Below are 72089 nucleotides of genomic sequence, written 5' to 3' on the forward strand. Positions count from 1 at the left end.
CACCAGCAACACTATCACTAGACCTCAACATCATCATTGCAGGACTCTGGATGCTGCCATAGCGCCCCCCAACCCCGAATAATGTTCCAACTCTCTCTACAGGACACGACCACTCATTTAGGAATAAACGTCCCAGACAAGAACATCCATCTGGCCCCCATGCCACCAAGTCAGGATTCACAACTGCATTTACTTGCTTTCACCCTAATAATTATGCTGTCTTGTTTCCCAAGGATGGCCTTTAAGATCTCGGTAAATTAGAAGTGTGCAGGTAAATGATGGGTGGATAGAGGAGATGAAATTGATGGGCTAAAGAAGGTGGATTAAAAATAATCTATTATTAAATTCTTTATTTGCCTCAACCCATTGATTGGCAGAAGGGATGGAATGTCCAGGCCAAATTTTATGGTGAAATTTACTGTATTACCTTACTGAAAAGACCAGGAGTAGATCTGACTTTAATTGATAATTAATCAAGAGTTCAACGGTCCAGACCTTGGTTTTTGTCTGCTTCTCGGAATCCATCCCCTCACCTACGCCTCAGACTCAGTCTTCTACTCCACATGGTGACAAGAAACCTGCTGCTTCCCTGGGGTCCTGGTCCTCTCAGCTTTAAGCCAAGTAATAATAAGAAGAAGGGTCTCAAGGGTCTCTTTCATTTGAGTGCAGCAAACCCTCAGTGTTTCTCACTATGTTAGCCCCGGACACATTCCCTAAACCCTAACCTGTCACCACAGTCAATATGATGTTCTGCATTGATTGGCCAGGCTGGACCAATTCCTAACTTTTGGAGGGGTCTAGAGCAAGATTATAAATAGAGGCCCCTATAATATATGTCAAATTATTTTAAAATTATAAATCAAATGACATGTTAAATAAAATATATTCTACCCTCTTAACAATATACTTTAACAATAACCTGGGAGGAAGGTCTGCATTTAGAATTCTCAGACTCCTTAGAGGCCTGCTCTGGAATATGGGCATCATGGAAAAGGGTAGCCCAAAGCCTGATGAATTCTCTTTCCTTTCTTGCCTCTGGCCTATGGCCTGATGATTTCTCTTTCTTTTCTTGGCTCTAGCCTGTAGCCATATGTACACATGTGGTCACTCTGGCATGCACATCCATACTTGGTCCACAATGCCACAAACAGCTAGCTATTAACCACCCAGGTGAGCACATACCAGCTGCCTTGTCTGCTCTCAGGAGAGGGAAGAGGCCACCATGTGACTTGGAAGCAGGTAGAGATGTTTAGGCAGGTCATTTGGGATCCTGGATACTTAGATCTAGAACATGGACAAAAATGGGAAGTGGGGGGTCCTGTTGGGCATATCAGCTGGGCTCAGTGTATTCTCCACAGTGCAGATCAATATGATGCAGGAAGGCTGAAGCAGGACCCAAGATAGGGTCCTACTTGCACAGATCTGGGGGCAGTGCTGAGCAGAGGGTCAGCTTCTTGTCCTTCCTTCTAGCCAGGAGTGAAATCAACACCACAGGAAGCACAGGGCCATTGAATGAAGATCTAGGAGTGGTCGTCCAGAAAGAAATTAGAGATCGCCCTCAGACTTTGGATAAATGGATATCGGGTGGCCAGGAAATAGCAAACGCCAACTGCACGCATGACTTTAAATATGCTTTAAAATTGGACAGGTGTTTTTGGCTCCCACTTTGTTGCTCTTCTGGGTCCACTGTGGGTCAGTTTGGTTTCCTTCCAATTTAAATTTCACTGCTTGCCTCCATTAGCCCCGTGCCTTTCTCTGCTGCGCTAGTGATCCCGGGCTCTGACCCAGGCAGAGATTCCACTGGACTCTCTCATGGAACATCACCCCAGCCACAGCCCATTGCCTCTCATTCAGACGATCGTAACTGCCTCCTTGTGGGTCCGGTTCTCTGAATCCTGTTTTTTCCCTCACCCTTACACCCGACACTCTACCCCTCACTGCTGCTGCCTTCTATCAACAGACATTTTCCGTTCTGTAGTGAGAGCAAGAATCTTTTAAAAATAATTTTTAAAAACCTAAATGTTGCACCTGCTATGAAGACCCCTAGCCCTCAGGACAACGCTGCCCCTCAGTGTGGTTGGCAAAGCCAGCATGGTCTGGTCCAGGTTAACCCCTCCTCAAACACCTCTCTCCGCTCTGCCCCACGGGCCCTCCCTCCCCAGTTGTGGGGGATTTCTTTCACTTCTTTGGATCTCTCTCTCTCTCTGTCTGTCTCTCTCCCTCCTTGTCTTGACTCTCTTATCTCCATAGTTTCACAAAGTATTTTCCCTCTCCCAAATCCATTTACATCTCATTCCTTTTACTTTAATTAAATAAATACTCATCATCCTTTAGCTTTTAACATAAAAGTAATAACCTCTGGGATACCATCCCTGACTCACCAATACAGGGTGTGTTCCCCAAATACAGAACCCCACAGAGGATGCAGCCTCATGGCAAGTCAGACCATATGTATAAAGACACATTCCTAAATTAGGCAAATTCATGAGGAATGTCACCTCCAGTTCTCAACAGAACTCTATGGGGTGCTTGGTTTTATTAATGCGTGAAAGATGGGGACTCTGAAGCCTGAGGACTTAGGGACTTCTCCAAGGCCAAGGCTACATAGGTAGCAATGGGAGGTGCCAATTTTCTCTCCAAATACCATGAACATCAGCCTATTATTTGCATCCCTGGTGTGTCCCAGCCTTCCCGACAGTAGAGAGATCATGGTTTCCGTAATTCCTAACACATCCTCCTTAAAAGCCCAGGCTGGAGCTGGCTGAAGCTGCCAAGAAAACAGCCAATTAGTGCTCTGTTTGGGGTTCCTTTTCCTCTGTATTACTGCACTCCTTGAAGACTCCTTCCTTTGTTTATCCACTGAAGTTCAGCAGACCCCCTGGGGCTTGCTCTAACATGGAATCATAATAATTAGTCCAAAATGACAATTCTATTATAATTTCACTTTTATCTCCGGAGATGCCTAGACACCTTGCCAACACTCAGTCTGTACTTTTGTCTGAAGATGGGACCAACTGTGGGAGGAAGTGGGAAGTCCCCTTATGGAAGCAAATGTTGTAAAAGAAAATTGGTATCTGGTTCCTGTCCCTTGTGCATGTGTAATATTTGGGGGTTAACAGAATGCACTTGTAATTTATAACTCTATGCTGACAGATATAAGCTTGGCAAAGGCAATTTTAGGGCGGGGAGAGGGATGACTGTTATATCTGGAGTGGTCTATGTCTCAGAATTTGACTGTAAGTCAAGTTATTCATGGCAATCAACTTGGAATGAAGGGTTTCATGGGATGTAGGACTTCCGGTGATAAAGCTGGGACAGTCCAGAGCAAAATAAGATGCGCTGGTTGCTTTCCCTAACACAGATACCAGCTACGTACCAAGGTTTGGCAAATGACCTGCCACCTACTTTTGTAAATGAAGTTTTATTGGGATACAGCCATGCCCATCTAATTATGAATGGTCTATGGGTGATGTCCCACTACGCTAGCAGAGCTCAGTAGCTGTTTAGAGGGAGACCATATGGGCCACAGCGCTGAGCATACTTGCTACCTAGCACTGCACAGAAAAAGTTTGTCACATCCTGATCTATATTTCACTTAGAAAAGATCTTGAAGACGATGTATGCAAAGATGTCTAAGGATTTTGGGGCACCTGGGTGGCTCAGTCAGTTAAGGGTACTACTCTTGATTTCGGCTCAGGTCATGATCTTAGAGTGGTGAGATCAAGCCCCGGGTCAGACTCCACGGTCAGTGGGGAGTCTGCTTCTCTCCTTCTCCCTCTCTCTCTGCCCCTTCCCCCACTTGTGTGCTCCCTCTCTCTCAGATAAATCAATCACTCAATCAATCACTCAATCAATCTTAAAAAAAAAAAAAAAAGTCTGAAGTATTCATCAGAGATAACCAAACCCACATTCTTTCACTTTATGATCAACCACCATAAAATGGCTTTATATAGTGAAGTTCTGATACAGACATCCAATTACTCCTTAATAAGAGGGAATGCTAACCTTTCACCAGAAAGAACAAGAGAACAGTTGCTATTTTATCTAAAATGTTCTTTTCTGTCTAGGTTCTCTTTGTCCTGGGATTTAGCTTCCTGCTGTTCAGGATAGTTTGTAGATCTATAAATCTCTCAATGCTCAAAGTTGGGTTTTTTTCCGTAATTTTATTAAGTTTTTAAATTTTAATTCCAGTAAAATCATCATACAGTGTTTATTAGTTTCAGCTGTACAATACAATGCTTCGAATATTCTATACATTACTCAGAGCTCAACATGATAAGTGCACTCCTTAATCCCCATCACCTGTATCTCCCAACCCCCACCCACCTCCCCTCTGGTAACCATCAGTTTGTTCTCTATAGTTAAGAGTCTGTTTCTTGGTTTGTCTCTCTCTCTCTCTCTTTTTTTCTTTGTTCATTTTTTTCCTTAAATTCCACGTATGAGTGAAATCATATGGTATTTGTTTTTATTTCACTTAGCATAATACTCTTTAGCTTCATCCGTGTCATGGCAAATGGCAAGATTTCATTTTTTTAAAGATTTTATTTATTTATTTGTCAGTGAGAGAGAGCACAAGCGGGGGGAGTGGCAGGCAGAGGGAGAAGCAGGCTCCCCACTGAGCAAGGAGCCCAATGGGGGACTCGATCCCAGGACCCAGGGATCATGACCTGAGCCAAAGGCAGATGCTTAATTGACTGAGCCACCCAGGCATCCCAAGATTTCAATCTTTTTATGGCTGAATAATTTTCCATTGTATATGTATACCACATCTTCTTTATCCATTCATCTCTAGATAGGCAATTGGGCTATTGTAGATAATGCTGCAATAAACACAGGGGTGCATCTATCCTTTCGAATTAGTGTTTTTGTATTTTTGGGGTAAATACCCAGTAGTGTCATCACTGGATCATAGGATAGTTATAGTTTTAAATTTTTGAGTAAATTTCATACTGCTTTTTACAGTGGCTACGCCAGTTTTCATTCCCATCAACAGAGCACGAGAGTTCCTTTTTCTCTACATCCTTGTCAAGATTTGTTGTTTCTTGTGTTTTTAATTTCTCAATGCTCAAAATTTTAGGATTTTTTTTTTAAGTAGTCTCCACGCCCAGCCTGGAGCTCAATGTGGGGCTCCAACTCATGAGATCAAGACCTGAGCTGAGATCAAATCAGATGCTTAAACAACTGAGCAACCCAGGTGCCCCAAAGTTCTAAATATCAAGTTTTTTTTTTTTTAAAGATTTTATTTTTTTATTTGAGAGAGAGGGAATGAGAAAGAGCACATGAGAGGGGGGAGGGTCAGAGGGAGAAGCAGACTCCCCGCCGAGCAAGGAGCCTGATGCAGGACTCGATCCAGGGACTCCAGGATCATGACCTGAGCCGAAGGCAGTCGCCCAACCAACTGAGCCACCCAGGCGCCCTAAATATCAAGTTTTTAATGTATAAATTTGTATAGATGATTGTCTCCCAAAGCTATTCCTGCTATGATGTTGACTGCTTGCTTTGTATATAAAAATGGACTCTAGAGGGCACCTATTATGGTATGTTCAAAGAATTAATGTAGCCAGAGTACTAAGCACCAAAGTATACACAAGCATTCAATACATTTAACCTACTGTTTATTAATATCACCATTATTAACAACTCCTTAAATCATTACTTGGTCTATTATTCTGAAGTTATAAACTTTTACTTCCTTCTTGGTGCCTGTATTAGTCAAGGTTCTCCAGAGAAACAGAACCAATAGGAGATAGATAGATAGATAGATAGATAGATAGATAGATAGATAGATAGATAGATAGATAATGATTTATTATAAGGAATTGGCTCATGGAATAGTTCAAAGGCCTGAGTGTTGGTGGTATAGATTCTGGGTCAGGTGTGAAGGTCTGAGAACCAGGAGCACTGAGGGCAGGAAGATATCTCAGCTTCAACTGTCAGACAGAGAGAGATTCAGGCATTTAAGAGTTTGGGTTGAATGATGCCTACCCACACTGCACAGGGCCATTTGCTTTAGTCAGTTCACCTTTTCAAATGTTAATCTCTTCTGGAAACATCTTCACAGGCACACCCAGAAATAATGTTGAATCAAACATCAAACACACCCAGAAATAATGTTGAATCCTGTGGCCCGTCAAGGTCACTCATAAACTTAACCATCACAGCGTCCAAACTAGAACACATCCCCTTCTGGACAAACAACTGAACACAGTGGTAATACCTTCTCGCACAGATCTTCCCGAGTAGCACTTGCTCAGAGACATTTGTGTTGAACGTCTCGGGACCCACTCTGCGGGCTGCATGTACACATGGGCCCCTTGAGGCATCCCATTTCCTTCATCTCTACAGCTCAGTGAGAAGCAGAACCGTCCCTTCTCCTGACCTCAACTGAGCACGTCCATGTCACACAGTTAGGGAGCAGTGATCTAGATCCCAAGGCCTGTCCTTTTCCTCCAAGTCCAGCGCTTTTTTTTATTGTCTCCTGTGTCTCTTGAGATAATCCCTAGCGCCACCGTTAAACAAAAAGCAGTGGGCAGTCTTAAACATTGAAATGTTGCTCAAAACCTCCTTAGTAGGGACAAAATAATCTATTCCTGAAGGAAGAAAGTTGAAATTCAATGTATTCAGGTTGAACTTGCTGCACCCTAGAACATTAAGCCTGGATGGTTCAGGCGATTAAGCATCCGACTCTTGATTTTCAGGTCATGATCTCAGGGTCGTGAGATTGAGCCCCTGCATGGGGGGTCTTCGCTCAGCGTGGAGTCGGCTTGTCCCTCTACCTGTGCCCCTCCACCCACTTGTGTGCTGGCTCTCTCTCTCTCTCTCAAAAAAATAAATAAATAAAATCTTAAAAAAAAAAAGAACATTAAGTCTCTGGCATTGTTCTCTCCGACCTTCTGAAACCTCACAGAGATTGGAGGACATTTTGAGATTAAGCATACGGGTCAGAGAATGAGGATAGGAAGGCCTCTTGAAACTCCACTACAGATATTGACTTTAAGCATAATAGTCCTTTAAGGAGAATGTTTAACTGACAACATAGTCTTTTTTTTTTCTTTCTTCAGATACCTCTTGTGAAACCTATTTTGACCCAGAATGTTTATTTGGTGATGATGATCAGTGAATTTTTACGTTGAAGGGGACTTCAGGGGTGACGCTGAACAATGCCATTTTGTGGCCAGCGACAACTGAGGCTCAGGAAAGCTGAGTGACATGCCCAACGTCACACCCCAAGGAAGGAGAAGCACCACTGACAGCACCTAGATCTCTTGATTCTTAGTTAAGGGTCTCTTCAGCTGTGAGGCTTTCGCTGTAGATCCCTTGTTACATTTTTCTACCAGCTACAAATGTCCTCCCAAGTGTAGCTTTCTCGGAGAGCCATGAGCCTGGAGCATTAAGGATATGCCATGTGGAAGTCAGCCAAATCTTAAACCTTTCTCTCTGGCCTGCCTGGTCTTAGCCTTGTTTGTGACCTGGGTTCTAGCTTCCATTCGGACTCCCTATTTTTCCTCCTCTCCTCTGTGCATTTTTTTTTTTTTTTTTTGGATTTTAGTAGGATTGATAAAGTTTGCTTTTGTCTGCACTCAGGATATTACTTAATAAAATACAAGGTCACTTGTGTGAATGGGAGTCAACATATGGTAGTGATTACATGGTAAAGGAACAAAAGCCCAGCGAGGGAACACAAAAGCACATTTTCTGCTGCCAACTAGCAGCACTCACTGAGGGAAGCAAATAGTCTGCCTGTAATTCTGTCAACAAGCCTGAGGCACAGACTCTTGAAAATCCCAGAAGTGAATCTGTGAGTGAGGGGAAAAGCCCTAATGAAAGAAAATAGAGAAACGAGCTCTGTGCTGAGCAGAGTCACTCCCTGTGGCATTGTGATTGGGGCGCAGGCATCCATCCACATACAGTTGGGCTGAAGTCCCTGTCTCCCACCCTTGTGAACTTCACGTTGTTGGTCACATGGCGCAACCTCTTTGAGACATAGTTTATTTTCAACAACAACAAAGAGGGGAATACTAATAATACCTACTTTGCTGAGTTATTGTAAAGGTTGTAAATAGTGTCTGATGCTGGGCATGAGAACTCAAGACATGTTAGTTATTATTATTATTATTATTATTATTATTATTATTACTAGCACCTTCCATCATTATCATCTTAGTCTAAGGCATCATGATTGATCTTACCTGGCAAAGATCAGTAGTTCATAAGAACTTCCTGACGAGTTATACATACAAACTATTTATATTTAATATATGTGTGTTTGTGGATACAGTTACACAATCTTTTATCCAAAATCACAGGTCATACACACTTTAGAGAAAAAAAAACAGAAATCAGAACTTTGGAAATATTAGATAAGTTATACAGGGCACATAGCGTATGCTATGTAAGAATCCCAGTGAATTCCTGAGTAGTGCCCTACAATCAGTCACATTCACTTCATTGTCAGGGGTTCCCAAGACCATCCCCAGACCTGGTGATTTGCTAGAAGGACTCGCAGAAGTCAGTATATAGTCATGCTCATAGCTATGATTTATTATAACAAAAGGACACAAAGCAGAATCAGCAAAGATAAAAAGCTCAAGGGACAAAGTCCAGAGGAAACCAGGCATAAGCTTCCAGAGCCTTCTGCCAGGGGGGTCACACAGGATGCACTTGATCTCTCCAGCTACATATGTGACAACACATGTGAAATGGCATCTACCATGGAAGCTCATTGGACATTCAGCGCCCAGGGTTTTTATTGGGGACTCGACACATAAACACCCTCCACCTTGCACAGACCAAAATTCAAGCCTCCCATAAGGAGAAATAGGTTTTCAGCATAAGCCACATCGTTTCTATGAACAGCTTAGCATAGTAAGCCGCTCTTATGAGTCAGGGATGGTGGCAACCCTCCCAAAATGCAAGTTTCCAGATGCCAGTCAGGAGCCAATCATGCAGAGGCCTTTTTAAGGGGGAGCAGTCTCAGGCCTGCTGCGCTCACTCTTCCCACGCAGCTTTCTGTAGCAAAATCTGTGAATAATTACATGAAGAGTCATGAAGACTCCAAGCAGCCTCATGCCACTTTGGGTCAGGCTTTGCCACCAAATCAATTCAGATTAGGTCAGGTATTGCTGTAAAACATGTCATGAAAGCCTCTGGTTTTCAGAACTTCTTGGGTTTTGGAATTGCCATGAAGAGATTAAAGCTGTTTTGTTCTCTCTCTCTCTCTCTCTTTCTGCTTTTTCTTTCTTCCTTCCGTTTTTCCTTTATTCCCTTCTCTTCTCCCTTTCTCTCTCTCTCTCTCTTTCTTTTTTCTTAACTTTACCTTTGCTCAATCTAATTCTTAAGGAAAATGTATACAGTTGCACAAAAGTCAGGAGGTGAGAAATGCAAGCGTTTCATACCATTACAGGCTTTATACCCTACATGGTGGTATGATGTCCCTTGAAGGGAGATTTTGATAAATGTAGGGCAAACCCTAAAGCAATGACTAAAATAACCAAACAAGTGGTTCAGCTAATGAGCCAAAAAGGAGATAAAATGGAATCCCAAAATTATATTTAATTAATTCCAAACAAGATAGAACAACAGAAAAAGGGAACAAAAAACAAATGAGACAAATAGGGAACAAACAACAAGAAAACAGAGTTAAACCTAATGATATCAATGATTACATTAAAAGTAAAGAGCCCAAACATTCCAATTAAGAAGCAAAATGTCAGATTGGATAAAAAAGCAATACCCACATTCGTGTTGCCTAGCAGAAATGATCTCTATAACAATGCAAATAGATTAAAAATAAGGATGAAAAAATATGCTATGTTAACACTAAAAAACAAAACAAAACAAAAAAACAGAAAAACCAAGCAGAGTGAGTATATCAGTATCCCACAAAGTAAATTTCAAAGAATATTAGAAGAGATAAATAAGGTAATTTTATGGTGGTAAAAATGTCCTTTAAGAAGACAAAACAACCAAAAATGTTCATGACCTAAGAGAGTTTTAAAATTCACAAAGCAAAAATCCACTGAAAGTGCAAGAACAAACAAATTCACAAAGAGAATCAGAGATTTGTATCCCCCTCCCTCAATAATTGATAGAGTGAGCAGACATAAAATTCAGGCAGGACATAGAAAAATTGAACAAAATTATCAACAAACCTGACTTATTTTACATATATAGAACAATCCACTCCAAAACATCAGACTACACGTTCTTCTCAACCACACATGGAACATTTTATAAAGTTATAATTTGGACCAGAAAACAAATCTCAATAAATTTTGAAAGATTCAATTCATGCAAACTATGTTCTAGGATAAAGTTAGAATTTAATTACAATTCAAAACCAGACAGATTTCTTGAAAACTTATGAAGTACAGAAACTAAGTAACATATATTTAGGCAATCCATTTATCAAAGAAGCAATCAAAAAGGAGAATTAGGAAATATGTTGAATGGAAAAAGAAAATAAAAACACAGCATGTTAAAATTGGTTGAATACTGTAAGATAACACTAGGGTGATACTTGTACCACAGAACAATTCTATTAAACAGAACACATGTCTTACGTTAATGGCCTATGTTTCTACCTTAAGAATCTAGAAAATAAAAGGAAAGGCACATTTGATCCAAAGAAGAAGAAAGCAAATAGAAATGGAAATCAATGAAACAGAAAACCAAAAAAAATTATTCCTAGAGATAATAAATGAAACTAAAATTATTTGAGAAGACTGCTAATATGTAATATTGACAAACTAGCCAGGCTTGATGTGAAGGAAAGAAAAGAAGACCCAAATTGCTAATGGGACAGATTACATTAAAGCTGATTCTATAGCTCTTAGTGAACCTCAAGGGAATTTTGTGGACTTTTTCTTTTTCTTTTTTTTAGATTTGATTTATTTGAAAGAGAGAGAAAGAGAGAGAGTGGGGGGAGGGGCAGAGGGCGAGAGAAAATCCCAAGCAAACTCCGCACTGAGCACAGAGCCTGACTTGGGGCTCAATCTCGTGACCCTGATACCATGACCCGAGCCAAAATCAACATCAATCTCTTAACAGACTGACCAATTCAGGCGCCCCCAAAGTAATTTTCTAAATAACTTCATGTCAATAGATTTAACAATGTAAACTTTGAATTAGGCAAAAAAAAAAAAAAAAATTGTTTTAGATCCAACTTCAAAGCATAGTTATAATCAAATATTTTTTTAAAATATACTTCAACACTTTTTAAATGTCTGCCCTTCAAACAACACTGTTGGGTGGATAAAAATATAATCCACAGACTAGGAGAATATTTGCAAAGTTTAGCTCCGATAAAGGATTGGAATCTAGGATAGGTAAAGAATACTCAAAACTCAACAAGAAACAGCACAATTTTAAAAATGAGCAGAAAGTCTGATCAAATATTTTACCATAGCAGATATATTGATGGCAAATTAGTACATACAAACATGCTAGATTTTGACAAGTCATTTAAAAATGCCAATTAAAACCACAAGGAGATATCACTACATACCTTTTAGAATGGCTAAAATTAAAAACCATACAAAGTACTGGCAAGTGGGTGGAGAAATTGGAACCCTCATATACTGCTATTGGAAATGTAAAATGGTACATCCACTTTGGAAAATCATTGGAAGTGACTTTAAAAATTAAACATCCATGTACCTTATGATTCATTCTACTCCTAGCTATTTACTCAAGAGAAAAGAAAGCGTATGTTCTTTCAAATACTTGTATACAAATATTCACAGCAGCCTTATTTATAATTGCTATAAACTGGAAAGAATCCAATTGTTCATCACCAAGTGAATATATAAACACATTATGGTATATCCACACAATGGAAACAACTCAGCAATATAACTGAATGAGCTGTTGGTATACACTACAACCTAGTGTATGAATTGAGAACTAATTATCCTGAGTGAGAGAAGCCAGATAAACATAGAATATCTTCTGTAGACTTCATTTATATAAACTCTAGAAAATGTGAGTTAATCTACAGTCATAGAAAGCAAGGAAGGGATTGCCAAGGGGCACATGGAAACTTTGGAAGATGGATATGTTCACTGTCTTGATTGTGGTGATGGTTTCGTGGATGTATAAATAATTCAAAACTTTAATAACGGTATACGTTAACACGTACATTTTATTATAGGTCAACAATTAAATAAGAACATCGTACAAATATGTCAAAACTTATTAAATTGCATACTTTAATATGTAAATGTTATTAAAGGTCACCTATACCTCGATATTTAACCCCAGATGAGAGATTGTTCCATATCCACCCAACAAAGCTTAAAAACAACCCTCAAGAGAATCAAACTATTTCCAAGCAAACTTAATCCGCATTCCAGAAAAAAAAAAAAAGTCCCCTGATACTTAAAGGAATAATCATTTAAAAAATTCAGCACTAAGCAACATAAACTTCACACTGCATGGCATTTAATCGAGATTGACAAGGCAGGCAGGGAAACAGGAAAAAAGACCCATGGCAAGTAGAAAAAATTCATAAATAGAAAAAAAACCAGAAGCAAAACAAATGATAAGAATTAGTAGACAAGGAAGATAAACAGTATTATCAATATACTCTCTACATTTAACAAAGTGGAAGAGAGAATGAGCAGATAGGAAAAATAAAAGATATACAAAGAACCAAAATCAAAATTTTCAAAATGAAAAATAAAATGTCTGTTGAAAAACACATTGGATAGGATTAAGAGCAGGTAAGATATTGCAGGGAAAAATTAATTAACCTAGCCATATAGAATGAAACACACAGAAAATGGAAGCCTAAAGATGGAGAAAAAATGAGCAGAGCATTTGTGAGCTCTGGGACAACATTAAGTGGCCTCACATATATATGTGTGTGTATTATTATATACGTGTATTATATATGAGTATATTAAGTGTATATACATACAGTTTTCAAAATGAAAAAAAATGGGGTCATAAAATATTTGAAGAAAGGATATTTGAAATTTTTTTTTATCATAACCAAATTCAATGAAAACCATAAACTCACAGGTTCAAGAATCCTAAACAGATTATTTATCACACACTTATTGTGTGTGGTAATTAGGCATGGTAAGAGGTCTCTAAGTTTATAATCCTGGCCTCCTGGTGTTCATGTTCTTGTGTCATACCCTCTCCCTGCATATGTGATGAATTTATTGGTTTGCATCTAATAAAATAGAATATGGCAGAAGTGATCAGATGTCATTGCCAAGATGAAGTTACAAAAAGATGGTGGCTCCATCTTGGTCTCTTTCTTTCTCTCTTTGATCACCAGTGGCCATGACATGGGGACCCATAGGCCACCTATGGAATAGCCCATATGGTGAGGAATGATGGTCTGCCAACAACTGTTTGAGTGAGTTTTGAAGCAGATTCTCCAGCCCCATTTGAGCCTTGAGATGACTGCTACGTCATGAGAGATGTTAAGCCAGAAACATCCATCCTAGCCACACCAGGATTCCTGCCCCATAGAATCTCTGAGATCGTAAATGCTTGTTGCTTTGAGCCATTCAGTTTTTAAGTAATTTGTCACCTATCAATAGGTAATTAACATGTTGAGTATGCATGAATTTAAAATCAAAAATCTTACATTCTAGAGTTTATCCTTGAATCGAGAAGGTTTTCCAGAAACATTTGCAAAACAAATGAATGTATGAAAGATAAGACAGGTACCCGAAATAACTGTTACCATAAAGATGAAAGCAATTGTTCTTCATTAAAGCTTTATAAGATTGGCAAGGATATTGCTCTGAGAGTTCTTGGGAGGAGGCATTGCTTCTGGTTGAGAAAAGAGGGGATTCTTTCAGGAGGAGACAGTATTTTGGACCTTGAAGGGATAGAATTTGACTACATTTTGCTGACAATGAATCTAGGCACTTGGAATGAAAGAATTAGTCAGAAGACTGATGGGAAACCAAAGGGCACGTATAGGAAACCATGAGCAGAATGTAGCATGAGAAAACAAGAGAAAAGATATTGACGGAATAAATACTACTCTTCTAGGCAGATCACCATAACTTCTGTTTTGGACTCATGTTATAGAGATACTGCATATTAACACAAAACATTAGTTCTTACAAATAACTCTTTTTTCATTATACTTTCCTTAGTCACATTGGACGTGTGGTATCTACCTGCGTTAAATTTAAAGGCATGAGCTAATTAGCTTTCTTATTCTCAGAGAATAATAGTCAGATAAAGCGCAATGGTAGACTACTAATCTCTTCATTAGGCAGAGTATTTCTGTATTTCAAAAAGCTGCAATGACAGGTACACCTCGAGAGAGGTGTGATCACAAAGAAGAAAAATCCATTTTCTTGTCTGACTTACGTTACACCTACACGTAGTATGAACTTTGATTATATTGGGCCCCTTTGACTTATTGTCTATATTATTTATCTTCACACTTTGATTTTCTTTCCCTGATGGTTTCTAGTAGTTTTTCCTTGCCAATTTAAATTCTAGCTTGCTTCTCCATACTGTTCATTGATCACTCACTTTCTCATTATTAATTTCCGCCCTTTAGAGTCCAATAACACTTTTCATGGTGCTGCTAATTCCGTCCTTTTTTCCGCTGCCATGTTTCATCATTAAGTGACCGTGGGAGTTTCTAGCTTGTTGGGGACACAAGCCTCCTTGAACACACCTTGCTAAAATGTGCACTTCAGAGCTGTACAAAACATGAGCAGGAAACAGCACAATGACCCTACATGCATTTTAAAGTTTTTATTTATTTATTTTACTTGAGAGAGAGAGCGTGCACACAAGTGGGGGGGAGGGGCAGAGGGAGAGGATGAGAGAGAATCTCAAGCAGACCACGTTGAGCAGGGACCCCGACTTGGGCTCGATCTCCCAATCCTGAGATCATGACCTGAGCCAAAACCAAGAGTCAGATGCTTAACCCACCCAGCCACCCAGGCCCCGCATTTTAAATGCTGGTCCTCTGAGCCTACTCCTTCTGACCCAATTTGCAATTCTCTTTAATTTAACAAAATTGACATTTATGCCATATACTAAAATACAGTTTGTTCAGGTGAAATAACATGATGTTAGGCTTTGCTTGGTTCTTAAGAGAAGTGATTAGTTTTTATTGCTGGGGAAGAAAGAGCCTGTAAGAAATGAGACATTATGGACACAAAACTTAACCAAGGCCCAGAATGTTTTCATCTACTGTGTGGGCATATAGCTTGGATGCCTGCCTTAGTTTTATGGAATTCCTGAACATATTTTACCCCTGAATGTGTGTGGTAAAGCATACTCAGTTCGATATCTAAGGCTGGGATTTTCAAATGAGAGTTACTGAAGCGAAATTCCATTTTGCAAATTCATCAAGTAGGGTCCAGTTTCACCAAAATCCATCAAGAATAAGGAGATAGGTCACAAACTCATTTGGAGGGTGGATGCAAAGGTCATTATAAAAGTTCAAAACTACAACCAAATTTGTCTGACATTGAGAGAATCAGCTGTGAAACTCTCTTTCCTTTATGATCTAAAATATATTTTGCATTTCACTGAATTGGTTTTTATCCTTCCCATTCTTCATTTTAAAATAAGCCTAATAGGAAGTTCAAACTACCAAGCCAACTTATTTTTTTAAAGAATAAGCCCTTAACAGAATGTATAAAATTTTCAACATAGAAAAAAAAAAGAGCACATTTATACTGGAAATTAAGAAATTCATTTAGTATTAAGGTCAAATTTATTATTATTTTTAAAAAAGATTTTATTTATTTATTTCCACAGAGATAAGAGCACAAGCAGGGGGAGTGGCAGGCAGAGGGAGAAGCAGACTCCCCACTGAGCAAGGAGCCCAATGTGGAACTTGATCTCAGGACCCCAGGGTCATGACCTGAGCCAAAGGAAGACGCTCAACCGACTGAGCCACCCAGGCATCCCAGATTTCTTACTATTTTTTTCTCTATTTTGGGCCCAGAGTCTCTCAGGAAGATACAACAATAGTCATTATAAATATGAACCTAAAAAAATAGGAAAGCAGGTCATTGTTTACCAAGTCAGCTTGAAAATATTATTATGTGCTTAATAAAACCCCATGTATTTCCTGACTACTTTTCAATCCATTCATTAGTGATTCTGTATTTTCTTTTTAGGTCCTCATTACAGCCAGTAATTGGAGGCTCGATGAGTGAAAACTTATTCAAATTATATGTCCCAGCACTCACAAATATAGGCTGCAGACGTCAAGTCCAAAATTTGTTAATGTCCTCGACTAAGTGTTATTTCTTTCCATGTATCTATATTTTAATTTTCTGATTACTCGAGTAAATAATCACGGAAATATTGCTAGACGGGTCTGGCTTCATTTTCTGAATTGATCTCCTGCTGGTTGAGTGTGTGTTCCTTGCAGTGGTGTGCGCTAAGACTCAATCCTGAGGATCTCCTCTCTCAGCAATTGGGGTTGCCCGGAGTCATTGTGTTTGCTAATTCCCTTGTATATTTTCTACTGGAATCCTGCACCTGACTCTGTACTTTACTTGCTGGACCCTGCAGGTGCTCCTACTACTTCTGACATGCTATTGTGCTCATTTGTTTCCATGTTTTCCCCCTTCAACAAACTGTGAGCCCCTGGGGGGCAGGAGCCTCATCTCTTATTTATGTATAGCCATAGTGTTTACTTCAGGGCTTGACACATTGTTGGCCAGGGGGTAGGAATAGCCACCTGACTTCTAGCCACCTGCCTTATCCGGCCAGCACAGAGTTAATAAATGAATTCCTTTAGGTGGGCAGTTTGTGGGAGTCTCTATTTTTTTGTATGTGGCCAGTCACACATTTATTTCACCAGCCTGGCCCCTATAGGCATGCTAGTCTGTGGCCCTCATTGTAGCTACTCAAAATATGTTGTAGTTATGTGGGTGAATGTGTCAATGAATGCCCGTCTAATTGCACAGAAAATTATTATTCCAATATTCCAGTCCCGAAAATTCTTTCAGTGTCATCTCAGACTTACAACAGTAAAGGTAGAAAAATATAACTTTGTTATACAATGTCCAAAAAAGCACTGCAGAGGTAGACCTCTCTGAGCATTCTAGTAGTCAAATTAGGAAAACCAGTTCACTTGTGCTCTCTACAGAATTCAGGGGATGCCAACAAACCAATCGTGTGGAAAAGCCTAGGTTTGCATACCCGTCATGACCGACAACTTCTACCTTGGATCATCTTAAAACAAGCCCCAGGATTTTAAGAACAATAACCCTGGCCAACATTCCAAGTGCAAATTCAACAACACATTTCTCAAGACTGATTCCAAGATGCTCCAAACTAGGGCCAATGGCAGCACGCAAGAGAACAATCCAACAAAGTGATTCCGTGTGGGGCCACGGCAGTGCTGTACCGTATGGAATGCTCTCTTGGGCTGGTTTAATCTGGGGGGAAAGCTTAAGCAACAAGCTCATTGGATGGAATTCACATCACCATACATCAAAATACCGATGATGACGAAGTATTCTTGAGAAAGGTTAAGCTTCACCTAAAAAAGTAAATTTGGGTCTGCTTTAATTAACTGATAAATGGGGGACTGAGGCTCTAAGTTTTCTCCTACCATTTCTCCAACAATTTTAACTTTTTAAAAGCAACTATTACCAGATGTTCATTTTGTCCATAAAAATTCTCACCCTTGAAAACTATAATATTTATGAAAATGTAACTTTGAGCAACCTACTACCTGGGAACATATACAGCCAATTAGCTTGTGTTAATACATGTGTGGGTATTTGAAATAATTTGTTACATAGGCTTATTATTAATAAGACAGTTAAATGTTGGTTTTGGTTTCCAAAGAAAGATTTTATAATAAGTCTTCCTTCTGAGCTATTAGAAAGTAGACTCCTTTTCTGTTGGGGCCACTCCCTTGTTCAAGAAACTGAAACCCCACCAACCACTGTCTTTTTTTTTTGTTTTTTTTTCTTTTCTTACCAACTGCAGGAAAACATGGAGTTAGTTAAGTGGCAGGGCTAGGAGTGAGTCACTAAGTGTGGTCTCTCCACACAAGCCACTATAAAAAGGGGATATGTTTTCTGTAAACTATCATGACAATTATATGATAGGAAGAAACCGAACCGAGCAAATATAATAACAAAGATGATTCTCACGAACAGTAAAAGGAATGCCATTTTCTCAAGGCTATGCAGCAAAGTGCATATGCTTCCTTATGGCAAACACTAAACATCGGCCACTTGGATGGTGGATTAAATTTTACCTTAACCATGATGTGGATTTCACCTCCTGGAAGATCTAGATCTATATATTTATATCTCAATTGTTTTCCCACTTCAGTTTTGTTTTTTTTTTTTTTTTTGGCCCAGAAATTAAAAGAAGCACCAATGAAGGAAAATGTGAGGGATGCTCATTGTCAAGTTTTTATGTCACCGTTAGCAGATCTCACAAACTTTTCCTTGGGCATTCAAGGGGTTCGTACCCCCAGGATGAGCTTTGAGTCCTCCAAAAGAGCTGGACTGGACTGACCACGTGACCAGCTCTGGAGGGAGGGCACAAGGAGTCCTGTTGTGATTCCCTAGGAGCAGAGAAGAGTTGGAGCTTTTGATCCTTTGCATTTACAGACTGGGAAAACTCCTTTAACTCCATGGGCCGAGATCCCAGGTGACTGTAGCTACTGAACTTGTCCTATTTAAATTACTCTTGCTCGTTCAGACAGACACAGCGACATTGCTAACATACCTCCACCGCAGTGCTTCTGAAATACGCCATTGAACATGGAAAAGAACAGGTGAAATTATTACATCGCCCTGCAACCCAGCATATGCTGTCCAGCATCTAAGAGCGATTGTATCTGGTAGGACTCTAATCTGAATGTGGGCAGTGAGAAATCCCCACCTCGAAGATCATATTCACAACGGAGTTGTTTCTTCAGAGGCTACACATTTTGATGTTCATGTGGATTAAGAAGGCAAGACCGAGAAGAGTGGAGATTTTATTTTTTTTAGAAAAGTAACAATTATGACATCAAGGACAGTGCCTATAAAACTTGGTTCAAAACTTGTTTACGTCAAGAAATTCAGTGTTACAACAGTGTATTGAAAATTTATCAGCCACATATGTGAGTCCAGCTGCTGGCACAAAATGAAGTCGAGTTGGTTAAAGTGATGAGATTATTTCCTGGATGGAACATACTAGAAAGCAGCAGGCAATATATTTGGACAAGTAGAAAAAAAAAGAGAGAAGAAAAAACAACAAAAAAACCTTCAAGGAAGCTTGACAGAAGAGTATATTGTGGTGAGAGATGAGGAGGTATGACCTTCGATTTCTGTCTCTTTAGATGTTTCACTTTCTGCAGGATTTAATGATTGAAAAATGTTAGTCATTTTCAACCTGTGGTTGAGCTGCAGGAACCACAGAACAGGAACCCCACTGTGGCAGGAGTTGGAAGCAAAAAGCTTTTTTGTGTGGGTTCACTTACTATTTTAATTCTGTTGTATTATTAGTGGGCTTCCAAGGTATGGTTGCTACTTCTCCTATTTACTGCTCTTTCCCTCCTTCCTGTATCCTTTATGTCCCCCCTGCCCCCATTACCTTCCCTCCCTAAGGCAGGGGATCTTGCCAGCAGGGAGGCCACTGTGGGAAAAGCCAGATTTGCCATAGGCTCAGGTGACTCTGCTACTAACTTGGTTCATACTCTCAGGCCAATGATTTCATGGTTCTGGGGCTAATTTTCTTCATCTTAAACCAGGGATATTATGAACTGTTTCACAGGTTTGTGAAAATTAAATGGGATCCCATGTTGTAGGCCGAGTCCAGAGATCAGTGAGCGGTGAGCCGTTGTGTTCATTCACAGGGAGCTGCTACTCTAAGTATTCTTTGCATGAAGACGGCAGCTCTGCTTTGGCCATGTGTTCTAAATGTTTTTCCTCCTGGCCCCCAATATTTCTTACCATACTATTATTCTCATTAGCCAACGTTTAGTAAGTGCGGATCATGGGCCAGGACACTGCGGTTAAGTACTTCATGAAAAGCACTTAATTATTTCTCAGAATCTATACAATAGCTATTATTTGCACCCCAATTTATTAAAGACAAAGTGGAAATTCAGAGGCATTAAGTGAACTCTCAGGTTCATACCATCAGTTGCCAAGGCAGGACTCGGTGAGGTCTTTCTGACTCCGGAGCCTAGGCTCTTAACCACCAGTTACACCAGCTCTTAAATTCTCCAGCTCACAGGCCACCCACTCCCACAACCTATAGAATGCCAGTCTGTCCCACACCCAGTTTAGCTCCTCTAACTCTCTTGTATCTAATTTCTGCTGTTCCGTGGGGGTGGCCGGGTGTGTATTTCTGACCTCCCGGGAGGCAGGGATCATATCCCGCATATCCAGCGCCTTGCAGGGCAGACTCGGTACACGGGAGACGTGGGCTCTTCAATCCAAGGGAAAAGAAACTGACCAGGCAGAGATCAAGAGTAAATAAAGTGCAAGAAGAGTACAGCAGGAAGAGGAGAGGAAGGAGGGAGAAAAAGAAGTCAAGGGAAAGGAAGCAAGGTCAAATATTTGCTGAGTGCCTTAGTGCCCATCATCGGACCTAAGGATCTCTAAGGGTCTCTGAGTAGGAGTACTCAACGCGCTGGGCACGGAAATCGGCCTAATCTTTCCAGACCAGGAACCAAGGCTCAGCAAACAAAGAGCTCAGCGCGTCTGGGTGGCGGACTTGCACCCACAATCGCGCATGCATGGCAGGGATTTAATGGGGTGCCTGGTTCTGGTACTTCCTTGCCAGGGTCAGGGTGGTAAAAACGCAGGCTGCTCTCTCCCCACTGATCCCTTAGGGAGCCACGGCACAAAGCGGGCACCCCTCTGAGTATCCGCGAAGACCTGTTACTCAGCAATTTTAAGTTTGCAAGGCACACCTCTCCTCCTTCCTCACTTTGAATTCAGCTCCCCTAGTCCCTGCCAGACTGCGGGGGCACATCTTCCTTTTCTTTCGAGCCAAGCCAGAGGAGTGCGTTATGAGGGATCTCTTCCTCTTCGCTCCGCGGGGGCCCAGGACCAGCCGCCCGCAGAACCAGCGGCCGCAGCGGCGCCGGTTCGGTGGGAGGTGGAACCAAGGGGACGCGCGGTCGCCTCCGCCCCCTGTAGGCGGGGCTGGCGAGCGGGGGCCGAGGAAGTCGGACGGCCCCGGAGGTGCCCCCGCCCCCGCCGCGTCCCGGCTGCTCCTGCGCGTGCGAGCTGCCGCGGCGGCGGGTCCCGGCAGGTGAGGGGCGCGCCCGGCCGGTCGGCAGCCCCCGCGACGCAGCCTCGGACAGGTGAGGGGGGCGCCGGGCTCAGCTGGCAGCGCGCGCGGAAGGGGCGCGGGGGTCGCCCCCTGCTCTCTTCCGGGGCCGGGCGTCTGCTTGCCACCGAGGTGAGGCGTTGGGGAGCCTGAGGTTCGGGATAGGAATTCAGTGGAGCTCCTTCCCGGGAGCTGCGGGTTGCGGAATCCAAAAGGTGTGCCAAGGTCGGGAGGCCGAAATCCGAGGCGGGTGGTCCTGGAGAGCGCACGGAGGGCGGGCGGCTTGCCCCAGGAATTCTTGGCTTTTTAAAGGGCACACCTTTGATCCCCTCGGGGCGCAGTGGAGTTAGTCACCGCCACCGGCCGGACTCTTTCTGCAGAGGTGAGCCCCTCATTTGTGTGGGATTTGATGCGCTCCCTTCGTGGAGACCTGGAGGTTCAAAAACAGAAACAAAGGACGTTATTGACAAAAGGGTTATTCCATCAAGAATATATAATGATTATAAATATGTATGTATCTTTCTACAGAGCCTCAAAATATATAAAGGAATATTGAGTCTTCCAATTCATGAATATAAAATATCTCTCCATTTGATTAGATACTGATTTCTTTCATCAGAGCTTTGTAGTTTTCCACATGTAGATCCTGTTTAGATTCATATAAGTATTCCATTTTTTGATGCTACTTTCAATAATATTTTTTTTTAATTTTAAATTCCAGTTGTTCATTACTGGCATACAGGAAAGCAGTTGACTTTAGTATATTAGCCTTGTTACATGTGCCATACTTGCTTACTATTGCCAAGAGTTATTTTGTAGATTCCTTGGGATTTTCTACATGAACTATTAGGTCATCTATGAATAAAGATTGTATTTCTTCCTTTTCAATCTACACACCTTTTTTTTTTTTTTTTTTTTTTTTTTTGTCTTATTGCACTAGTTGAGACCACTACTACAATGTATAATAGGAATGGTGAGAAAAGACCATCCTTGCATTGATTCCAAACTCAGGGGGAAAGCATCCATTTTTTCACCATTTAATATAATGTTAGCTGCAGGGTTTTCATAGACAATCTTCATCAGGTTGATAAAGTTTCCCTCTACTTCTCGTTTGCTTAGAGTTATTATCAAAAATGGTTGTTGGATTTTGTCAAATACTCTTTCTACATCCGTTGACATGATCATATGATTTCTCTCCGTTAGGCTGTTGATATGATGGATTACATTGATTGTTTTTTTATTGTGAAATCAGCCTTTCATAACTGCAATAAACCCTACTTGTTTGTGGTGTATAAATATTTTTACCCATTGTTGGATTTGATTTGCTAATGATTAGTTTAGAATTTTGCATCTGTGCTCATGAGAGTTATCAGTCTGTATTTTGCCTTTCTTGTAACATCTATCTGGTTTTATTATTAAAGTTCTTCCTTTTTTTCTTTCTCCCTCTCTCCCTTCTTTGCATCCTTCCCTAGGGGCTCCTTCTCAGAGACGTCTGCATCTGGCTGCTAGTTCAACTGTACTGCACTGTTATACTGAAGGTCTGTCAGTGTGGTAGCAAGGTATGGGTGAGGGAAAGCATTTTATAATCTTATGGGTTATTTTCAGCCTTTTAGTGGACCTGTTTATCTGGGCTATGGATGTTCACAAGTGTTTCTTCAGAGGTATAATTCCCCCTTCCCCTTCCACATGGCTTTGGCGAAACAGAAAGGCAAGTGGGAGTTGAAATGGGAAAAATTATTTTCTCCATCTGAGATAAGGCAAGATGGATATAGTTTTTCTGCCCCTTGGAAGGCAGCGCTATGTTATAGAGCCCTCTTGGAGAATATGTCACAATAAATAATCTTTCCCTTCCCCTTCCAAAGTCACAAAAGGGACTTTGTGACTGTGAGAATCTGATGGAGTTCCTCGAGGTAAACTTGAGGGTTTCTCCAAGACTGAAGCAGCCAGGAGTTTTCCCTCTCACACCAGTCCACACTCAGCTTCCAGCAATTCATCAAAATTACCATGATGTGTTCCTACCAGTTTATGACTCCAGCAGGTCGGCTCCAGGTATGTATACCTCAGCTGTGACTCCCTGCATTGGCTTTTCTCCCCAGTTTTGGAATGGCAGCTTGTCCTTTGATCTCTGTTCTCTGAGGAGCCCAAGAAAAGTCATTGATTTTGGGTTTGTTCAGTTTTTTCTGTTGTAAAGATGAGAGTGACATCTTCTAATCTCTTTACATGTCAGAACTGAAACCAGAATTTATGTTTTTATTTTCATTCAGTTCAAAAGACTTTCTAAAATCCTTTAATTTTTCTTTGTTCTGTGGTTTATAAAGAAGTGTGCCATTTCATTTCCACATATTTGGGGTTCTTTCAGTTTTTTTTCCTGTAAGCTAATTAAATTCTATTGTGATCAAAAAACATACTTTGCACATCTTGAACCATTTCAAATATATTGAGACTTATTTTATGGCACAGAGTATGGTATATCTTGGTAGATGCTGCATATGCAGTTGCAAACAATGTGAATTCGGCTGTTTTTTGGTTGCAATATTTTATAAATTAGGTCAATTAGATCAGAATGGTTGATAATATTATTCAAGTCTTCTGTAGCCTTACTGATTTTCTGCCTACTTGTCCAGTCAATTAGAGAGAGACTAATTATGGAATTGTCTGTTTCTCCTTGCAGTTCTATCAGTTTTTGCTTTATGTATTTTAAAGCTTCATTAGTAAGTGCATAAGTATTTTGGGTTGTTATACCTTCTTGATGAATTGGCTTCCTTATTATTACAAAAAAACTTTTATTTCTGGTAATATTTTTGCTTTGAAATTTAGTTTGTCTTATATTAATATAACCACTTCAGCATTATCTTTAAAAAAAAAAAGATTTTATTTATTTGAGAGACAGCGAGAGAGGGAGCACAAGCAGGGGGGAGGGGCAGAGGGAGAGGGAGAAGCAGACTCCCTGCTGAGCAGGGAACCTGACACAGGGCTCAATCCCAGGACATTGGGATCATGACCTGAACTGAAGGCAGACACCTAACTGACTGAGCCACCCAGGTGCCCCAACAGCATTATCTTGATTAAGCTTAGCATGAAATGTCTTTTTCCAACATTTTAACCTATTTGTGTCTTTATACTACTATACGTACTTTAAAGTAAGTTTCTGATAAGAAGCATATTTGGGTCTTGCTTTATTTATCCAATCTGACAATTTCTGATCTGTAATTGAGGTATTTACACATTTCACCTGCAATATAATTATTAATATGGTGGGCAGAAATCTACCACCTTGCTATTTGTTTTTTAATTGTCTTGGCTATGATTCATTTCCTTTTTCCTCTTTTTCTGCTTTCTTTTGGATTAAATGAATATTTTTTATGATTCCATTTTCTCTCCTTTTTTGTCTTTATTAGCTATAACCCTTTGTTTTGTTATTTTAGTGGTTGCTTTATGATTTAGAGTATATCTATAGTATTTTTAATAAGTTTATTTTTTAAAATAATCTCTACCCCCAACATGGGGCTCACACTTATGACCCAGAGATCAAGAGTTGCATGCTCTACAGATGAGCCACCCAAGGACCCCTATCATACACATTTTTATTTAATCACAGTCTCATGTCAAGTGACGTTATATGCATTCATGTGTAGTATAAGAAACTAACAACAATATACTTCCATTTCCCCACTCTTAGCCTTTTTGGTTTGTTTATATGCATTGTAAATCTACATATGTTATCAACTTCCCTACTACATTGTTTAAGCAGTCTACTACCTTATAGAAAATGAAATATTTTTAAAATCCTATGTATTTACACTTATATCTTAGTCAATTTAGGCTGATAGAACCAACTACCATAGACTGGGTGACTTACAAACAATCGAAATGTATTTCTCAGTCTGGAGGCTGGAAGTCTGAGATGAGGGTGCCAGCATGGTTGGGTTTTGGTAAGAACATTCTTCTGGGTTGCAGATAGCTGAATTCTCCTTTCTCTTCACATGGCAGAAAAAGAGCAAGCTATTTCCTGGCCTATTCTTATAAGGGCACTAATCCCATTGATAAGGGTTTCATCCTCATGACTTAATCACCACCCAAAGGTCCCACCTCCAAATATCATCACATTGGGATTTGATATCAATAAATGAATTTTAGGGGGTACATATTCAATCCATATCATTCAGACAACATTTCTGATTTTTTATTTTTATAGATTGATATTTCTTTGATATTTTTTCCCCTCTGCCTGAAGAATGTCCTTTAACATTCCCTATAGTGCAGGTATTCTTGTGGGGAAATTTTTCAGATTTTGTATTTCTGGAAAAATCTTTTTTTACATTTGATGCCTCCATTATATTTCTACTGGATAGTGCTGTGTTCGATATATGTCCCATATCTTTTTTTTCCCCTTGTTTTTCGCCTTTTTTTTTTCTTTTGGTCTGTCAATCTTGATATTTTTTACTGATCTGTTTTTCCATCTATTAATCGTCTTTTCTGCTTTGTCTAATCTTCTATTAAACCAGTAAGTTAAATTTTACTGTCAGATATAACATTTTTGTCAGTTTTAGAAATTTACTTTAGATTCCTATTCTCTGATGAAATTTTCCATCTTTTCTTCATTTTAAAGAGCATTTTAATCATAAGTTATTTAAAATCAATTATCTGGGCGTGCCTGGGTGGCTCAGTCAGTTAAGTGTCTGACCCTTGATCGGCTCAGGTCATGATCTCAAGGTTGTGAGATCCAGCCCCACGTTGGGCTCTGTGTTCAGCATGGAGTCTGCTTAAGATTTCCATCCTCTCCCTCTGCCCCTCCCCCTCTGCTCACATACTCTCGACATCTCTAAAAAAAAAAAAAAATCAATGATCTGGAACTCTTTGGTTGTGTTTCTATGTTCTTTATAAAAAATATGATTTTGTATGTCTTTTGGTCATTTAGTCCTGTTTTAATTGTCCTAGTAATTTTTAATGGATACATGACACTGTAGATGACACAATACAGAGGCTCTTGATGATGTCATTTTCCTCCACAGCAAGAGAGAGATTTTCTTCCAGGGACCATATAGGGACAGTGGATCACCATAATCTAGTTGCTGTTTAATTTTAGAGTTTTGGGGTTGGTGTATTTCAGTTTTGAGATTATTCCTAAGCCATGGTTAATCTTCTAGAGTGTGGTCTTTCTTCCAAGTCTGTGCTTTTATTCCTAGTTCATGGTCCTTTGGGAATCTCAACTGAAAGTCTAGGCTATATTCTAAAGCTCCTCCAACTTGTTAGGAATTGAAATCCAACCATAGTCTCCCCAGCAACAAGCAGCTGCTAAAATTTCTGCTGTACTATTTGGCTTCCCAGATGTTGTAGTTGGCAGGACTTTTGGACTCTTACCCTGACACATTTAGCATAGGAATTAACCAAGGATTTCGATGGGAATTAGAGATTTGGGGGACTTCTCTGTATTTCCCTATTCTCTGGGATTTTGTCCCTCAAATCCCAACCAATGTGGCAGTGTGGCACTCTGCCAACTGTATCTTTGCTCCAATAAGTGAACCACTTTCTGCTTGGCCTCTATTTCCTGTACAGAAAATAGGGAAATGTCTTCATGGGAAAAGCCAGGATAAATGTGGAACCTTCTGTGTGCTTCTCTCTTCTAAAGGATCACAGTCATCCAAGTCTCATCTCTGTTAGGTATTCTTCAATGAGTTCCAAGAGTCATCTCATACGTAGTTGTCAGTGGGAGGTTTAGTTTTATTCAGTCTAATCCACCTGTCCCAGAACCAGAACTCTGCAATGCTCATTATGTTTTACCTGGTAATTTGAAGTGTCTTATATTGGAAACTGTTTCTCTGAAATTCTAGTTTGCCATATTGCCTCCAAAAGACTTACATCTGTAATAAACCATGGTACCTTAAGAGATCCATTTATAAAAATTAATGTGCAATCCATCTTTTCCTCTTAAATTTCTAAACTATATTTAACCTCCACTGCCAGGTACTTGATCTATTTAGTTGAATTCGAGTCACACATGTTTTCATTTAATAGCCTATAATTTTTAGGAAATCAGAACAAGGACAAAAGAGTGTCATGTGGCACAGTGAAACCTGAGATTAGAGTCAAACTGGACTGATGATGTGGCCATTTGCACTTTTTTAGCTAAAATTTCCTCATTTGTGGGGTGCTTGTTTGGCTTAGTTGGTAGAACGTGTGACTCTTGATCTCAGGGTTCTGAGTTCAAGTCCCACATTGAGGATAGAGCTTACTGAAAAAAATAAAATAAGGGGCACCTGGGTGGCCTCAGTCCATTAAGCATCCGACTCTTGGTTTCAGCCCAGGCACGATCTCATGGTCCTGAGATCGAGCCCCATATTGGGCTCTGTGCTCAGCATGGAATGTGCTTGTCTTTCTCCCTCTGCTCCTCCCCCCACTCATGCTCTCTCTCTCTTTCTCTGTCCATCTCTCTTAAATAAATAAACAAATAAAGAAAGAAATAAAATCTTTTAAAAATAATAACAAATAAAATTTCCTCATTTGTAAAACTTTTCTTTACCTTTCCTTAATTATAGTTTCCTCATTTGTAAAATGAAAATAACACTTAATCTCTTTATGTGTTCTTGTCATGGACAGGCACTAAGATGTTTACAATAGCGTTGTCCATGGGGGCACAAATGTTTAAAACAGAGTAAAGGCAAATTTTTCATTTAAAAATTGTAAAACCCTTTCAGTAGGGTTCTGGCTGAATAAATTATGGTGTATCCACACCATGAACTAGTGTGCAGTCATTAAAAAGAGTAGCGAGGCCACTTGACTTCAGAGACTTATTCTGAGATATTAAATGAGAAAAGAAAGATGCAGACACGTGAATATAATTTTTAACTATGTAATTGTGTGTACACATATCTACACATATCTATATTCCATTGAAAAAACCACTGAAATGCATATATTATGTTAACATGGGCTTCTGGATAAGGGAAGGTGGGAAGGGGAATAGGGTTGATACAGAAGAAAGAGAAAAAGACAAGAAAAGGAAAAATGGGCAAATAAAATTTATTTCAAGAAATGCATGTATGCCATAATCACTTTTATATATTTTTTTAAAATTTTATTTCTGTTTGTTTATAGGAATAAGTTAATTTTTAAGTGCTGACTTTTCAACTTTAAAGTGTAAATTTAGTATCATGAATGTAAGTTCTTTAATAAAACACTTAAGTCATGAAAGGCAGTTAGAGTTGAAGGGGTAGATCCTTAGCTTGAAGATCTTCCAAGTGCAAATTATCACATTTACTAACAAAACAATCTTGATTCCTGTGCCAAGATCTCCTGCTAGGCCTAGTAGACATCCTAGCTTGACAGAATCTGGCTTTTATTTCTGGTATTTGTAATACTCATTTTAATGCTAAGGTCCTCCATATGCATTTTCATAATACAAAGGCTGATAATTCATGCCATGTATCTCTTTATGAAATAAGTTGAATGAATAATTGAAATTTATTCCTTGGTTCCAAGTAAAAGGTTAGCAAAAAAAAATAAACTATCCAAGAGTGAATGTTCAGTGTGTGCACGTAAGTATAAATTTAGTTGAATCACTAAATTGCACTTCCATGAAATTGTACTAACATGCCCTTACTTGCCTAGCTCTTCCTAGTTCTTTTCCCACCCTCACAATGTTTTGCAAGTTTCAAATCGTCGTTCAGATGAATAATATTCACAAAAGAACATATCTGCCACTGAACTTTTGGAATTTCTAGATTGCCTAGTCAGTCGGAGGTTTTGTGTAAAAGACCAGGTGTGAGCGGGGAATGATGTTCATGCCCGAGAGGTCAGGCTATCAGCCCTACCCTGCCAGCCTTGAGGGAAGATATCACATAACTTACACACCTAACCCATACTACATTTATTTGTGCTATTTATAAATGTCAGTAGGGACCTAAGTCCATGCTGGAATTTGCTAAATGGCATTTGACCTCTTGATCCAAAGTGAATGGCTAAAGATTTGGTATTATGTGCCCAAAGGCTAAAGATGTATGACGGAATAATATGTGAGCTATTAAGGGAACTGATTAATCACAATTGTTAATAATTACCAAACACTTATTATGCATGAGTTGCTCTTGGTGAAAAGCCTTGTGTATAAGAATGGACTTAATCCTCAAAGCCCTCCTAGGAAGTAGGAAGCATTATCCTTCTTATTTTACAGGTGGGGAAACCGAGGCACTGGAAAATTAGGTAAATTCCCACTGATAAAATGCAGAACTAAGATTGAACAGAGTTATTTGAGATCCACATGACATCCTCTCAACCACTATCTTATATCTGTTTAAACCCAGAGTGCCCAGAATGTGTGCTCTTCTCTTCTGTGCAGAAATTAGGCCCCTGTGTTCTTGTGCAGTGACCAGCACATGGAGAGTCTCGGCTTCTGTGGTAACAGGTCAAGAATTCAAGGATGAGACACAGATTTGAAGGTCCACGTTATGGTAGAACTGGGTTGTCATTACCTGGCTTTCATTCCTTCTTTATGTAAAGAGAGTTTGGGGTTGGGGGTGGGCACGTGGTGAAGGGGGACAAAGGATAGGATGGAAGAGGGATGTAGGGAGAGTAAGCTGTACACCGAAATTTGCTCTCAGCGCCTGGCAGCTCAGGGGCAAGAGAGAAATAAAGAAGATCCTCTGGGAACTTACATGTGTTAACAGTGAGACAGACAGACACACTGCGTCCCAGATGGAGTAGGAAAACAGAAGTCTCTGAGACACTAGGAGGACCCCTGGGAATGTGGACAGCAACTGAAGTGGCAGGTGGGGCATAACATACAGGCAGTAACATGGATCCTAGAAGGCCCACCCTCAACACCTGATAGATGTCATTCAGATCTCTTGGCTCAGAATGTATTCCAAGAATATCTTCCCATGAAACTTCCAGAGTGGCAGCAAGGAGCTAGCCTGCTTGTGGGACATGCTGGCAACAAGAACAAAGTGTTTCTCTTTTCCCTGCCCTGCCACTGTGACTCCAATCAAGAGTCAGCAGGAGAACAGAGGAAAAGCTTCCGATGAAATTTTGAGCCCGACTGTGATTGATTTGATAATCCTGAATTAACCCCAAATTGCTACCTGTAATAGAGAATATTTGGAAGGTGACCAAAGAAGCTGTCTAACTCACCACAGCGACTCCAAGTAACCCTATTCACAGTATCCCTCCTACAGCGTTAATATCTCCAGCCTCTCCCCCACTTTCCTACAATAAGGCTCCTTAAGTAGAGGTCCTATGTTCTTTTAACTCTTTGAAACAAATTGGTGAACTCAGATAATTTCAGCTATATTTACTTCCGAATTAGGAAAGAATTCAGTAAGGTCCCTTTCCAGCGCTACATTCTTGGAGTCTGAGAGATTTTTTAAAAGCGCATGCATGCGTGTTTGTATGTGTATGTGGGAGTTGGGGGGGGGTAATCATAAAATCTATTGCTTTGACAATTTTCCTCTGACTATATGAATTATATGAAATATTTTTCAGCCTCAAAGCTAGGAAAAAAATATTATCTAGAAACCGATAAACTTTCTCCTAATAGTCAATAGTTTACATATAATATTTGACATTAAATAATAAGAGGTCCTCAATCAACAAAAATGGGGGGGAATGTTCTAGAACTGCTGGACACTATCTCTCTTAGAGAATGTCTGTAACATATAATTACATTCTACAAGGTGTTGATAGTGGTTTGATTTGGATAGTTGATGGCTTAGGAAGGAGTCTACCAAACAGTGCCACAGACTATAAACCACAGCTCCTAAAAACATCAGTTGTACTAAGGAGAACTACTAAACTGTTTTGCTCAATGATCCATCCCGTTTTATGCCAACTCGTTGATCTTTGTAATCAAATACCATTCAGGTTAGTCTGGCCTGAGCTGGAAGCTTAGGAGTAAATTAATATGTCATGGACTGAGTTCTTAACAGTGATGGACTTACTAATACAGACTTCAAGCTAATATCTATTTTCTAAACAGTTTAGAGAGTGATGATGAAATATATTAGCAGCTTCCCCCAAAAGGAGGTGTTCTGATAATTCTGGAAACAATGTTAAGAACAACATGGAAGGGGATGAAGATGAAACTATTGGGGATTGGTGGGAAAAATATATACCCCCTATCAATTTAAAGGTTGATGCTTATAGGATGCAGAAGGGTCTGTTATAGATACTGTGTAGGGAGATTTTTAAAAATAAAAAGTAGGCCAGAAACATGTATGCAAATGAAAAGCACTATATCTAGGAAACTGTGCGGGGAGTGGGGAGAAGGTCCTTATGGACATAGTCCGTTTCAAACCTTTTCCACTATGGACATTGGGTTCAAGAAGGTCAAGCATATAATAGTTCGTCTCTTTCTATTTCCCTTAAAACAAACAGTCAAGCAGGATCTCAAATCATCTACAGTGTCATCTGTGTGGTTTATTGGTGTTATTGGAACAACATAAACTGGAACATTGCACGTAGGAGGGATATATTATCAACAACATATCCATAACACCTAGGACTGCCTAAAACCATGAATGCATATTTCCCATTGTCTTAATTTCCTCTTGTCTTGAAACTTCCTTGTTAGAAGTTCACTGAGACTGAGTCCATGCTTTTTCTGAGGCAAGCGGTTATTAAAATGTGCAAAGTAAAAAGGTAAGCACTAATCACTCCAACTAAGAACAAGATGGGGAGCATCCTGAGAACAATTAGAAATGAGTTTGAAAAAGGAAAATATATCATGGTAGATGCCTTTTCCCCCCAGATAACACCTATTTATTTAATTATTTATTTTTAAATATTTTATTTATTTATTTGTCAAAGAGAGAGAGAGCACCAGTAGGGAGAGTGGCAGGCAGAGGAAGAAGTAGGGAGAGGGAGAAGCAGACTCTCCACTGAACAAGGAGCCTGATGTGGGACTAGATCCCAGGGTCCTGGGATCACCACTGAGCTGGTGGCTTAACTGATTGAGCCACCCAGGTGCTCCAAATTACACCTCTTGATTCAATCCAGTGCTTGGTAGAATGACGGACAATTTTGAACAACTGCACTGAAGCCTCTGTCTTTAAAAAAAAAACCCTGTGTCATGTAGCTTGTCTTTAATGTGGAACAGGGCAAAATCGCTTCCTAGTCTAATTCTCCAATTATAATTTAGTGTAAAGCCCCAAATTTGACAAAGATCACCATTTTGCAGTATCATAGGTTTTGTTAACAGATGAGAAAAATGTCTGTCTCTGGAAAGGGAGGAGTGGTATATTCTCATTTCGTAACATATATTTCCTCATAGAATTTAAGGACTATACTCAGCTTATGTATTAAATTCAGTTGGTAAAAATTCATTGATAGTCCATTACTATTGGTGAACTGCAGTGTAGGGACTTCAGGAAATCCTCCCAAACCCCTGCTTGCTGGATACTTCTCTCCCCTCCCTCGTTTCAACTTCCATCAAAAGTGATTCATTATAAGCAGACATATTTATCTTCCAGCTAATCCCAAATGGTTGGAATAAAGAGCTTGACACCAATTTTAAGCTTTTCTTTTTTTCCTCCCCTAATCATTTATTGTGGAAGAAAAATAGCCCTACAAAAATGGGTTTTTTACTGCATCCTCAATAAATCCTACATGCATTTCTCTTATTCTCTGTCCACTGCAAACATGCCTCTATCAAGATTAATACTAAATTCAGCCCAAGGCTGAGCACTAGATTTGAGCAATGACAAATTCCTCACATTTCCCCACAGATCTTTTACTTTTTCTGCTAAGTTGTGAATTTCAGGCTTGCCCTCAAAATAGACGCAGTGGAAAAGCATTCCTATCACTGACTGTAAGTCATTATTTTTGAACCCTGACACATTGATACATCTCAGCTTTTTGTGTTATTTGATCTTTCATCCAGCTAATTTTTGAACTTTCTAAAAATTTAGATCATTCATAGTTGAAGTCCAATCTTGTGTCTTGAGAGGAGAATAGAGAAGGATATAAGTAAGTTTATATAAGTAAGTTTTAGGTCAGTTGTCCCCAGATTCTGCATTTTTATCAGTAAAATATATTTTTTAAAAATTAGAAGATGAAAATGGGACGCAAACTCGAACGTGTCAAGTACAGACGTGCACTCACATAAAAAAAAAAAAAAAAAAAATCTCTACCAGCTACTGTTTCTTCAATTTCAGGATAAAAATCTCAGGATGAAAAAGTTTTTTAAAATGAATCGTTTGCTTTATGTGAATTTTCTTATTTTGTTGGAGATTTATCATGTATGTACCACTGTCTGCAGCTTTGCTTTTGGGACAATGGCATCAGGCAAAAAAAAGAAAAAAAGAAAATAGAAACTTCTGTCCACACAGTTCTAAAACGGGGATTAGCTGACCTGGCCTGTGATCCCAGCAATTTTTTTGATAAATAAATAACAATTCTATGGGATTGTCATTTGGGTCAGGAGAATCATTTTCCTTTCAGAAGCTCATGAGTTCATTTATATTGAAAGATCATCATAGAGATCAAATGAGACTGTGAAGCATGTCACTGATTAAAGGGACAGACTTACTAATAAGTATATACCGCTTGACTACGAGCCAGAAATTGGAGATGAAAACGGTTTTCAACTAAATTCTGATCATTGCCATCCAGGGTGCATAGAATTATTCTGGACGTTTTAATTTATACATATTTTACTAAGTTAATCATGAACCCAAAACACTGAATCACAGAGAAGCCCATTATAAGAAACATTCTGCCTCATTCCAGGTACAAAAATCACATTCACCTTTTGGGATTCACACTTTGCTTTTGAAAAGATAATTTTCCTCATTCTTGGCATCCTCACTATGACCTTGATTTTTTTTAAGATTTTATTTATTTGAAAGGGAGAGCATGAGCAGGGGTGAGGAGCAGAGGGAGAGGGAGAGGGAGAAGCAGACTCCTCACTTAGTAGAGAGCCCTGATGCGGGGCTCAATCCCAGGACCCTGAGATCACGACCTGAGCTGAAAGCAGATGCTTAACCGACTTAGCCACCCAGGCACCCCTATGACCTTGATTTAGAAGGCTATTTTTAGGTGACGAAGATTTCTTGGAGAATCTCTGTACTATTCTGTACTTGGACTATTTGAGTGAGGCCAAAGGCTGCCCTAAGAAAGTAACCATAACGTGTTGATCACATTTTATTCAAATTAAATGAATTCTGTAAACAGGTGCTAAACATGAGTCAGTGTGGGGGACACCTTCCCTTGTTTTTCATTCTATCTGTTCTGTTTGGAGAGAACAGCTTCCCTTGTTCTATGCCCTTTTATTTGAGAAATTGTCTCAAATTCTTCTCCACTCAGGGATTTGAGTTTTCTTTTTGGGTTGCATTACCTGTGTCTCCGTCATGCCTCACCATAAAGCCATGTGTGGTCCACTGAGTGGTCAGGCTAGCCCTGGGACACTCTCCCTGGTTGTGCTAGTCTAGAAAGACTACAACCCCTCAGGTGCATAACGGCATCTACGAAGTCAGAATTTAATCTCTGAGTTTTTTAGAACTAATTTTAATTAATTAGTTAGAATGCATGGGCCTCGTTGGACCTGCTAAACAGTGACCAGATATTGTACATGGTAATTTATGTTGGGGATGGGGAGGGATACCTCGAGTGACTCCAGATACTGAAAGGTTATGCAAGTGCATTAAGTGGTGGAAATGCCATGTAATACCATTGGAGGATGGGGGGGTCAGTGCATATGCATGCCCGTTCCATTTCTAAATGGAATGTTTTAAATATTCCAACTGCTAATTTTTGATCCTGGTTAATTGTGATCTACCCCCCATACACACAGAGAGTCCCTAAGTCCCCCCTTTTCCCATTGCACTTAACATTTTGTAATACACTATATGGTGTCTCTATTTTAGCTGTTTCTTTCTTGAGTCTCCCCTCACCCCTTAGCCTTATAATTAAACTACATGAAGGAAGGGATTTTTGCTTGTTTTATTCACTTCTGAATCCCCATCGCCTATGTAAGTGCCAGACATGCAGCATGCATTCAAATATTTACGAATGGAGAGCTTAATTCTCTCCCCCATCACTATACAGATAATCAGCTTTTAATGTGAGATTTTATGTTTGTGTTCTCAGCTTGCAGGGCACTTAGGATCTCATTGGAAAATGTTCAGGTGAGGATCAAGACAGATATGGCCCATATCTGGAAGAGGATTTCCATCTAGCAATGCTGTGATGCAAACAATCATTGTGTTCTTCCCAACTGAGATCTGTTCTCTTCACTGCATGTCAGGCAGACCATATGAACACCAATTACAGTTTGCAATAGAAAGGAACACTTTTGTCATTCCTGAGCTCAGGCAACTTCAGTATTCCATGTAAGTATACTATATTGCTGGATAACATATTTTAAATTAAGATATTTGGCATTCTAGATGTAACCCACGACGACCATAGTGGCCAATTCCTCAAAATGCTTGAGACTCACAAGGGTGTCCTATTGACAAAAGACGGAAAACAGATGGAAAAACAGACTTGCAGAAACGGTAAAGTATTTCTCACCAACAGACTCGGTAAGCAGCCTTTGCTGGCTCAGGCACCAGCATCTAGAATATAATGATAAGTCGGCTCCACACACAGCAGGTCCCACAAACTATGGGTCTTTGGATTCACCTGTACACATACATGTTAATTTGGCCAAAAAAATGTTGGCCTCATTACACTCACGTCAACATGTCAAAAATCTACTGAATTCAAGTCAAAATCTGGGTTACTGGCAGCTCTTGGACAATTAGGAGGCCTGGCAATATTGGGCAGGTATTCCCACAATTCCATTAGTGATAAATCTTGTGCAATTCATCCTGGCCGCGCCACTACTGAACCTTTTTTTTTTTTTTTCCATTTTGTTCTCGCAACGATATCGCCTGCTGCCTGGTCTATATTTTTAGAGTGTGATGTTGACTCTATTCTTAATTTCTGCTGAAGTTCCAATTACATGCTTATTAAATTACTTCGGCAGAGCGCGTGACTCTTGATCTCAGGGTTGTGAGTTCGAGCCCCACGCTGGGTGTAGAGATCACTTCAAAATAAAATCTTAAAAAAAAAAAATGAACACATATTTAAGGGGCGCCTGGGTGGCTCAGACGGTTAAGCATCTGCCTTCGGCTCAGGTCATGATCCAAGGGTCCTGGGATCGAGCCCCCCGCGTGGGGCGCCCTGCTCAGTGGGGAGCCTACTTCTCCTTCTCCCTCTGCCCCGCCCCCCTGTTTGTGCGCCTGCTCTCTCTCTCGCAAATAAATAAATCTTTTTTTAAAAAAAAGAGTAAATCAGGATGTGGTAAGGACAGAATGGTTGAACAAACTATTAATTTACAGCAGCAGCATCCAGGCACCAATTCTATGGACCGGACAGTAGGGTCCCAGAGCCATGTACCTCCTTCACTGAGAAGTTGCCACGATACCTCTGTGGGAAGGAGGGTATCTCAGCTTGGAATCTGTCGCTCTCCTTCTTTCACTGTTTTGCTCTGATGATTCCTAACTTGGGCCCCACATATTCCACGTCCCATGCTGCCGTCTTTGGAGTGCTCCTGCACTTAATCGGGACCGTTGACACTAACCTGTGGCAGAAAGAGAGGGGTCTCTACAAATGCAACAGAAGTTGTATATATTGGTACAGAGATCGCTGCACTCCATTTCCACAGCTCTCGCTGTCTGCGCTGAACTGCCCCTCCTGCAGGAGCTTCTGTCTTCTAGAGTAAAACTTGCAGGATGTGTGATGCAGGTACTTGTCACTCTGGAAAAGCATCTTTTTGCTTTGTGTTCTCCTGGCCTTGGATCTCTTTCTGTGCCACTCTGTGCTGCACCAAGTCATGGAAAAAGCAGTTTCCGGGCTGATGGCAACCCCCCCCCCCAAAATACAAAAATCAAAAGATTTTGATAATTTTTATCTCACAAGTAAATTTTTGTCTCCTTCATCCAGATCCCAGAAGATTTTTTTTGTTTTGCTTTTTGGTTTTTGTTTTTGTTTCAGATCCCATAAGATTTGGCTGTTCACCCGTATCGGTCTGCTGTGTGTAGGCTGCGCTTAGTGATCCTAAAGAACATAGTGCCATGAGCCCGTTTTTCTATGATCCACGTGGATGTATGAACACGGGCATCCCCAATGCGGTGGTGTGACCCACACATGCCTCGTCCTTCAGAGACCTTCTGAACTCACAAGGGAAATAGATGATTGCTGGATGGGATTGAACCAGCATGAGCAAAAGGAGAAACAAGCAGTTTATTTTATTTTTTTTTAAAGATTTTATTTATTTGACAGAGAGACAGCGAGGGAGGGAACACAAGGAGGGGGAGAGGGAGAGGGAGAAGCAGGCTTCCCGCCGAGCAGGGAGCCCGATGCGGGGCTCGATCCCAGGACCCTGGGATCATGACCTGAGCCGAAGGCAGACGCTTAACGACTGAGCCACTCAGGCGCCCCTGGTTGTTTTGTCTTCTTAAAGGACATTTTTACCACCATAAAATTACCTTATTTATCTCTTCTAATATTCTTGGAAATTTACTTTGTGGGATACTGATATACCCACTCTGCTTTGTTTTTCTTTTTTTTTTTTGTTTTGTTTTGTGTTTTAGTGTTAACATAGCATATTTTTTCATCCTTATTTTTAATCTATTTGCATTGTTATAGAGATCATTTCTGCTAGGCAACACAAATGTGGGTCTTGCTTTTTTATCCAATCTGACATTTTGCTTCTTAATTGGAATGTTTGGGCTCTTTACTTGTAATGTAATCATTGATATCATTAGGTTTAACTCTGTTTTCTTGTTGTTTGTTCCATATTTGTCCCGTTTGTTTTTTGTTCCCTTTCTCTGTTGTTCTATCTTGTTTGGAATTAATTAAATGTAATTTTGGGATTCCATTTTATCTCCTTTTTGGCTCATTAGCTGAACCACTTGTTTGGTTATTTTAGTCATTGCTTTAGGGTTTGCCCTACATTTATCACAATCTCCCTTCAAGGGACATGATACCACCATGTATGCTATAAAGCCTGTAATGGTATGAAACGCTTGCATTTCTCCCCTCCTGATTTTTGTGCAACTGTCTACATTTTCCTTAATAATTAGATTGAGCAAAGGTAAAGTTAAGAAGAAAGAAAGAAAGAGAGAGAAAGAAAGGGAGAAGAGAAGGGAATAAAGGAAAAACGGAAGGAAGAAAGAAAAAGCAGAAAGAGAGAGCGAGAGAGAGAACAAAACAGCTTTAATCTCTTCATGGCAATTCCAAAACCCAAGAAGTTCTGAAAACCAGAGGCTTTCATGACATGTTTTACAGCAATACCTGACCTAATCTGAATTGATTTGGTGGCAAAGCCTGACCCAAAGTGGCATGAGGCTGCTTGGAGTCTTCATGACTCTTCGTGTAATTATTCACAGATTTTGCTACAGAAAGCTGCGTGGGAAGAGTGAGCGCAGCAGGCCTGAGACTGCTCCCCCTTAAAAAGGCCTCTGCATGATTGGCTCCTGACTGGCATCTGGAAGCTTGCATTTTGGGAGGGTTGCCACCATCCCTGACTCATAACAGTGGCTTACTATGCTAAGCTGTTCATAGAAACAATGTGGCTTATGCTGCAAACCTGTTTCTCCTTCTGGGAGTCTTGAATTTTGGTCTGTGCAAGGTGGAGGGTGTTTATGTGTCGAGTCCCCAATAAAAACCCTGGGCGCTGAATGTCCAATGAGCGTCCGTGGTAGACGCCATGTCACATGTGTTGTCACAATATGTAGCTGGAGAGATCAAGTGCATCCTGTGTGACCCCGCTGGGAGAAGGCTCTGGAAGCTTATGCCTGGTTTCCTCTGGACTTTGTCCCTTGAGCTTTTTATCTTTGCTGATTCTGCTTTGTGTCCTCTTGTTATAATAAATCATAGCTATGAGCATGACTATATGCTGACTTCTGCGAGTCCTTCTAGCAAATCACCAGGTCTGGGGATGGTCTTGGGAACCCCTGACAATGAAGTGAATGTGACTGATTGTAGGGCACTACTCAGGAATTCACTGGGATTGTTACATAGCATACGCTATGTGCCCTGTATAACTTATCTAATATTTCCAAAGTTCTGATTTCTTTTTTTTTTCTCTAAAGTGTGTATGACCTGTGATTTTGGATAAAAGATTGTGTAACTGTATCCACAAACACACATATGGTAAAATATAAATAGTTTGCATGTATAACTCGTTGGGAAGTTCTTATGTACTACTGATCTTTGCCAGGTAAGATCAATCATGATGCCTTAGACTAAGATGATAATGATGGAAGGTGCTAGGAATAATAATAATAATAATAATAATAATAATAATAATAATAATAGCTAACATGTCTTGAGTTCTCATGCCCAGCATCAGACACTATTTGCAACCTGTACAATAACTCAGCAAAGTAGGTATTATTAGTATTCCCCTCTTTGTTGTTGTTGAAAATAAACTATGTCTCAAAGAGGTTGCGCCATGTGACCAACAACGTGAAGTTCAAAAGGGTGGGAGACAGGGACTTCAGCCCGAGTGTATGTGGATGGATGCCTGCGCCCCAATCACAATGCCACAGGGAATGACTCTGCTCAGCACAGAGCTCATTTCTCTATTTTCTTTCATTAGGGCTTTTCCCCTCACTCACAGATTCACTTCTGGGATTTTCAAGAGTCTGTGCCTCAGGCTTGTTGACAGAATTACAGGCAGACTATTTGCTTCCCTCAGTGAGTGCTGCTAGTTGGCAGCAGAAAATGTGCTTTTGTGTTCCCTCGCTGGGCTTCTGTTCCTTTACCATGTAATCACTATCATATGTTGACTCCCATTCACACACGTGACCTTGTATTTTATTAAGTAATATCCTGAGTGCAGACAAAAGCAAACTTTATCAATCCTACTAAAATCCAAAAAAAAAAAAAAAAAAAAAAATGCACAGAGGAGAGGAGGAAAAATAGGGAGTCCGAATGGAAGCTAGAACCCAGGTCACAAACAAGGCTAAGACCAGGCAGGCCAGAGAGAAAGGTTTAACATTTGGCTGACTTCCACATGGCATATCCTTAACGCTCCAGGCTCATGGCTCTCCGAGAAAGCTACACTCGGGAGGACATTTGTAGCTGGTAGAAAAATGTAACAAGGGACCTACAGGGAAAGGCTCACAGCTGAAGAGACCCTTAACTAAGAATCAAGAGATCTAGGTCCTATCAGTGGTGCTTCTCCTTCCTTGGGGTGTGACGTTGGGCATGTCATTCAGCTTTTCTGAGCCTCAGTTGTTGCTGGCCACAAAATGGCGTTGTTCAGCATCACCCCTGACGTCCCCTTCAATGTAAAAATTCACTGATCATCCAAAATAAACATTCTGGGTCAAAATAGGTTTCACAAGAGGTATCTGAAGAAAGAAAAAAAAAAAGACTATGTTGTCAGTTAAACATTCTCCTTAAAGGACTATTATGCTTAAAGTCAATATCTGTAGTGGAGTTTCAAGAGGCCTTCCTATCCTCATTCTCTGACCCGTATGCTTAATCTCAAAATGTCCTCTAATCTCTGTGAGGTTTCAGAAGATCTGAGAGAACAATGCCAGAGACTTAAAGTTCTTTTTTTTTTAAGATTTTATTTATTTATTTTTTTGAGAGAGAGAGAGAGAGCCAGCACACAAGTGGGGGAGGGGCACAGGTAGAGGGACAAGCCGACTCCACGCTGAGCGAAGATCCCCCATACAGGGGCTCAGTCTCACAACCCTGATATCATGACCTGAAAATCAAGAGTCGGATGCTTAATCGCCTGAACCATCCAGGCTTAATGTTCTAGGATGCAGCAAGTTCAACCTGAATACATTGAATTTCAACTTTCTTCCTTCAGGAATAGATTATTTTGTCCCTACTAAGGAGGTTTTGAGCACATTTCAATGTTTAAGACTGCCTACTGCTTTTTGTTTAACGGTGGCGCTAGGGATTATCTCAAAAGACACAGGAGACAATAAATACAGGTAAGAAAGCGCTGGACTTGGAGGAAAAGGAGAGGCCTTGGGATCTAGATCACTGCTCCCTAACTGTGTGACATGGACGTGCTCAGTTGAGGTCAGGAGAAGGGACAGTTCTGCTTCTCACTGAGCTGTAGAGATGAAGGAAATGGGATGCCTCAAGGGGCCCATGTGTACGTGCAGTCCACAGAGTGGGTCCCGATACGTTCAACACAAATGTCTCTGAGCAAGTGCTACTCGGGAAGATCTGTGCGAGAAGGTATTACCACTGTGTTCAGTTGTTTGTCCAGAAGGGGATGTGTTCTAGTTTGGACGCTATGATGGTTAAGTTTATGAGTGACCTTGACGGGCCACAGGATTAAACATTATTTCTGGGTGTGTTTGATGTTTGATTAAACATTATTTCTGGGTGTGCCTGTGAAGATGTTTCCAGAAGGGATTAACATTTGAAAAGGTGAACTGACTAAAGCAAATGGCTCTGTGCAGTGTGGGTAGGCATCATTCAACCCAAACTCTTAAATGTCTGAATCTCTCTCTGTCTGACAGTTGAAGCTGAGATATCTTCCTGCCCTCAGTGCTCCTGGTTCTCAGACCTTCACACCTGACCCAGAATCTATACCACCAACACTCAGGCATTTGAACTATTCCATGAGCCAATTCCTTATAATAAATCATTATCTATCTATCTGTCTATCTATCTATCTATCTATCTATCTATCTATCTATCTATCTATTATCTATCTCCTATTGGTTCTGTTTCTCTGGAGAACCTTGACTAATACAGGCACCAAGAAGGAAGTAAAAGTTTATAACTTCAGAATAATAGACCAAGTAATGATTTAAGGAGTTGTTAATAATGGTGATATTAATAAACGGTAGGTTAAATGTATTGAATGCTTAGAGTGTATACTTTGGTGCTTAGTACTCTGGCTACATTAATTCTTTGAACATACCATAATAGTATTTGTACTAAGCAGATGAGAAAATTGAGGTCCCAAGGAGTTAAACCTACTCAAGACCACTCAACAGTGAGTGGCTAAGCTATATTTTGAACCAGAGTCCAATTCTAGAGTCCATTTTTATATACAAAGCAAGCAGTCAACATCATAGCAGGAATAGCTTTGGGAGACAATCATCTATGGAAATTTATACATTAAAAACTTGATATTTAGAACTTTGGGGCACCTGGGTTGCTCAGTTGTTTAAGCATCTGATTTGATCTCAGCTCAGGTCTTGATCTCATGAGTTGGAGCCCCACATTGAGCTCCAGGCTGGGCGTGGAGACTACTTCAAAAAAAATCCTAAAATTTTGAGCATTGAGAAATCAAAAACACAAGAAACAACAAATGTTGACAAGGATGTAGAGAAAAAGGAACTCTCGTGCTCCTTTGGTGGGAATGAAAACTGGTGTAGCCACTGTAAAAAGCAGTATGAAATTTACTCAAAAATTTAAAACTCTAACTATCCTATGGCCCAGTGATGACACTACTGGGTATTTACCCCAAAAATACAAAAACACTAATTCGAAAGGATAGATGCACCCCTGTGTTTATTGCAGCATTATCTACAATAGCCCAATTGCCTATCTAGAGATGAATGGATAAAGAAGATGTGGTATACATATACAATGGAAAATTATTCAGCCATAAAAAGATTGAAATCTTGGGATGCCTGGGTGGCTCAGTCGATTAAGCATCTGCCTTGGGCTCAGGTCATGATCCCTGGGTCCTGGGATTGAGTCCCCCACTGGGCTCCTTGCTCAGTGGGGAGCCTGCTTCTCCCTCTGCCTGCCACTCCCCCCGCTTGTGCTCTCTCTCACTGACAAATAAATAAATAAAATCTTTAAAAAAATGAATTCTTGCCATTTGCAATGACACGGATGAAGCTAAAGAGTATTATGCTAAGCGAAATAAAGACAAATACCATATGATTTCACTCATACGTGGAATTTAAGAAAAAAAAATGAACAAAGAAAAAAAGAGAGAGAGAGACAAACCAAGAAACAGACTCTTAAGTATAGAGAACAAACTGATGGTTACCAGAGGGGAGGTGGGTGGGGCTTGGGAGATACAGGTGATGGGGATTAAGGAGTGCACTTATCATGTTGAGCACTGAGTAATGTATTGAATATTTGAAGCATTATATTGTACACCTGAAACTAATAAACACTGTATGATGATTTTACTGGAATTAAAATTTAAAAACTTAATAAAATTACGGAAAAAAACCCCAACTTTGAGCATTGAGAGATTCTATAGATCTACAAACTATCCTGAACAGCAGGAAGCTAAATCCCAGGACAAAGAGAACCTAGACAGAAAAGAACATTTTAGATAAAATAGCAACTGTTCTCTTGTTCTTTCTGGTGAAAGGTTAGCATTCCCTCTTATTAAGGAGTAATTGGATGTCTGTATCAGAACTTCACTATATAAAGCCATTTTATGGTGGTTGATCATAAAGTGAAAGAATGTGGGTTTGGTTATCTCTGATGAATACTTTAGACATCTTTTTTTTTTTTTAAGATTGATTGATTGAGTGATTGATTGAGTGATTGATTTATCTGAGAGAGAGAGAGCACACAAGTGGGGGAAGGGGCAGAGAGAGATGGAGAAGGAGAGAAGCAGACTCCCCATTGACTGTGGAGTCTGACCCGGGGCTTGATCTCACCACCCTAAGATCATGACCTGAGCCGAAATCAAGAGTAAGACCCTTAACTGACTGAGCCACCCAGGTGCCCCAAAATCTTTAGACATCTTTGCATACATCGTCTTCAAGATCTTTTCTTTTTTTTTTTTTTTTTTTAAAGATTTTATTTATTTATTTGACACAGGGAGAGAGAGAGAGGAATCACAAGCAAGCAGAGTGGCAGGGAGCGGCAGAGGGAGAAGCAGGCCTCCCGCAGAGCAGGGAGCCCGATGTGGGAATCGATCCCAGGACCCTGGGATCGTCACCTGAGCCGAAGGCTGACGCTTAACGACTGAGCCACCCAGGCGCCCCTTCAAGATCTTTTCTAAGTGAAATATAGATCAGGATGTGACAAAATTTTCTGTGCAGTGCTAGGTCCAAGTATGCTCAGCGCTATGGCCCATATGGTCTCCCTCTAAACAGCTGTTGGGCTCTGCTAGCCTAGTGGGACATCACCCATAGACCATTCATAATTAGATGGGCATGGCTGTATCCCAATAAAACTTCATAGGTGGCAGGTCATTTGCCAAACCTTGGTACGTAGCTGGTATCTGTGTTAGGTAAAGCAACCAGCGCATCTTATTTTGCTCTGGACTATCCCAGCTTTATCACCGGAAGTCCTACATCCCATGAAACCCTTCATTCCAAGTTGATTGCCATGAATAAGTTGACTTACAATCAAATTCTGAGACCTAGAGCACTCCAGATATAACAATCATCCCTCTCCCCGTCCTAAAATCGCCTTTGCCAAGCTTATATCTGTCAGCATAGAGTTATAAATTACAAGTGCATTCAGTTAACCCCCACATATTATGCATGCACAAGGGACAGGAACCAGATACCAATTTTCTTTTACAACATTTGCTTCCATAAAGGGACTTCCCACTTCCTCCCACTGTTGGTCCCATCTTCAGACAAAAGTACAGACTGAGTGTTGGCAAGGTGTCTGGGCATCTCCGGAGATAAAAGTGAAATTATAATAGAATTGTCATTTTGGACTAATTATTATGATTCCATGTTAGAGCAAGCCCCAGGGGGTCTGCTGAACTTCAGTGGATAACCAAAGGAAGGAGTCTTCAAGGAGTGCAGTAATACAGAGGAAAAGGAACCCCAAACAGAGCACTAATTGGCTGTTTTCTTGGCAGCTTCAGCCAGCTCCAGCCTGGGCTTTTAAGGAGGATGTGTTAGGAATTACGGAAACCATGATCTCTCTACTGTCGGGAAGGCTGGGACACACCAGGGATGCAAATAATAGGCTGATGTTCATGGTATTTGGAGAGAAAATTGACACCTCCCATTGCTACCTATGTAGTCTTGGCCTTGGAGAAGTCCCTGAGTCCTTAGGCTTCAGAGTCCCCATCTTCCAAGCAGGAATAAAAGCAAGCACCCCATAGAGTTCTGTTGAGAACTGGAGGTGACATTCCTCATGAATTTGCCTAATTTAGGAATGTGTCATTATACACATGATCTGACTTGCCATGAGGCTGCATCCTCTGTGGGGTTCTGCATTTGGGGAACACACCCTGTATTCGTGAGTGAGGGATGGTATCCCAGAGGTTATTACTTTTATGTTAAAAGCTAAAGGATGATGAGTATTTATTTAATTAAAGTAAAAGGAATGAGATGTAAATGGATTTGGGAGAGGGAAAATACTTTGTGAAACTATGGATATAAGAGAGTCAAGACAAGGAGGGAGAGAGACAGACAGAGAGAGAGAGAGATCCAAAGAAGTGAAAGAAATCCCCCACAACTGGGGAGGGAGGGCCCGTGGGGCAGAGCGGAGAGAGGTGTTTGAGGAGGGGTTAACCTGGACCAGACCATCCAGGCTTTGCCAAACACACTGAGGGGCAGCGCTGTCCTGAGGGGTAGGGGTCTTCATAGCGGGTGCAACATTTAGGTTTTTAAAAATTATTTTTAAAAGATTCTTGCTCTCACTACAGAACGGAAAATGTCTGTTGATAGAAGGCAGCAGCAGTGAGGGGTAGAGTGTCGGGTGTAAGGGTGAGGGAAGAAACAGGATTCAGAGAACCGGACCCATAAGGAGGCAGTTACGATCGTCCGGATGAGAGGCAATGGGCTGTGGCTGGGGTGATGTTCCATGAGAGAGTCCAGTGGAATCTCTGCCTGGGTCAGAGCCCGGGATCACTAGCGCAGCAGAGAAAGGCACGGGGCTAATGGAGGCAAGCAGTGAAATTTAAATTGGAAGGAAACCAAACTGACCCACAGTGGACCCAGAAGAGCAACAAAGTGGGAGCCAAAAACACCTGTCCAATTTTAAAGCATATTTAAAGTCATGCGTGCAGTTGGCGTTTGCTATTTCCTGGCCACCCGATATCCATTTATCCAAAGTCTGAGGGCGATCTCTAATTTCTTTCTGGACGACCACTCCCAGATCTTCATTCAATGGCCCTGTGCTTCCTGTGGTGTTGATTTCACTCCTGGCTAGAAGGAAGGACAAGAAGCTGACCCTCTGCTCAGCACTGCCCCCAGATCTGTGCAAGTAGGACCCTATCTTGGGTCCTGCTTCAGCCTTCCTGCATCATATTCATCTGCACTGTGGAGAATACACTGAGCCCAGTTGATATGCCCAACAGGACCCCCCACTTCCCATTTTTGTCCATGTTCTAGATCTAAGTATCCAGGATCCCAAATGACCTGCCTAAACATCTCTACCTGCTTCCAAGTCACATGGTGGCCTCTTCCCTCTCCTGAGAGCAGACAAGGCAGCTGGTATGTGCTCACCTGGGTGGTTAATAGCTAGCTGTTTGTGGCATTGTGGACCAAGTAGGGATGTGCATGCCAGAGTGACCACATGTGTACATATGGCTCCAGGCTAGAGCCAAGAAAAGAAAGAGAAATCATCAGGCCGTAGGCCAGAGGCAAGAAAGGAAAGAGAATTCATCAGGCTTTGGACTACCCTTTTCCATGATGCCCATATTCCAGAGCAGGCCTCTAAGGAGTCTGAGAATTCTAAATGCAGACCTTCCTCCCAGGTTATTGTTAAAGTATATTGTTAAGAAGGTAGAATATATTTTATTTAACATATCATTTGATTTATAATTTTAAAATAATTTGACATATATTATAGGGGCCTCTACTTATAATCTTGCTCTAGACCCCTCCAAAAGTTAGGAATTGGTCCAGCCTGGCCAATCAATGCAGAACATCATATTGACTGTGGTGACAGGTTAGGGTTTAGGGAATGTGTCCGGGGCTAACATAGTGAGAAACACTGAGGGTTTGCTGAACTCAAATGAAAGAGACCCTTGAGACCCTTCTTCCTCTTATTACTTGGCTTAAAGCTGAGAGGACCAGGACCTCAGGGAAGCAGCAGGTTTCTTGTCACCATGTGGAGTAGAAGACTGAGTCTGAGGCGTAGGTGAGGGGATGGATTCTGAGAAGCAGACAAAAACCAAGGTCTGGACCGTTGAACTCTTGATTAATTATCAATTAAAGTCAGATCTACTCCTGGTCTTTTCAGTAAGGTAATACAGTAAATTTCACCATAAAATTTGGCCTGGGCATTCCATCCCTTCTGCCAATCAATGGGTAGAGGCAAATAAAGAATTTAATAATAGATTATTTTTAATCCACCTTCTTTAGCCCATCAATTTCATCTCCTCTATCCACCCATCATTTACCTCCACATTTCTAATTTACCTAGATCTTAAATGCCGTCCTTGGGAAACAAGACAGCATAATTATTAGGGTGATAGCAAGTAAATGCAGTTGTGAATCCTGACTTGGTGGCATGGGGGCCAGACGAATGTTCTTGTCTGGGACGTTTATTCCTAAATGAGTGGTCGTGTCCTGTAGAGAGAGTTGGAACATTATTCGGGGGTGGGGGGGTGCTATGGCAGCATCCAGAGTCCTGCAATGATGATGTTGAGGTCTAGTGATAGTGCTGCTGGCGGAGATGTCCTAAAAGGATAGTTCTGTGGAAGGAGATGCTTATACTTACTGTTGTCTGGTCTCTCCTTGTCCTAGCTGAGTTTCAAAGCCTGGTTACCAGCTTCCTATCAGTTCTGGAAGTTACCAAGTCTCCATAGGCAGAGTTGGACTCCACTGTATGAAACCAAGTGTCCTTACACCCAGTGATCTACAGTGTGGGATCCAGGAGTGTCTTGAAGGCAGTATAATCTAAGGGGATAGAATAGCAGTGGCTATCTGGGGTTGTCTATCTGGCTGAGGTGTGGCTGAAGGTAATAAAATTTCTTTTCTCTTAAGAAACAGGATTCTGAAAGCCACATTTAAATATTTAAATAACTGATGTAATTATTGCATGTGGTAATATGGAAAAAAGTGCCCACTGACAGTCAGTATTGGGGCCATGGTGTCTCTACCATTAGAAGGCTCATTGGGCATGGAATCTTCCAGAAAGATAGAATGAGACAGCTGCCCTCATACCCCAGAGAGTTTAAAAGAAGGAATGAGGGGTTTACATAATTTCATGCAGGTTAATGTTTTGTTTTTTTTTCCCCTTGAGACATCCTCTTTGATCCATGTATTATTTAGAAGTGTGTTTTGAGTTTCTAAGTGTTGGAAGATTTTCCTGTTTTCTTTCCATGAGTGATTTCTAGTTTCATGCTGCTGTGGTCAGACAACACACTGTGTATCACTGCAGTTCTTCTAAACTTGTTGAGGTTTGTTTTATGGCCCAGAACATGGTCTATCTTGGTATGTGTCTCACAGGCAATTAAAAAAATGTGTGTTCTGCAGTTGCTGGGTGGAGTATTCTATAAATGTCAATTAGATCCTCTTGGTTGAGGGTATCTTGTATTCTCTATACTGGCTGATTTTCTGTTTAGTTGTTTCATCAAGTGTTGACAGGGGTGTTGAAGTCTCCAACTGTATTTGTGGATCTTTCTGTTTCTCCTTTAAATAGAGAAGACATCCAGGATTTTTAGTTGTACTTAGTAAGAGGAACAGAGAAAAATATTGAGAAGAGTCCATATTGAAAAATATTGGGAAGAGTCCATCTTCTCCAAAGTGGAAATCCCCTTTCCCGTGGTTCTTATAATTGAAAAGTAGCTCCTGGTCTGGAGAGAATAGAATTTGGATCAAAATGTCATACCTCACTGCCTGATTCTCAGACTGAGTACCTTTGAGGTTTTGAAAAAAAAAGTCAGAAATACACATATTAAATCTTTTATTTAACTTCCCTTCAGCTATGTAGGAGGTTTTTTGGTTTTTCCCCCTAAAGAGAATGAGCTACTCAAATCTTCCGAGGGTCACTGGACACTGGCTATATGTAACATCAGTTCTTGGGATCTCAGTGTACCATTGCTTTGTACTGGTCATAATAGAGTCTTACAAGGGTCAAGAAACAAATGGAGTTTTGATTCACAAATGCTTCTCATAGTTTTAGTAGATCACAAACCCTTTTATCTGATACAAAATCAATTATCTGGTTGGTGAGCATGTAGTTGCTATGTATACCCTCTATCCTGGAAGAATTGGCTTTCCAGATTTTGATACAAGAGCTATTAAGGTAAGAAGAGCCAAGTTGAAGCCTATGGAGCTCCCTTTAGCTATCAAACTAATAATGCAAAGATATTACAATTTCTATGGAGAAATGTCTAAATTTAATGCTACCCCCCCAAATTTTTTTTCTGGGAAAATATGAGGATGATGTTTTTTTTTTTAATTTTTATTTAAATTCAATTAGCCAACATATATAGTACATCATTAGTTTCAGACATAGTGTTCAATAATTTATCGGTTGTGTGTAATACCCAGTGCTCATCACATTGGGTGATGGGCATTAAGTAGGGCTCAAGATGTGAGGATGGTGATTTCTATTTTGTTTTTACTTAACTCTCAGGTTTGGCCAGGTCAACTGATCTTGGATTGGTCTTGGAGAATGAAAATGAATTGTTAAAGCTTAGCAGGTGGCAACTCCAATTGCATTTATTATTTGGAGGTGATCTCTTTCGAGGAGCAAAGCAATAAAAGTGCTCCTGTTGATCCACTGGGATAGTTTATTTTACGTAGGTAGATATCTAACAGCATGTCATAACCATCTTACCTCAGAATTATTTCAGCTGTTCGGCTCCATGCCACAATTTAGTCTACAGAGGCATGACTGTCTCACTCATTCATAACATATTACATGGGCCAAATATACTGGTGACATGAGCTGCTAGAATATGAATACAAGAAAATTTTTTGGCCTTAGTAAAACATATGTATGTCATGGAAAGGGACATAAATTCTGTGAAAACCCTACTACCTCATAGTCTTAGAGATGTTGGGGTATTTTTTTCCAAAGTAAAAGGCAGGTTTCCTTTGTTTCCTCTACCTTGTATTGTGTACTAGTAAGAATATATGTTCTATTTGGATGGATATTTAAAGCTAATAACTGAGTAATCAGAAATAATTCTGTGGTGGGTTGAAATATATGTCCACGTCCTAAATCCCAAGACCAGTAAATGTTATCTTATTTGGAAAAGGAGTCTTTGCAGACATAATTCAGTCAAGGATCTTAGAGGAAACCATCCTAGATTTAGATCATCCTTATAGAAACATGTACCCTAAATCCAATGGTAAATATCTTTATAAGAAAAGGGAAAGATACAAACAGACCCAGAGGGGAGGCCAATGGGAAGACAGAGGCAGAGATTGGAGTGATTCATCTACAAGCCAAGAACGCCAAAGATTGCCACAGGCACCAACATCTAGGAGAGGAGCATGGAGCAGATTCTCGTCAGAGCCTCTAGCAGAAACCAACCTTGCCAACTCTTTGATGTTTAACTTTTGGCCTCCAGAACAGTGCGAGAATAAATTCCTGCTGTTTGAAGCCACTGAGTTTGTGGTAATTTGTTACAACAGAACAGCCCTAGAAAATGAATACAGTGTCCCAATTGGAATGGGATCCAGAACAATTTTCCCTAGATGGTCCAGATGGCAGTCTAAGCAGATCCAATAAATGGCACTTAAAGTTTTGGAAGTGTATCAAGATACTGGAGGAGACAATGACAAACCCCAAGAGGAGAATCTCAGACCACTGAGGATTTAGTCAAGTTACTTTTAACAGGAATTTCTTCTCTTCTACAGAAAGAGCTTTGGGGTTGATATTGGGCCTTGATAAAAACTGAACTCTTGGTTATGGAAAACCAGGTGACCCTAGGCCCTGAGTTACTCATTATGACCTGTGTATCTATTCCATTCAGCAAAGCATCACCGTATCCAAGCAGTATGTAAAGATTAGGCCTGAGCAGGCCCCACAGGCACAGAGAAATTGTATCAGCATATGACTCACATTTCTCTTATGCCTACTTTTGCTGTATCCTATTAAGCCAAAATCTCTATTAGTCAATATAAAGGCCAAGAAGTCAAGGGACTTTTCAGACTGCAAAACCGTGAATGCTCCCACTGGAGGCCGTGACAGAGGTAGGAATGTAAGTCCTAATTCAACGCAGCCCGAGGTGGCAGGAGAAAGCATGCAGTCTTCTGAGACCCTGGGGAAAATCAGCCCATGATACTGTTCTTGTTTGTCAACCAGATTACAATAAGGATGCCAGCACAGTGCTGAAAGAAATCCAACCAAGAGTCTAGAAAAATGTAGAACATCAGAGAGTAGGAGTGAAGGATGTGATGAGAGAGAGAGAGAGAGACCCTCAGAAAGAGGATGGGCCGGGTGAAGAAGGTTTGAGAAGAAGGTGGGGGCGGGGCAGAGGAAGAGGGAACACAGGGACTCTATAGCTCAGGTAGCTCATTTCAGCTGGTTTCCCTGAGGAAGGAATGCCTGGAATAGGAGGCGGGGCATGGTAGAAATGATAGGAATATCTGGGCCTAATAAAAATCTGAGTGATGCTGAGGTTCTTAAAGCAATGCAGACTCCAAAAGTCTAGATGACCTTCCAGAATACGACCCATAATCTTACAGATGAGTTGAAGAAACAGAATGATTCAGTGTTTACTGTGATGTATAATGCTGGTATTCCCACCAGACCTCCTCAAGTCCCTTTTATTTTATTTTTGGGGCCCCAGGACTTTGAGGCACTTTTGCTCCCAATAGACAGCATCTGAAGCTCTTTTTTTTCCTCCCAAAGGATTGGCCTGGTAGAGTCTGGCAATTTCCTATCCCCTAAGCCAGTGACTGATGGATTTGGGAGTTTGAAAGTTCCATGGCTGTTGCCTTGGGTCAGGACAGGGCTGAGGTGCAAATTATACTCTCATGATCCAGTGATCCTCATCGTGGGATAAACCTGAAGGGATTATCTGTAAAACTTTGCTTGAAGACATGTCCTTATTTGGCTTCCTCCTTTTTATTTTCCTGATCTTCTGACTTAATTTGCCTTTGGGATTGCTTCATTCATACGTCACCGGTACAACACTCCCTGTCTTAGAGTCTGAGGTGGGGGCAGTGGACCTAGGACACTTACGAATCTTATCTGCAAATGGTCACTTGCATTTGGAAGTCAAGACTCATGTCTTTTTTTTTTTTTTTTAAAGATTTTATTTATTTATTTGACAGAGAGAGACACGGCGAGAGAGGGAACACAAGCAGGGGGAGTGGGAGAGGGAGAGGCAGGCTTCCCACCGAGCAGGGAGCCTGATGCGGGGTTCGATCCCAGGGCCCTCGGATCATGACCTGAGCCGAAGGCAGACGCTTAACGACTGAGCCACCCAGGTGCCCAAGACACATGTCTTTTAAACAAATAAAGCCTTTGCTGAAAGAAAAACAACATAGATCACTTAACGAGGGACACAGTCATGCAAGCAGCCAGCATCTATCTGGCCTTCTAATAAAGTAAGTCTGGGGACTTGGAAGACAGTCCTTACTGCCTGCCCAGACACAGCAAAAACCTTTTACAACTGATTTGCCATTAGGCTTTTCAAGTATGTTTTCCTACTGGGAATTACAAAATCCATCCACTCATGACATGGAAAAATATTTAAAACACCGATGAAAGTAGATGGCAATTCATACATTGTTTTCTTTACTAATAATTCAGTTGGTCTCTTTGAACGGGTTGCTGTATGAGTTTGCTAGGACTGCCATAACAAAGTACCACAGACTGGGGGCTAAACAACAGAAATGTATTTTCCTACAGTTCTGGAGCCTGGAAATCCAAGATCAAGGTAGAGGTAGCTTTGGTTTCTTCTGGGGCTTTGCTCCTTGGCTTACAAATGGCTGCCTTCTTTCTCTGTGTATATGTCCCTGGTGTCCCTTTGTGTGTCCAAATTTCCTTTTCGTATTGGGACATCAGTCAGATTGGATTAGGCTCACCCTAATTGTCTCATTTGAGCTTAATCACTCTTTAAAAGGCCCTATATTCAAATACATTCACATTCTGAGTTACCTGGGGTTAGGACATCAACATAAATTTTGGAGGAACGCAGTTTATCCCATAACAGTTGCATATGGTGTAAGAACTTCAAGTGTGAAATAGTTCTTTAAATGAAAGATGGTTTAATCAGAGGGAAATACTGCTTACTATTTACACAGATAGAGCTAGAGTTCGGTTGAAGGCGATGGAGTTTTCATTTGTTCTAAACCATCTTGCGTCTTAGTCTTTATTTTGACAAGAGAAAAGTTGGGGCCACTTGTGGAGGATTTAAGTGGGGATTTGAATTACCTGGTGGGGATACAGCCATCTTTATTATTATATCACATTAGTCCCCATGAAGAAATCAGAAATAGGCTGGCTGCGTATTGAAATCTTACAATGTGGTAAAGAGCAGCATTTTGTAATTGTACGGTAGGGGCGATTTACTATCAAGTAATCTTATTTTTGCTCTTCTCCGATATAAAACCAAAGGATGTTTTAAAAAGAAAGAAAAAGTTAGTGAAAGGCAGTTCTGAAAGGCTGTTGTAACCCTATACACGCAGGATGACCCAGAGCCGACATCTTCATGTGTGACATTGAGGGTCACAGGCTCACCCCGAGGATTAAGTGTCCCCAGCTGCAAAAGTGCTGGCTGAAGGCAAAGTAGACGTGGAGGGGGCTCTGGCGTAGGGAAGCCGTTGATGTTACCCAGAGCGGAGACCTGCCACAGAGAAGAGAACTAAAGCCATTACCCAGAGTTTCCTTCCTTATTGTATCATGTCAGTGTTTTAACTTCCTTTTCAAACTCTTTCCACCAAGTTTACACATGCATTAGTGTTGTCTGACTTTGTCACTGCTTTGTGGTTTGCAAAATACCAGAACAAGCTTGCTAGAGAATGAAAACCAAAGGAAAGGGTGTCAGTCGGGGGTCTTGGGGCTGGAGCATGGATAGAGTGGAGAGATTTTAATGGCTTGCTCTGGGAAGTAGAGTGTTTTCGGCGGTACGAAGGCAGACTGTTTTTATGTGAGGCAGAAGACTTTTGCATCATATACGTTGTTTTGCTTTTGGTTTTGAAATGCAGGTCTGGGAATTGGCGAGGTGGGAAGTGGTAGACAAGTGTCTCTTGTTTTGGCTACTTTTGACTGTATGAGGCTTTTGGTTCATTTGTTTTATCTTGTTTTTGTAAGAGCCTTATTTTTTGAAAGAATGTCTGCCCTGGGTATCTGGTGGGACATCAAGTATGTCTCAGAAAGCGGAATAGTCAGGTGCTCTTAGAAGTCATGGCGGGGGGAGAGTGGGCAGATAATGGAGGGTTAGCTAAGAAGACACTTGGCACCGGGCTTTTGAATCTTGGGAGGACAGTTGGGGATTTCAGAGCTTTGAGGTGACCGTAGAGGAGACCAGATGACACCTGTGTCCTTGGTACGTATCTAGTACCTCTGTTGGGGCCTAACCCAAGCTCATGCTGTGCTTGGAGCTCACCTGTCTTTTTTAGGCCCAGTGTCCCTTGGTTCAGCCCTCTTGCCGAGTCTGGTTATCTGGTCTTCGTATGCAGTTTGGGAGTTGCCCCAAAGCCTTCCAAATAAATTCCTTTCTACTTGAGCTAGCGAAGTTCTTTTGCTGTGGCTTGTGGCCATACATTCCAGCAAATAACCTTTCTTTCTACACTCATCCTTCCACCGTTCCCGCCTCGATTTCCAAACTTGATTCTCTCGTCTGAGCCTGGATATCTCTCCCTTCCTGCCTTTTCAGGAATTTTCTCCCTTTGGATGTCCTCCTTCCCATTCCTTTCTGGCAGCAAAGATACCACTAACCATCACCTCCCCACCAGCCCCTTCCTCTGACTTCTGCTGCAGGGCGCTCTTTTGTCTCACCCTTGGCCCCTTTGGCTTCATTTCTCTGTCTTGGTTACTTCCTCCTCCCTGTTTACACCCCTGTCAGGGCGTCTTCTTCCTTGTTCATAAGCTTTCTTATTCATTACACTCTGTAACACCTAAGACACTTGCTGCAAGTGTGAGGATTTTGGCTTAACTGCCGCTGTGCCCCAAGGATCGGTCCAGGCCTTGCTGCTCTTGTCTCTCTTCAAACACTATGTAAAAGTACCCATGCAGTCTCCCCAGGATGCCTCTTCATCCCAGGACCCAATCTCTCTCCTGTGTGTTTCGACATAGGCACCTTCCTTTCTACAAACATTGCTTGTTTCATTGTTACCCCCATCCCTCCAGACTGAAACCTTAGAAAATCCTCTGATCCTTTGCTGTCTAATACCCACCAAGTTCCATCCTCAACCTGTCGTAATTCTGCTCCTTCCTTTCCATCCCTCTAGTACTTCCTTCATTCAGATGATCTTCACTTGATATCAGGGTCATTTCAGAGATAGTTTTCTTTCTTCTAATGACCTTTGCTCTCATCCTTTCTCATACACATCCAGTAAAGATCAGTGATCAAAAATATAATGAGCATAATATGAATATTTAAAATTTGGTCCTCTTTTGGCTTGAGGTAAAAACATTGTCCTTTTTCAAGTTATTATCATGTTGTTTTCAGCATGAATTACTTTAGTTGAGATGCTGATCACTGAGCATCCAATGTGAATTGATTGTCTGATACGATTGACAAGGTGTAGTGGAGGGAGTTTTTGGAAGATAAGGAGGCCAACATTTTGTAATATAAAGGTCTTTGTCTTAGAGTCAATGGCTAAGATATTCTCTTTATAATTATAAAGGAATTAGATTTTAGAACTGGGTAGAACCTTTAAAAATTATTTAGATCAACTCCTTCAACCGAAATGTAGAGAGGTGAAGTCATTGGTCGGAGACAGCTCAAGTCTAATTCCCCACCACTCAAATCCCAAAACTCACATTTCCTTTTCTTTTTTTTTTTCAAATTGTGGTAAAAAACACATGACATGAAATCTACCCTTTTAATTCTTTTTAAGTTTGGTAGTTTTGTATTATTAACTAAATTCACATAGTTGAGCAAGAGATTGCTAGAAATTTTAATCTTGCAAATCTGAAACTCTACACCCAGGCAATAACCACCCATTCCTTTCACTCCTCAGCCCGTGGCAGCCACGGGTCCACTTTCTGTTTGTAGGAGTTGGACTGCTTTATTTTTTATTTTATTTTTCACCAACTTTAGAGATCTCATATAAGAGGCATCAGACAATATCTGGTGTGTGTGTGTGTGTGTGTGTGTGTGTGTGTGTGTGTAAGACTGGCTTATTTTACATAGGATACTATCCTTAAGGTTCATCCATATTGTAGCGTGTGACCGAATTTCCTTCTCTTTTAAGAATAATGTTACGTTTTCTTTACTCATTCATACCATATTCTCTGAGCCCATCCATCCATCCGTTGGTGGACATTTGGATGGCTTTCTCTCGTGGGCTACTAAGAATAGTGCTCTATGAAACTAGAAGTGCAGGTACCCCTTTCAGATCCTGATTTCAGTTTTGGGCGATACATATTCAGAAGTGAGATTACCGGATCATATGGTATCTCTCTTTTTAATTTTTGGAGGAGCCTCCACACTGTTTTCCACAGCAGCTATGGTGTTTCACATTCCCACCCAACAGCGCTCCAACTTCTTCACATCCCTCCACAGCGCTGCCCAATACAGCCAAGTCTTTTGTGACGAGAAGGGTCAGCTGAGGCGGCAACCTTCGTAGTTGTCTTCTTTTAAGAAATTGCCACAGCTTTCTATCAACCACCACCCTGATCAGTCAGCAAATACTGAAGCAAGACCCTTCCATCAGCTAAAAGATTACAACGTGCTAAAAGCTCAGACGACGGTTAGCATTTATTAGCAAGAAGATATTTTTTAATTCAACATGGTTTAATTTTTATTTTTTTAGAGATAATGCTATTGTACACTTACTAGATGACAGTGTAGTGTAATAAACATAACTTGTGTGTGCACTGGGAAACCAGAAAAAAAATGACTTCCAGAAAAATATTAATTATTGAATTGTTTGCTTTATGGTGGCATTTGCATTATTGTGGTGGCCTGGAACTAAATCTGCACGATCTCTGAGATCTGCCTGTACTAAATAAACAGATATGAATTAATGCAGTAACACACACACACACACTTTAAATTGTATAGACCCAAGTGTGCTGGTCCTTCTCCAAGTTAGTGCCATGCACTTCCCTGGCCTGCGCTCCCTCGCCCTCTGGTGGCTGTCATGTGTACCTGCAGCAAATCTTTGTCTTCCTTGAGGACAGCCCCCCACTTGCACCCCCCTTCTCCCTCCAGGCAGTCCCAGGGCTGGGAAGAGCTTCCCCTGTTGTTAGCATCTGGGAGTCTCCCCCTGCTTTTTCCTCACTTTCTGGGCAACTCTCCTTTTGTGTGTATATGAGTTAGGTATATTATACAAATTGTGTGAGCATGGTTTCTTTCATTCTTTAAATTTTTTTTTAAATTTTGCAGCTTTCTTTCCTGTTATATTATCCTCTGTACCTGAGATACCGACTCAGGGTGCCTTGTAATCGGCATGGTGGGCTGTGTGTGTGTGTGTTTGCTTGCCATCAAGGGAAAACCTTCATTTTCACTGCATAAAATTTAGAAACGTCTAAAGAGCAAACAATATCTTAAACAAAAGAAAAACGTTTAAAAAAGTTAACAAGAGGAGAAAAAAACTGTAAACCTTAAACTACGATAAGTTAATTTATGAATTTAAAGCTAGTCTAATCAAAATATTATGAATTTGGAATAGGGGATTTTCTTTTCCAATTTTTTTAAATCAAAATTTATTCAGATATATATTAAATTACTTGTACAGACTTCTAACACATGCTCGTGAGTATCAAAATGGCATACAAAAATGCTCATGCCATAGAAAAATGTTATTTTAAATGTTTGTATCCCTGCCAAATTTCAATAGTTGTTAAAGTAATTGTGGATCTTTAATTTAAATCAAAATACAATACTTAATATTATCTAATTCTAGAGGGTCTGATGATGTGAAAACAATATATTTGTAAGAATTATAGGAAATGACACTTTACTGGAGAAATACTATCTGAAAACTATAATGCTAAATCTACTTAAATAAAAGCAATTGTAATATCAATTAAATAGCAGTATCTAAACCAAAAAGAGATAAGTGAAAACTACTTCAAAGACAGAAAACACATGCAGATGTTATGCCGTGGTTGTGGGCGTTCAGGACCGGGTTGCGGTGAGCTCAGTCAAACCTGCGGGTGTCCCTGGATGCGTGAGCCCTCGCGGCCTGGCTCTTCTCCTTCCTGGGGGTGCTGATGATCCAGGGGGTCCCCTGACACTTCTGGGCCTCCATGGGCTGCCTGTGGGGGAGCAGGAGCAAAACGGCCACTTGGGAAAGGCGGGAAGTTGAACTCCGCTTTGGCCAACATTTGCCTGATGTGATCATTTTCTTTCCTTAGCTCCTTGACTTTTCGCTCTGTGAGCACAGCTGCCATCCAGCTCTCCTGGACTTTATTCGCATAGAAGAGGATGTCCTTTAGACAGTGCGAGGTGCTCTCCTCCAGTTCTCTGCGGGTGTCTTCGGCCATCTTCTTGTAGAAGTTGCGAATCTGAGTTGCGGACTCGATGTTTCCACACGTGTAGGAAAGACTCTTTTCAATGTCTGAGCACTGCGCTTCCTTCTCCAATGATTTTCTCTCAAGTTCCCTGGTGTATTCTTGATATAATTGAGGCAGAAGTTGAAGCTTCCGTTTCAACTGCTGAATCTCACTTTGAAGCTGTGAATTTTCCGTCTGCAAAGAGGCTTCCTTGGCTCGAAGATCTGTTATTTGTCCCATAAGCTCTTCATTGATTCGCTTTTCTTCCCACACTTGTCTGGCTAGTTCCTCTTTTTTCTCTTCAGCACTTTGAAGGGACACATTGGAATCAGCATCGTCAGTGACACCCTTCAGATCACCCTCTGACCGATGGATGGGCTGATTGTCATTTTCTGCTTCCCTCTTTTGCTTGACTTCCCAGTTGACGTGACCCAAGAGATCTCCAAGGAGACAAGGCCAGGGGATGGCCTTCAGAAGGTTTTCACCCAGTGGTATTAACTGGCTGACTTTCTCTTTCAGAGCCCGCTGCATTCCTGCGTTCCACTGTTCTAGCCTTTCTTTCTCCTGCTCCGTTTCCTGGAGTCTCTGCTTCCATCTCGCGATTTCTTGGGCGAGCAGTTCTGGACTCTCTAGAACGTCAGTGTTTCCATTCAAATCGTCCATTATTTTCTTCCAAAGTTGTTTTCCATTCTTCTCTGACATTCTTAAGATGGGTCTATCACCAGTCACTTGGGAAAGTTTAGGAGGCTGGGTCTTCTGCGCCATTTTCAGAAAGTCAATGGTGTTCTGAAGTGACAGCCTACAGCGGTTAGTACTTACTGCTGAGAAGCATAAGGTTTGTAATGTGGGAAGACTGGCCTCCACCCCGGGCAGCCCTAGGGCATCATCAGCTTGTGTCATTGGTCCCATATTCCCACTACCTTTTCCACAGACTTTAGCGTGGGCCAAACACCTTTTGCCTAGCACCTTCACACTTCTCCAAATGTGTCGTTTCTTCGCTGTCAAAACCAGTATTACAATATATGCCAGGATCTCCCAGGGAAACTCATGGAGAACTGCAACATGTCTCCAGCTTTCAGAAATCACCAGCAGGGCACCCCACAGGGGCTCTAGGACCAACTGGAAAGTCGTTCTGATGGCAGGCAGCAGGCCCTCCATGGCTGTGTAGGGCTCCACAGCTCTGCCTCCAAGGGCCAGTGTTCTATGGGTCTCAACTGAGGCTCAGAACCCTGGGGGGGGGGGGTGCTCTGTCTCTAAGGTAAACATGTGCCTGGCAACAGAGCAGATCAGTTGGGGTGGGGAAGGGGGAGGCCAGCCAGCTTCTAGAAGACAGTTTCCCCCTAACTTTGCCCTCAAATAGAAAGTGATCTCACTTCACTGAGTTCCCCCCCCAACCTTTATTGAGATACAATTCACATATCATACAAATCATCCATTTTAAGTGTACAAGTCCACGAATTTTTAGCATATATAAAGAATTATATAACTATCACAATAAGCTTATTTTAGAACAGTTCCATTACTGTAAAAAAAAGACCTTGCCAAACCTGTCATTTCTATCCTCTTTGCCCCCTTAGGCTGTCAGTAGGAAATCTAAAAATTTCTGGGCTTGACAAGTACCCTTAGGGCAAACCTTTCTTCCAAGTTGATGTACCTATCCACGTAAGCAGTTTCTCTGTCATATTGGCTTAGCAATTCCTCCCTGTCTTGGTCAGCTCTCTCATGTTTTAAAGACTTAAAAAAAGATTACTTTTTCAGGTTCTTTCACGTGTTTGCAAGTGGAGCGTGTCTCTGAGTGCTCAGGTGCACAGAAAGTCTCCCCTGGGTGCCTTATTTGCCCCACAGCTTGGATTTGAGATTTAGGATTAGTCTCCCAGATGAATAAGCATCACTGAGCAGGGCTGGGTCCTGGAACAGGCCTGGCGATTTGCCATGAGCTTGTGGTACTCAGTTCTGCTGCTTTTGTATATGAAGCCACCTTCACTGGAAATGCCTTCCAGTTTGCTGACAGTATCAGATTTTTATGGCCCACGAAGTCACGGAAATTTCTCCTCTGACTGGTATAATTGCTGAAGACGCTGGCTGGCCATTCCCCAGAGAAAGAGGTCTGATGATTGAGGTGTCCTGTTTTAGAAATGGAATGTTGGGTTTGCATCTTCTGATAGGCTGACTCTTCCAAACTTGGGAATATTTACTCTATTTTCCAAAATAAACACCATCCATACTGGTTCCCCAAAAAACTAAAATAGAGAAGCATAGGTTCAAAGATCTTTCTGTTCAAAAGACCTCTTCAGACGTACACACAAGACACTATAGAATTGAACTCACAGAGGTCCTCTTCTTATCTTATTGCCCTGGATAAGACAGTCATAACATCTAGACTTAGTGTCTTCATTGGTTAGTTTTATATATACGGTTCTTCTTGAAGGTGAGCAAGTGGGGTTTGTCTGTCTTTTTCACTGCTGGTCCCCCACAGAGCCTAGCACAGAGCCCGTACAACTTTACGAAGGTTCACGATTCAAAAAGGAACCATGTGAATAATGAATCCAAGAATTCAGACCACAGATTTGGAACAAAGCATATGAGTTTCAGAGAAGTAGACATTTTAGAAGAAAACTGTCCTTTTAACCCTAGATGCATTGTGAAACCATGTTTCTTTCCAAGGTCTTAGAGAAAAAGAAAGCCCTGAGTGTATTCCACTGCAAATGAGCAGGAAACAGCGTGAGTACTTAATGTGCTCAAAGTGACCACCTCTGTTTGAGAGCTAGCCAGGGATTCTTGAGAGCAGCCGATTTTCCTCATGAAAACTATGGGATTGGGGCACCTGGGTGGCTCAGATGGTTAAGCGTCTGTCTTCGGCTCGGGTCGTGATCCCAGAGTCCTGGGATCGAGCCCCGCATCGGGCTCCCTGCTCGGCGGAGAGCCTGCTTCTCCTTCTCCCTCTGCCTGCTTCTTCCCCTGCTTGTACACTCTCTCTCTCTGTCAAAAATAAATAAAATCTTTAAAAAAAAAAAGAAAGAAAACTATGGGATTATGGGCAAAATAACAAAATGGGGGTCATCAGAATCCTGAGAACGACCGGATGGTAGGACAGATCTGCGTTCACATCTCTGCTGTGTCCTGTGGACTCATCCTATTTTTTCCAGCCTTTCTTTCCGCCTCTGTGGGATGGATGTCTTAGATTTATTGTAAGATGATGGGGCACTTCAGCACCATGCCTGGCATATGGGACAAGTTCCATGTATGTTGGGTTTTGTTCATTTCTGTTCCAGGATTTGAAAAAATAGCCATGAGAATACTTCTCTGGTTTTTTTAAGGATTGAAAAAAAAAAAAAAACCACATAAAATAGGTAAGCTCTTTTACCATAAGTTGATGTTGATCGTAAGACAAAACTAGATTGGAAAAAAAAAATCTTCAACTAAAAGGGGCTTGTTGTTTGTCTGCAAGCACAGCCATATGCAAGAAATAGGGGCCAGAATCAAATTAGAAGAAAAAGGTGGGAGGGATTCATTCACACACAGTCTCTATAACTTATTTAAAGTAAACCACTAAGACAGTGCTTCTCAAACTTGACTTTGTATCATGGGAGGCCTTGTTAAAACACAGATTGTTGTCAACTCCCTCCATCCCCCCAGCCCTGCCATTTCTGATTCTACAGTATAGGGTGGTTCCTAGGAATTTTCATTTCAAATAAGAGGACAGTAATATTCTAATGCTGGTCCTGGGACCACACTTTGAGAACCATTGCCATGGAGGTGATTCTCAACCTTGGTTGTACCTTGAGATCACCTGGGGAGCTTTACAAAATACCCATGCCTGGGCTCAACCCAAACATCAGTTGAGAAGTTCTGATTTCACTGGTTCTGGGTGGAGTCTGGATGTCAGGAGTTTTAAAAGCTTTTAATGTGCAAAAGTTAAAAATAATTTCCCTGTCCGTTCTGGTATATTTTAGAAAAGAATCATTCAATTATTCATTCATTCAATAAATATCAGTCGAGTATCTACTATAACCTGGGCTCTGTTCGAGGTGCTAGGGATATGGATATAAATCGGACGGACAGAGGAAGACTGCCACATTGATAACTCATGAGGTGACTGGCATACCAATGAACATATTTACAGAGAGCTGTTAAGAGCTGTAAGTGGGGGCACCTGGGTGGCTCAGTTGGTTAAGGAACTGCCTGCGGCTCCCATCATGATCCCGGGGCCTTGGGATCAAGCCCCATGTTGGGGCTTCTCCCTCTGCCTGTGTTCTTTCTCTCTCTGTCAAATAAATAAATAAAATCTTAAAAAAAAAAAAAAAGCTATAGGTGGAGGGCAATGAGGTTTAAGTGGGTAAAGACTTCATTAAGGAACTCTGAACTTAGTTTTGAAGAATGAGCCTTTTTTATGGGCAGAGACTGAGGGGAAGAAGATTTTGGCGAGAGGTCTGGGACTGGGAGTGGACACAGGATGTGTTCACAGGTGTTCTCAGGGAGCTGGAGCCTGGTTAGGTGGTATGCAAGGAGGTGGGAGAAGTTGTCTAGAATCAGGGGAAGTGTTTCAAGATTCTGGGAGGAGAGTGATACAACTGGGTTTGATCACTAGCTACATCGAGAGATAGAAGACCTACCTGAGAAATGTTCTTTAGATAGAATAATCTCTATCATTTTTTAAAGATTTTATTTATTTATTTGACAGAGAGAGACACAGCGAGGGAGGGAGCACAAGGAGGGGGAGAGGGAGAGGGAGAAGCAGGCTTCCCGCCGAGCAGGGAGCCCGATGCGGGGCTCGATCCCAGGACCCTGGGATCATGACCTGAGCAGAAGGCAGATGCTTAACGACTGAGTCACCCAGGCACCCCAAAACAAGCAGTTTAAAGTTTGGTGTTGAGACCTAGAAAACCCAGACTAAAGGTAAGCCAAGGTTTGTCATCACAAGAAGGGGAGGACTACACAGGCAGGAAACAGAACTCAAATGAATTTCAAAGGAGAGAAAGTCACCACTTAACCCAGGCAGATTTTTGACCCAGAGCCTTGCTGTGTAAATGGAATTCTATTTCCCAGGGACCTCTGAAGCCAGGACTGCTGAGAACATTCACTTGCTTTTGCAATTGGAACATTAGAAGTTTACATCAAGATGGCAGGGACTCTTGTACCTTTCTGTAAATTCCTAAGACCCAGGGGATTCATAGGACAGCTAGAGCATATATGAAAACCCACTGAGCCTTTCCTTTTTCCTTCAGCTTAATACTTGTGAGCCCAAACAATCCAGATTTCAAAAAATATTCAAAATTGCTATTTCCTTTAGAACATATTCAGGACATAGGCTGAGGTCTTAGGAAATACAGAAATGAGTAAGCTGACACTCGACATGTAAAAGATGTATCTTTAGTGTAAAGCTTTTATTGTTGTTTGGGAGGAATGGGAAGATGTGATAGAAATAAAATGGAATTGGACTCTGAGTAGTCAAAGTCACTAACAATTTGGGGGCCAAGGGAGAGGGGTAAGAGCACGGTGCAGTCCTTACAAATAATTTAATATTTGCCCTGGCTATTGGGGCATAACCCATTGCTTTTTAAAAGGACCACAGGGTTCCTTATCTCTCTGTCTTTGTACTTTGGTGGATCCCCATAAACAAATGTGTATTTATCTTGGAAGCCTCAGCACAAACTCAACCCCAAGCCCCTCCTGACTTCTGACTGCTCACTACTGGGTTGAGCACACATTTTCCCCGGTGCTTACACTCCTTCCCTGTTCGTCTCCCACCACATGTGCAAGGACAATGGCTATGTCCACTCTCCCTTGGCTGACAGGGTTTAGTACCTGAAACACATGTTCAGTAGTGGTCTGTCCCATTAACGCATGACCCGGTGGCCTTCAATCAGAGAGGACTGGCTTCAGTCTAGGCCTCAGCACTTACAAGTGTGTGACAGCGAATTCTCTCCAACTTATTAAACCTCTGTTTCTTCTCACACAGGAAGAGAACACAGGATCCTTTGTGAGGACAAAATGGAAGGACTTGTGCAAAGCACTCAGCCCAATTCATCAAAGTAGAGAGAAAATACAACAAACTTTCATGGATCTATCAACTAGCTTGGTTGAATTTAGATTATTTTCAAGATCTGTTTTAAAAATCTGTGGTTCCCAAACTGTGTGCCACAGGGAACTCGTAGCAATGCCATCATATGTTTTTAGTTTTCAAGGGACACATGGGGACATTGGACACCTCACAACCACTACTATCAAAATTTTTGGACTCTAAATACTTAATAAAGGGAACCTTTAGACGTTTCTTTCAGCTTGGGTAGCATCACAAAAGAATGGAGATAATAAAGGTGCTATGAACCAAGAAAATTGGGAATCTCTGCTTTAGAAATTTTTTTTTTTTAATAAAACATTACAATTGTAGCTATAGCCTCTGTGGGTTTGTACCTCTCTCTTCCCATTTAAAGGAACTACAAATCTGAAATTTGAAAATTGACACTTTCTTTTTTTAAAAAGATTTTATTTATCCATTTGAGAGAGAGAGAGAGTGCAAGCACACACAAGCGGGGGGAGAGGCAGAGGGAGAGAGAGAAGCAGACTCGCCGCTGAGCAGGGAGCCCAACACAGGGCTCCATTGATCCCAGGATCCTGAGATCATTATTTGAACTGAAGGCAGAAGCTTAACTGACTGAGCCACGATAACTGACACTTTTATTAATATTTTTATGTTTTCATTGTACATTTTCTTCCATGTGCATAAATCATATTATTTTTGTATGTTTGGCGCTTGACATAAATAGTGTCAGGTACATTATCTTTCCTGAACTTGCTTTTTTTCTACCATGCACTGATACACACTCTCTTAATTGGTATTACTTTATAATAAATATGAATATCTGGTAGGGTGAGTCTCTCTACCTTGTTCTAATTCAGAATTATGTGGGGTTTTTTTTGTTTGTATGTTTTCAGGGGTTCTTTTTTGCCTTATGCTTCCCATATACATTGTAGAATGAGCATTTTGAGTTCTACCAAAAACCGATTGGATTTTGATTAGAATTGCATGAAATTTATATACTAATTTGAAAATAATTGGCATCTTTATGAAAGCATGTCTTCCAATCCAAGAGCTTGCTTAATCCTTTACTCTGCATCATTCAATAAAATCAGTTTTCCCTCCATAGAAACTAGCTCATCATTTTTTAGAGCCGTTTCTACCTTTTCCTACTGCACTGGACTCCTCTTTGCCTTGTTCCTGACTTGCAAAATAATGGCTCTCCATTTCACTATTAAACATAAAGTAGTTTGTAGTGTTGAATTAGATAATATTTATAAGTTAAGGTTTAGCTTTCTATGCTTTGTGTGTGCATATGTGTATATGCAAATCTTAGATGGATACTGGATTTTAATAAATTCTTGTTTTATGTCCATTTGGGTACTTTAGAAAGTTCTTATCCTTTTTTTTTTTTTTTTTTTTTTTTTTTAAAGATTTTATTTATTTGACAGAGAGAAAGACAGCGAGAGAGGGAACACAAGCAGGGGGAGTGGGAGAGGGAGAAGCAGGCTTCCCGCTGAGCAGGGAGCCCGATGCGGGGCTCGATCCCAGGACCCTGGGATCATGACCCGAGCCGAAGGCAGACGCTTAACGACTGAGCCACCCAGGCGCCCCAAAGTTCTTATCCTTTAAATTAGTTTGTGTGATGAATTGCATTTATAGTTTTTTCTCGTCTTAAATCATCCAGGAAGTCTCATGATAAATCAACCTTGATCATAATGGTTTTAAAAATAATCAAGTGGTAACTTCTGTTTGCTAGTATTTATTCAGGATTTTTGAGTTTACTTTCATGAGAGAGATTGCATAATACATTTTGTGCTGTTCTTTTTCAGTCTGGTGTCAAAGTCATAACTTCAGAAAAGGAGTTAAGGAGGCTCACTTCATTTCTTCTACTTTCTGAAATATTATGTATAAATGCGGATAATGTATTTCTTCATTTTTGCAAAAATTAGCTCCTAAAACATCTGACCCAGAGTCAATTCAGGAAATAGACTGTCATTTACTGATTTTAAAAAATATTGTAATGGTTAAACATCAATTCTGGTTTCTGGTTCTTCTTGAAATACAATTTTTGTTAAGTTACTTGTGCAATTAGAAAATTAGATAAATATAATCAGAACTAAATAATTTCTAGAAAATGATCCATATATCTCAGTTTTTAATTAGTTGGTGTAAATTCATTCATGATTTTCTCTTACCATTATCTACACTGTATCTCCAATCGTGACCCTTTTAGTTCCTAATATTTATTAAAGCCTTTTCTTTCTTTTCTTGCTCAACCACATCAGAATTTTCCATTTTATTAATTAAAGCAAAGGAAGCATTTTCCTTTTTTTTTTTGAGTGATTTTCTTCGTGTTCTATTTTATTAACTTGTGCTTATGTATTTTTTCTTCCTTCTGACCCCTTCGGGTACCGTATCCTTATTAAGAATTTTCTTGGAGGTGGACACTTAGCTCATTTAACCTTCTTTCCCAACATAAAGATTTAAGGCTCTAGCTTTAGGGACATTCCCACAACTTTTCCCAGGATCCTGAGATCATGACCCGAGCCAAAACCAAGAGTCAGAGGGTTAACCAACTGAACCACCCAGGAGCCCCCCCACCCCGCCCACAAATTTTGATATGAGGTATTCTTACTATTGTCCAATTCTCAAGAATTGCTTAATTTCCATGATGGATTCTTTGGCCCATGAGTTATTTAGATGTTTCATGTTCCCATGTGAATGGGTTCTTCTGGTTATTATGCTCCCATTCTCTGACTTAATTGTTATCAGACTTCTGGGTCTGTGTAATATTAAAGCTAAATTAACTGCTACAATGTGCTTTCTGGCCTAATACATGTGCTTCAAAGAAATGCTGCCTCTTCACATCTTATGTTATTTTTTCTCAAATGGTTTGTGCATTCTCTTCTTATTGGTTTTAAGATCTCCTTATACAGTTTAGATATTAACACTCTGTGCTATCCCGGTTGTAAACATATTTTTCAAAATTTATAATTTTCTATTGACTTTACTGAAGTCATCTTTTACCATGCTATTTATAGAGTGAAATTTGCTTATCTTTTTTTTAATGCTTTATAGGATTCCACATTGCCTAAGGACCCCACCACTTTAAATGCATATAGACTCCTATCTGTTCTTGTAGGATTTTTATACATTTCTTTCAGAGAAAGATCCAGGGCTGAGGAATAAATTCATGTAATTTTATTTATTAAAAGACCTTTTATGAAAAATGCAAACATAAACACAAAATTTGGTACAAATGTGAGTATTTGTCCAAAGTGTGAAAAGAAATCACAACAGAAAAAAAATTTAATATGTTGACAAATATCTCAACTATCCCCCTAATCCAGAAAGATGGCATAATATTTTTTATGAAATGACCGCTTCATACATGTCTGTAGTAGTGTTTTTATTTTCCTACATTTTTTGGCTTCATATTCTTTGATCACCTCACTACATAATTGCAATTGTATATTTTCCATAGAGAAAATAACAAGAAAAGTTATCCTTTCCTTTAGTAGAGTTGATCAAAAATTGTTTTGTTCTTGATAATTGGGATGTATCACACATACGAATTCAGACACCAACACATTCATTTTAAAACCTTTCAAATAGGAAATCTGAAAAACAACACTTCACTCAATTCCCAAAAAGAAAAAATCCATGATGCCTTTGTATTGGTATAACACTGCATTCTCGAGTTGATTCTTGAGAGGGGAGAACTTCCATTTTGACTAAATACCACCGAGAATTCCATCTTCTATCATCAATTGTATATATTCGATCATTGGAAGGCTTTCCACACATTGATTTCTGGCCCTGTACTCTCCAAACCTTGTTCTCCCCCACTACACCTGTTCTCCAGGTGCCGGGCGCAGTAGGACATGGTCATAATGTGGCGTGAGCTGAGGTTCTGTGTCTTGGTGAGAGAATGCTGAGTGGGGCGCTGTGATGGGTCAGAGAATGCTGAGTGGGTCAGTGCTAGCACCCTGGAGGCTGATCCTACACTGCAACACTTATCCATAACTTAACGCAGAATGATCGCCAACCACAGGCATCTACCCCACCAGGCCAAAACTAAATGCATCCCTTATTCAATCTCCCCTCTGCCAGATCTCATAGACTCTGTATTTTTTCCAGTGCCATCTGATGACAGAGATGTAGGAAGGGAAGAATGGAAAGTGGGATAACTGACTCATCCCAGTTTGCCCGGGACTTGGCCGATTTTAGCACTGAAAGTCCCATGTCCCGGGATCTCTCAGTCCTGGGCCCACAAGGAAAGCCTATTGTTCTAGGGGAGAAGAGACAGCGGTCTTAGCTGTTGGTGCTTAAAATAATTTTGTTTTGGGGCACCTGGGTGGCTCAGTCCTTTGGTCATCTGCCTTCGCTCAAGTCATGATCCCAGGGTCCTGGGATCGAGCCCCACCTCCGGCTCTCTGCTCAGTGGGGAGTCTGCTTCTCCCTCTCCTTCTGCCTGCTACTCTTTCTCTGTCTCTGTCAGATAAGTAAGTGAAATCTTAAAAATAAATAAATTAAATAAATTAACTTTGTTTTGCAAATTTTTGAGAACTTTGAGCCCACGGACACGGGGCTCGGCACTTCCTGGGGCATCAGAAGCGACCCATGCCAGTGAGAGGCTTTAGTTCAAGTCAGGGGCTAGAGATGAAGTTCTGGTAGCTTTCCAGTAAATTTGCTGAGTAGATCATTTAAGTCCTGAATCTATCTTTAATTGAAGTCTTTATCTGAAATTCATTGTCTACTTGCGTTCTTGACGTTTTCCCTAGTCTTCCTCCCTCTGGCCATAGTGCTCCTCGAGTGCTTTGTTATGTTTCTATGCCAACGTTCTGTGACTCAGGTACCACTTTTGGAGTCCCCATTTGTCAAAGAGGGGATGACGCAGTCTCCCCCTGGGGCTAGGAGAGTAGAAACGGAGCGGTGTCCACCTCCCGCTAGGGCTCCCGGAGTGAGCTATGCCTCTGCTCCTGGAAGTCCCAGCCTTGGAAGCACAGAGCTACTGCCCCACTCAGCACGGCCGGGCATCTCCATATCTGGGAGCATCGAACATCTCCATATCTGGGAGCACCAGGCATCTCCATATCTGGGAGCACCAGACATCTCCGTATCTGGGAGCACCAGGCATCTCCATATCGGGGAGTACTGGGTATCTCCATATCAGGGAGCACCGGGCATCTCCGTATCTGGAAGCATTGATCATCTCCATATCTGGGAGCACCGGGCATCTCCATATCGGGGAGTACTGGGCATCTCCATATCGGGGAGCACCGGGCATCTCCGTATCTGGGAGCACTAAGCATCTCCGTATCTGGGAGCATCGAGCATCTCCATATGTGGGAGTGCCAGGCATCTCCATATCGGGGACCACCGGGCATCTCTGTATCTGGGAGCATTGAGCATCTCCATATCTGGGAGCACCAGGCATCTCCATATCTGGTAGCACCAGGCATCTCCATATCAGGAAGCACCGGGCATCTCCACATCTGGGAGCACCGGGCATCTCCGTATCTTGGAGCATCAGGCATCTCCGTATCCGGGATCATCGGGCATCTCCATATCAGGGAGCACCGGGCATCTCTGTATCTGGGAGCATCGGGCATCTCCGTATCAGGGAGCACTGGGCATCTCCATTTCTGGGAGCACCGGGCATCTCCGTATCTGGGAGCATCGGGCATCTCCATATCAGGGAGCACCGGGCATCTCCGTATCTGGGAGCACCGGGCATCTCCGTATCTGGGAGCATCAGGCATCTCCATATCCAGGAGCACAGCCCCTCCGGTCCCCCACCCATGCTGCGCAAGCGGCCCCAGATCTCAGCACATCTTATTCCAAAGATCTGCCACTCTGCTCATCTTTACTACAGAAATCTCTGAGGCTCCTTTCCAGGATCTTACAGAGTCCGTGAAAAAAGAAGGCTCAGAGCAATTGGGTTTGGGTCTGATTTTCTGCTGTAAGTCCGGTAAAAAGCCTCAGCTGTGCCTAACTGTGGCCTTTTGCCCTGGGCGCGTGTGTGTATGTGTGTCCACAGACTTCTGTACGTACGTGTGTACATATACAGTTGGCCCTTGAGTAACACAGGATTTAGGGGTGCTGACACCTGCACAAAATCCCCGTACAGGGGCGCCTTGGGGGGAAGGGTAGAGTTGGTCGAGCAGTGGACTCTTGGTTTGGCTCAGATCATGAGCTCATGGTCCTGGGATTGAGCCCCACGATGGGATCCACGGTCAGCGCAGAGTCTGCTTGGGATTTTTCCATCTCCCTCTGCCCCTCCCCCACCCCACACTATGTCTCTCTCTCTCTTTCTAATAAATAAATACATTTTAAAGAAAATCCGTGAATAACGTTTGACTCCCCAGAAACTTAACTGCAAATACCCTACTGTTGATCAGAAGACTTACCAATAGTATAAACAGTCGATTCAAGCATATTGTATATATGCAGTATATAATATTGCAGATATTATATACTGTATTCTTACAATGAAATTAGCTAAAGAGAATGTTATTTCAAACTTATAAGGAAGGGAAAATATATCTGTAGTATATTTACAGTCCTATACTTATCGAAAAAGATCCACATGGAAGTGGACCCTCACAATTAAAACCTGTGTTGTTTAAGGGTTAACTGTATATAAAACATTATGATACTATACAAACATATATAAAATACATGTGTACCCATCATTGGATCAAGAAATGACATGATGCTGGACAACAGAAATCATTACCTAAATATATTTACATTATTTATGTATATTACCCTGCCTTCTTCAACAAAGAATTTGCATAGCTTGCCTTAATTTTAGCTCAGATTTAAGAAGATTCATCTATTCTTTTTTTAAAGGATTTTATTTATTTATTTGACAGAGAGAGAAAGAGGGAGATAGAGCACAAGCAGGGGGAGCGGCAGGCAGAGGGAGAGGGAGAAGGAGGTTCCCCGCTGAGCAAGGAGGCCGATGCGGGGCTCGATCCCAGGACCCTGGGATCATGTCCTGAGCTGAAGGCAGACGCTTAACCGACTGAGCACCCACATGTCCTGAAGATTCATCTATTGTAATGCAAACAAAAGGATATTTCTCAAACAAAAAGAAACAGTCATCTCCTGCCCTTGCCTCTAACTCATTTCTGTTTGTTAAATGCCGGTGGGATAACTGTGGATGCACGAAGTGCTGTTGTCATTTCTGACACCTGAAACGTACAGGGTGTGGGTCCCCTCAGAACAGCCTTCCGTGTGTTGGTTCAAGCACAGGAGACTATAAGCCTTACTGGAGACGCAGAGGCTGGAGATGTCTTTCACACTTGGCCCTTCTCAAGAGAGGCTGAAGATGTAAACTCAAAAGCCAACATACTCACTTGCAATGGACATTATACCT

General features: G+C 41.1%; 1 long non-coding RNA gene across 2 annotated transcripts; it reads left to right on the plus strand.

Moving 5' to 3' along the window:
- The first annotated feature begins 21147 nt into the window (after positions 1 to 21147).
- Positions 21148 to 59571, plus strand: LOC144382855 (uncharacterized). 2 transcript variants are annotated; one of them, XR_013450298.1, is made up of 3 exons: positions 21148 to 21378; positions 22719 to 22805; positions 59200 to 59571. It is a non-coding gene; the product is annotated as an uncharacterized LOC144382855 (long non-coding RNA). The 2 variants fall into 2 exon arrangements; XR_013450297.1 differs by lacking the exon at positions 21148 to 21378 and adding an exon at positions 21394 to 21628.
- The last annotated feature ends 12518 nt before the right edge of the window (positions 59572 to 72089 follow it).

The sequence above is a fragment of the Halichoerus grypus genome, chromosome 8 (genome assembly GCF_964656455.1).
Source record: "Halichoerus grypus chromosome 8, mHalGry1.hap1.1, whole genome shotgun sequence".
In the NCBI taxonomy this organism is placed as follows: Eukaryota; Metazoa; Chordata; class Mammalia; order Carnivora; family Phocidae; genus Halichoerus; species Halichoerus grypus.